At 40.7% G+C, this 53,846-nt stretch overlaps 2 protein-coding genes across 3 annotated transcripts in view; one reads left to right on the top strand and one right to left on the bottom strand.

Annotated features, from left to right (window-relative positions):
* Window positions 1-14,145, top strand: part of slc6a8 (solute carrier family 6 member 8) — a 61,746-nt gene extending 47,601 nt beyond the window's left edge. The window contains exons 8-13 of the mRNA XM_084069317.1: window positions 7,160-7,272; window positions 7,937-8,080; window positions 8,557-8,659; window positions 8,842-8,942; window positions 9,618-9,788; window positions 10,138-14,145. Of these exons, the coding sequence (XP_083925443.1) occupies window positions 7,160-7,272; window positions 7,937-8,080; window positions 8,557-8,659; window positions 8,842-8,942; window positions 9,618-9,788; window positions 10,138-10,275 (770 nt within the window). The 3' untranslated portion in view covers window positions 10,276-14,145. The remainder of the gene's footprint in view (window positions 1-7,159; window positions 7,273-7,936; window positions 8,081-8,556; window positions 8,660-8,841; window positions 8,943-9,617; window positions 9,789-10,137) is intronic.
* Window positions 14,146-22,130: 7,985 nt separating this feature from the next.
* bcap31 (B cell receptor associated protein 31) lies at window positions 22,131-52,510 on the bottom strand. 2 transcript variants are annotated; one of them, XR_014601695.1, is made up of 9 exons: window positions 52,400-52,510; window positions 45,110-45,211; window positions 43,044-43,144; window positions 42,235-42,379; window positions 38,942-39,077; window positions 28,273-28,408; window positions 27,924-28,024; window positions 23,167-24,812; window positions 22,131-22,777 (listed from the first exon to the last, which is right to left on the bottom strand). XR_014601695.1 is itself a non-coding variant. In XM_084069660.1 (8 exons), the coding sequence occupies exons 2-8, from the start codon at window positions 45,199-45,201 to the stop codon at window positions 24,780-24,782; spliced, it is 744 nt and encodes a 247-aa protein (XP_083925786.1). In that variant the 5' UTR covers window positions 45,202-45,211; window positions 52,400-52,510; the 3' UTR covers window positions 22,944-24,779. The 2 variants fall into 2 exon arrangements, 1 of the variants encoding a protein (XP_083925786.1); XM_084069660.1 differs by lacking the exon at window positions 22,131-22,777 and having other exon boundaries at window positions 22,944-24,812.
* Window positions 52,511-53,846: the final 1,336 nt, after the last annotated feature.

The raw sequence follows: 53,846 nt of genomic DNA, 5'->3' as shown, positions 1-53,846 counted from the left end.
TTAGACCTGGAACGCATCCGTGTCACTTTAGATATCTTTGGCTATGCAGATATACAAGTTCATAGCGCGGCACTGCCGCGCTATGAACTTGTAGATCTGCTATTTTTGAAAAATCGTGAACATTTATTTTTTATATTTTTTTCCGAATTTTTTTTAGGATTTTGATTTTTTTTAGACGCGGCCTCAGGTCTTAATGGGTTAATTCAAGTGACATTTTGTTACCAGTCAAAGTCAACAAAATTGACTACTCCTCACTGTTGGTTGAGTGTAATGTTACTGATCTGGGATCTGATCCTAGCGCTCCTAACTATTGGGTTGATTGCAATGGTGCCCATCTAGGATCCGATCCTCGTTCAGATAAAGGACTAGAATATTATTATTCTTAACGACTGGGCGGGAACAGATTCCAGGTCAGTCAGTGGAAGGTCTCTGTCGACAGCAGCTGTTGACTGAAAGCTGACACTGAGCATGACAGGAAGTGAACAGGTTGAAAGCAGGAAGCTATTTTAAAACCAGGGATGGGTATAGCTGCCATCAGCGGCGCACAAAATGGGCACGTCGACAGAAGTAGGCGGGCTGACACCGACTTCCATGTGGAAACTGACCATGTGCAGTTTCTAAATAGTTTCTCTCTGATTCTCACCCTATCGGTATGCAGCACGGCCGGGTCTCCGGGCAGCTTGTTTTGGTGGTGTGGGCTGCCTCAGATGGGCCAATCACAAGCTTGGTCTCAACGTGTCTATTTACGTCGACCCGCCCGTTTGTGTTGACAGTGACAGGCCCGTGCGTCTGACTGCAGCTACTTATGCAGACAGATCAGCTTATAATAATAATAATAATAATAATAATAATAATAATAATAATAATAATAATAATAATAATAATAATGATAATAATAATAATTATAATAATAATTATAATGATAATAACACTAATTAATAATAATAATAATATAATAATAATATTAACTATTAATAATAATACTCATAAAATATAGAATAACTTAATAATAGCGATAATAGTAACAATATTAATAATAATAATACTCATAAAATATATAATAACTTAATAATAGCGATAATAGTAAAAACAGGTGTTTTTACCAGTAATGTTATTTAATAAACAGTTATTTCTTAATGAGTGTAACAGTTATTATTGGTATTAGTATAGTTACAGGTTATTACATCTATTGTATTGGTGCATTTAGGGTAAATATTAGCCTGTAAATGAAACAGTTAGTGAAAATGTTACAAAAAAACCCCAAAGAAAACCTAGTTGATTAGTTTGATATGATGTTGATTTATGTGAAGAGCCTGTCTGCTGCTACTTATGCTTAATTTATACTCCATCATACCACATGTCTAGTGTCTGACAATTGCAGATCTACAAGCTTACAGAGCATCACATTGTGAGCTTGTAGCTCAGCAATATTTGGCGTGTGACATGTTGTACAGTGATGTACAAATCAGGCTTGATTCATCTCTCTCTCTGTCTGTCTCTATGAAGGTTGGTGACATGCGATTCAATGTCAATGTACAGACGTGTCATCGAATGACATCACGCCCACATGCCAATAGACTGACACATACGGGTCAAGACTTTTCAGTTCCTTTCCTTTGTTAAACATCACAGTGGAACGAATAAGGCGGTGAACCTAAACAAAAAGGTCCAAGGCCAAAAAGTAAAATCAAGTGACATTTCAAAAAAGAAATTGAATAAATTACCAAAGTAGCAGATCTTCAAGCTCATTGCTTTGACCTTAAAGATCGGCTATTTTCGCTATTAATCGTATGACGACGCACAGTATAGGCTTAAGTGGATACAGGCCAGGGCCTAGTTGGAAAACAAGTTTGTTGTCGCTGGATTTGCTGCTACAACACAGATGAATGGAATAGATCAGAGAGAGAGAGAGAAGAGTCTGTGGTTTTCCTTTGCGTACCCGCGGTGACACATCAACGATGCTGCCGCGGCTAAATTCACCAAATGTCACGATTAACACGACACGGTTGATTGAGTCCGGTCTGAACTCAACTTAACACAGTAGTGTTAACAGCGTGTGTCTCCCTGTGTCTCATTGTGCTCTCTCTCTCTCTCTATCTCTCTCTCCCTCTCTTTAACTCTACCTCTCTCTCTCCTTGTCACTCTATACACCAACATTAACACATGACCCAAACATCTGTTCCTTTCTGTCAGGAAAGAGGAGGAGGAGAGTGAGAGAGAGAGAGACAGAGAGAGAAGAGAGGTAGCATTGAGGGAGGTAGAAGAAGCAAATGAAAAGAGAGAGAGAGAGAGAGAGAGGGGGTAAGAGGGAAAGGGTAGAGAGCTAAAGAAAGACTGAGGATTCTAGAACTGTGAATGAAATTCTGCTCCTGTTGTGTTACTCAACCTCCTACTACACTGTGTGTGTGTGTGTGTGTGTGTGTGTGTGTGTGTGTGTGTGTGTGTGTGTGTGTGTGTGTGTGTGTGTGTGTGTGTGTGTGTGTGTGTGTGTGTGTGTGTGCGTGTGGTGTGTGAGAGGAGAGAGTGTGTGTTTGCATGTTTGCGAGAGAGTGATGAAAGTGTGTGTGTGTGTGTCTGTGAGATAGTGGAAGTGTCTAGATGTGTGTGCGTGTGTGTGTGTGGGTGGGTGCGTGCACGTGTGTTGTGTGTGTGCGTGCACGTGTGTGTGTGTGTGTGTGTGTGTGTGTGTGTGTGTGTGTGTGTGTGTGTGTGTGTGTGTGCGTGCACGTGTGTGTGTGTGTGTGTGTGTGTGTGTGTGTGTGTGTGTGTGTGTGTGTGTGTGCGTGCACGCATGTTTGCGCGCGTGTGTGTAGGGGTGTGCGTTTCAGAACTCGTGCACACACACGCAAGATACTGTAACTAGACGATAGTATATACTGTATTTTGACATGAGGATTAGATGTTTGTTATCTGCCTTTGATTCAGTGTTTGTGTACATTTTGTACATTGTGTCACTGTTGTGGGGTTGTATACTCTGTGGGGTGTGTGTGGGTATTAACTGAAGGATTATCTAACCAGGACCGTAGACCTCTTGAGATGTGTCTCACCTCTCAAACAAGAGGGCTCCGGGCTCCAGTACACCTCTACCAAAGGTAACTAAGGTAACAATACTACAGGTAACAATATACTACACCTCTACTACAGGTAACAATATATGACAATACTACAGGTAACAATATACTACAATACAACAGGTAACAACAATATACTACACCTTAACTATATAGGTAACAACAATATAATGCAGTACACCTAAACTACAGGTAACAACAATATACTACACCTTAACTACAGATAATAGTAATATACTACACCTTAACTATTGGTAACAACAATATACTACACCTTAACTCGGTAACAACAATATACTACACCTTAACTATAGGTAACAACAATATACTACACCTTAACTATATAGGTAACAACAATATAATGCAGTACACCTAAACTACAGGTAACAACAATATACTACACCTTAACTACAGATAATAGTAATATACTACACCTTAACTATTGGTAACAACAATATACTACACCTTAACTCGGTAACAACAATATACTACACCTTAACTATAGGTAACAACAATATACTACACCTTAACTATAGGTAACAACAATATACTACACCTTAACTATAGGTAACAACAATATACTACACCTTAACTATAGGTAACAACAATATATTACACCTTAACTAGGTAACAACAATATACTACACCTTAACTACAGGTAACAACAATATACTACACCTTAAATATAGGTAACAACAATATACTACACCTTAACTACAGTACAGGTAACAACAATATATTACAATACTACAGGTAACAATAATATACTACACCTTTACTACAGTTAACATTATACTACACCTTAACTACAGGTAACAACAATATACTAAACCTTAACTACAGGTAACAACAATACTACACCTTAACTACAATTGGGCTGTTATTTAAATACGTTAGTGCGCTCCCGAACAGCAGCAATACCGACAATATACTACAGTGCTACAGATGACAACAATACACTACAATACTACAGATTTGTTGTATTGTGGTGTATTAAATGGTAACGCTGTTTTTGGTGGAACTGCATTCTACATTCAAGTTGTATTCATTAACAGTATTTATGGACATTAACCACATGTATACTGATTTGAGTTGTATTTGAAAAGTTTACATAAAATTGGTTTGACCTTTGGCTGTGAATAAAAACACATGTATTGGAAAATGGAAAATATGGAACATATATTGCCATATTTACAGACACATGTATTGTGGAGAAAGTAACACAATATAATAAGCATAATATTAATTACACAACTATAACACAAACTGAGAAAAAACAGAGAAAAAAGATCTCCAAGTAAGTTTGGTGTTGGGTGTTGTGAGCTGTGTGATGTGACATTCTAAAGATGACAATTGTGACACATAAATACCAGAATTAAAGCAGAAAGACCATCTTCATGGCAACGTTCATTTGATACCTATTGACTCAGTGACTAGGCACTATTTAGTGTTTTAGTCATAATTTGAAATGCATACATTTTTGTGACATTTGTTTTCACATAATAATAATTAGAACATAATATATAATTTTAAGAACATATTAGTGCAATGTATTTATTGAATGATCAGTAGGCTTGGCCTGCTTGCTTGATACATGGACACTGTTTGTTGAAAAATGGAATAACAGACTATTCACATCTTTTTATTAATAGCAATTAAAATAAGTGAAATAAGTGTAGAACTGTGAGTACTATGTATTGTTCGACTGAAATTAAGTATATTTTGTAGCAAGTGACACCATTGTACAGGGTTCAATTTGTGCAAAAAAAAGAGAGGGAAAAGAAGGACATTTTCTAAAAAAAAAACTTAAAGGAACACATTACCCATTTACAACCTTATCTTCATATAATTAGTCCTCACTAATATTATATATTACTGTAAAATATGGCACTAATTATGTCTCACTCTCTGTCTCAGAAGAGGGCTGTGGACAGTTCAGAAACCTGCCTACCAGTTACATCATCGATGGGGATTCCAAGCTAATAGAAGACAGCTTTTTTCAACAGACGATGTTAGCATGCTGGAATAGAAGCCATTGTTCTTGGCATTAATACAAAAAGTAAAAAATCTTGTTTGAGATGACCAAACCTATCAATAATGTCACTGGTAGACAGGTTTCTGTCCACAGGGCGCTAATGAGAGTAGACACTTATAATGAGCATTATTGAGGACCAGCTATATGAAGATAAGCTTGAAAATGGGTGGTCCTTTAAGCCCTGTATACATATTCGTGTGACAAATAGTGAAAATAGCAGATCTACAAGCACACGATACGACACATGTCAGCTTGTAGATATGCTATTAAAACAAATATTTGATGTGAAACACATTTGACAAATTTTGAAAATGTTTGACAAATTTTGAAAATGTTTGACAAATTGTGACAAATTTGCCCTAAATAGGGACGCCAAGGTTATGTTAAATAAATTGTGATATTATCAAACATACTGTACGTTTCATTTAATTAAGTCTGGCTTATCCATCAATGAGCAGAGGGGGGGTGTCAAAAGCAGAGGCCAGGATTCTGGGGTTACAGTTGATAAAATGTCTGCTATTGATGGAAAGGCTTCCTAAAACTAACATGGCACACGCTGAGGAAATGTTCCTACTGTATGTTTAGTGTACACAGAAACATTATACACTCACAGTACTGCACATGAAAAGACACGTAGTATGGCAATAGAGCATGTTTAACCAAAGAAACCTTTTCCAAAATAAATGCTGAACTAAAGTTACTAATGACGGGCAGGATTTCATTGCAAATCTGTTTCATATATATATATATATCATCTTAAAATAACGTTCAAATAGTAACTTAAATATGTTTGTGACATCTTAGTCTTTTCAAATGCTAGTGAAATGTATATACTGGATACATTTATCGCCATCATTCCCGTCATAATCGAAAATGTAAGGCGACAAAGTGCTTTTTTGGTGACAAACTAATTTAGTTTGTCACCAAAAAAGCACTTTGTCGCCTTACATTTTCGATCTAAATTAACACTGCTGCTTGACCATAAACTACTGATAAACTAACTCTTAGAACTCAAGTAATCTACAAACACTGACGACTCAAAATAAATGGAGAACTCAGATAAACTACAAACGCAGAGAACTTAAATCTTCTACAAAACAAACAATATGAAGTAGTGGTCGACCAAACCAAGTAGTGAAACTTTTATCTCCCATTCCATGACATGTATTTTGTGCCACAGAAGTATTATGGTTATCATGCAGTAACATTATGGAAGAGTTACTGTTGATATGAAACCTAAACCTTTGACGTCGTAGAGTTGAGGACAGAGGATCAGAGAACAGATGACATGCATTTCAACACACCTCACCTCACTACTACACCTCACTCACACACACACCACAAATCTCTCTTTTCTCTCTCTCCATCTCACTCTCCTCTCTCTCTCTCTCTCTCTCACTGACTCTCTGTGTCTCTCTCTCTCTCTCTCTCTCTCTCTCTCTCTCTCTCTCTCTCTCTCTCTCTCTCTCTCTCTCTCTCTCTCTCTCTCTCTCTCTCTCTCTCTCTCTCTCTCTCTCTCTCTCTCTCTCTCTCTCTCTCTCTCTCTCTCTCTCTCTCTCTCTCTCTCTCTCTCTCTCTCTCTCTCTCTGACTCTCTCAATTGTCTCTCTTTCTGCCTGTCTTCATCATCCTGTATGTGTTTCTCTTCCGTTTTCCTTTTTATCTGTCTCTTTAAGTTTTCTTCCTCCCCTAACCTACTGATGTGTGTATGTGTGTGTGTGTGCGTGTGCGTGTGCGTGTGCGTGTGTGTGTGAGTGTGTGAGTGTGAGTGTGAGTGTGAGTGTGAGTGTGAGTGTGTGTGTGTGTGTGTGTGTGTGTGTGTGTGTGTGTGTGCGTGCGTGTGTGAATTTAAAAACTTTGCGTAACATGTCACATATGTCTGTCTGTCTGTCTGTCTGTCTGTTTCTCTGGGAAAGCATAGCCCATGTATCCAGCTCCAGATGAATGATGTGTCTGTCTCTCGCTCTGTGTATGTGCTTGTGCGTGTGTGTATGTGTGTGTGTGTGTGTGTGTGTGTGTGTGTGTGTGTGTGTGTGTGCGTGTGTGTGCCACAGGTCCAGGCCTGGCGTTCATAGCGTACCCCAAAGCCGTGAGTTTGATGCCGGTGGCTCCTCTCTGGGCCGCACTGTTCTTCTTCATGCTGCTACTGCTGGGATTGGACAGCCAGGTACACACACACACTCACACACACACACACACACAGACACACAGACACGCACACACGCACACACAGTTCCCCTATGCCTCAAAGCTGACCGGGCCTTTCTGTTGCTGCACCTAAACTTTGGAATAATCTCACATCCCACACATTAACACATTCCATGCCAGCGTTTAATCTCATAATGTACTCACCAGTGCCAGTGTTTTATTGTTGTTTTTTTGTTTTTTTCACGTCGCCACAGACCTCGTTAAATTCCTTAAGATCGAGCGTTAAACTGTTTGTAAACACACAGGCGATCCGTCTGAGTAGACCAGCGAAAACCGCTTCGAAAACCGCCATCTTGTAGTTACAACGGTTTATGTTAAACAGCGATCAGCGACGAGAAAAACTACAACCGAGAAAATGGCGATTTTGTGTCCGGTTTAGAGTGGAAGCGGATGGGATCCGGAATTTCCGGATCCCGGATAATTCCGTTTCCGGTGGTGCTACAATGAAATGTGTCGTGGCGAACGAGGCCTACAATGAAATTTCAACCTGTGAGTAAAAAAAAAAAAAACACCACTTCGCGTAGATCTTTTTAAATGTGCTATACACACACACACACACACACATGCACACACAGCCACCTCGCTCTCACTCTCTCTCCGTCTGTGTCTCTCTCTCTCTCCAGTTCGTGGGTGTAGAGGGGTTTGTGACGGGCATTCTGGATGTGTTTCCGGTGACGTCAAAAAGATACCATCGCTACCGACACCAGATCGCCGTGGCGATCTGTTGTATACTGTGCTTCATCATCGACCTCTCCATGATCACACAGGTCAGTTGGCTGTTGGATGATTAGTTCATGTTTTGATTGGTTGATTGGTCAATGTTTTGATTGGATGATATTTTGATTGGTCTATGCTTTGGCTGATTGGTCAGATGTTTTGATAGATTTATCATTCGGTTCGTTAATGTTTTGATTTGTTCATTGTGTTGGGTTTTATTTATGGGTTTTGAATGGTTGACATCTTGATTATTTAATGATTCAGTTGGTTAATGTTTTGATTGGTTTGATTGGTTAATATTCTTTTGTTGGTTAATGTTTTGATTGGTTAATAGTTTTGGTTGGTTGATGTATCGACTCAAAATAAATTAGCCATTTTATAACTGACATTAACAACAGACCATTTAAAACTTATATTAAACAGTATGTCAATAAAAATATATAAACATATATAAACTACTGTATATAGACCATCATCTGTGTTAAGACGCCACAGTGCTTAATAACATTTTCTCCTCTGTGTGCAGGGTGGAATGTATGTGTTCCAGCTGTTTGACTACTACTCCGCCAGTGGAATGACTCTACTTTGGCAAGCATTCTGGGAGTGTGTGGTGGTGGCCTGGGTTTATGGTGAGACACACACACACGCACACACACACACACACACACGCAAACACACAGACGCACGCACGCAAACACACGCACACGCGCGCGCACACACACACACACACACACACACACACACACACACACACACACACACACACAGTCTATACACAGTACATAATGCACAATATGTGTGTGTGTTACAGGGGCTGATCGCTTCATGGATGACGTGGCTCGTATGATTGGCTACAGACCATGGCCATGGATGAAATGGTGTTGGTCTTTCATCACTCCCTGTGTCTGTCTGGTAAGATAATAATAATATGAATAACACGGCTGGTTAACTTGTTCGTTATAAAATGGTATATACCGCATGGCGGCTTTGTAAGATATTGTAAGATTTATTCAAAAACTCACATTTCTTACTTAAGTTAAAGTATCAATACTGCAATACAGAAATACTCTGTTACAAGTAAAAGTCTGGGATTCAAAATGTACTTAATTAGTAAAAGTACAAAAGTATTGGCATCATAATGTACTTGTGTATCATAAAGTACCAAAACGTAAACGTACTCATTTGCAGAAAGTCCCATTTCAAGTTTTCAAATGTATATAGATCTTTTGAAAAATAGCAGATCTACAGATGTACAAGATTGTAGATCGGCTATTTTCAAATGGCCGAAATGTATATAAGGTGGTTAATGTATGTTTTGTAATAATAATCAAAATCTGCAAAGTAACTAGTAACTAATTTTCAAATAGTTGTAGTGGAGTAAAAGTACAATATTTAAAAGTACCAACTCTCTCTCTCTCTCTCTCTCTCTCTCTCTCTCTCTCTCTCTCTCTCTCTCTCTCTCTCTCTCTCTCTCTCTCTCTCTCTCTCTCTCTCTCTCTCTCTCTCTCTCTCTCTCTCTCTCTCTCTCTCTCTCTCTCTCTCTCTCTCTCTCTCTCTCTCTCTCTCTCTCTCTCTCTCTCTCTGCAGTTTATCTTCTTCTTCCATCTGTTCAACTACAAGCCGCTGACCTACAACAACTCCTATGTGTACCCATGGTGGGGAGAGGTGATTGGCTGGTGCATGGCCCTGTCCTCCATGCTGTGCATTCCTGTCAGCCTGGTCTACAAGCTCTTCAGCGCCAAAGGAACCTTCAAGGAGGTTAATAACCTAATAACTGATCATAAACTATACTCCAAAACCTCTTTCACTTCAACCAGCCCCAGTTTGATATGCATTAGGCCACAGACCCCCGTTTGGTTCCATTTGTACACTCTCAGAGTTACAGACCCATAAGGGTCCATTTGGTGCCTAATCTATCATTTAGCTGGGGACCCCCTGGAACTCCCTCAAGGACCCCTGGGGGTCCCCGGACCCCACTTTGAGAACCAATGACTTATAGCACTAAATCTGAGTGTGTACACATGGAACTGGATCAGATTTCTGTTATCATCTCGTGTTTTGTTATTATTAACCCCTAACGACAATGTACGCCGCTGATGTTTTCCAGCGTTGGGCGCATCTGACCACGCCTGTGTGGGGTCATCACCACCTGGAGTACATGTCCCCCGACACCCACATGAAGTCACTGCCGTCCCTGTCCCCGGGCTCCGACGACAAGGTCATCATCTTCGAGAGCGTCATGTAGGTTCCTTCCACCAATCGCAGCGCTCCGTCCCTCCCACCACCTGACAACATCCTGCCGCCCCCCCACCCCCACCCCCCAACCGGGCCTGATCCAAGACGACCTTCTGTCCCACGGATCATACGGATTTGCAATGGATTGAATTATTATTGCCAGGTTTTTATTGTTGGATCAACGTAAAACAACACAAGCCAAAGACAAGCCATTTCATTGGAAAAGTGTTCTTCAAGCTGGTAACACATTTGGCTGATTTATATTGAATGTGTCTTTATTTTATTTCATATTTTTTTAAATAAGGCCGATTCTAAAGACGCCTTCTAAATCCTAACCTACGTTTTCTGAAAATCTAAACATTTTTAAACATTTTTTTAAATTTAGCTTTAAAGCAATAACTAAATGTCACAGATGCTGTTTTCCGACTGAAAGTTATAACAACGTATAGGTTTAACAGATCTAAATGGGCTGGGGTAGGTAGCAATGCCATGTTGTCTTGGAATGGGGTCACGCATACTTGCACACACATGTACACACATGTACACACACACACACACACACACACACACACACACACATGCACATGCACACAGTTTCCTGTGTTGCTTGGCTATTGTCCATTAGTATCTGTGGCCATTACACATTCAGCTACATCACCATGAGAACCTCCGTCAGTTTTGATGACTGCGTCACCTTGTACAGTAACAACCACTGCAATGCTGTGCCATTCAAAACCTAAATATCTCACTTTAGTCTTGCGTCTCATTTTGTACACATCTGTAAAGTTTCATGCTCCGTGCATGTGTAATGGTCCATGTAAAGCCTAATTTATGCTTCGGCGTTCCGAAAATATAGCAGATCTACTGTAGGTCCTGCTGTTTTCGACGCACAACAAAGTATATACATGGGGCTTAAGACAGAGTTCTAAACAAGCAGACTTACTTAAACCTCTCATCTATGACCTCACACAACGCTGCCACTATCAGAACCTGAGCGTAGACCTGAAACTCATCTTATTGATACAAAGAACTGAGTTGAATCGGCCTCTTAAAATGTCAACGTCCCCAAACTCTAATCCAAGCACTTTAAAGGAGACACCCTGAATGTTGGAAGTTTGTTTCACCAACAAATTGACGTCACATAAAAAAAAAACTAAATCTCTGAAACGTAATCTCCCTTATACAAATGACCAAAGTCCTGTCACTGAGTCAATTTTGACAGGTTAATCAGTTTAGAAAGCCTATTTGTCTTGAAAGACTTGAATATTTATTATGCTGTTTGAAGCACCTAAAACTGACCCCGAGTCAGGCTCAGCTGTCTCATAGCCTTGAGCCTTGATCACCGGCTGACCTCGGATCAGTCTTGAGACATTCTAAAGCAGCCGTTGATACACACAGGGAACACGTATCAGTTCTCTGTATTTTTAAAAAGGCTACTCTGAAGGTCATTCTGTTTCAGTGGACTGTATCACGTAAGATGAGATGACATCATTCAATGTACAGATAAAGAGTCGAGTGCCAAAAGGATGTAGATTTCACCCTGCAGGGTTCAAGCTCTGACCCTCGAACCCGGTGCAGGGCTCCAGGCTGCCATATGAACCAGTTAACTGCCTAGATCAGTCCTCTGTACGTACACACAGACACACACACACACACACACACACACATACCATGGCCATCCCATACAGCTACAGACGCAGTAGGACGAATGAACTGGTCGTTAATTACCATGGTGATCTTCAGTAAACATAGGATGGTGTCATCATCATCAGTTAGAAGTATGGTTTGGGTCAACTAGGACAGACTTTGTTATACAAAAATGTGTTATTAGCCTGGTTGTATATTATTACAAACAAACGACAGAGGGAGAATGGAACAAAAGGAAGGAAGGAGAGAAAGGGAAGGGAAGGCTCACAAATTGATGCCAAACCATGCCTTGTGTTTTTGTCTTAACCCCAGTGAACCAACACAGCTGATAGCCAAACCCACAGCTTTAAACGGCTCTGGTCAACAAACCCCTCCCCTCAGCAGTCTGCAGGGGGGCGTGTCTAACATCGAACCCCTCCCCTCAGTCTGCAGGGGGTCGTGTCTAACCCCTCCCCTCAGTAGGGGGCGTGTCTAGAACTCTGTCTCTTAGCAACCACTAAAAACATCAACCACTCATTGGGAAGATAGAACAATTAGAATGTAAGATATATTAAAACAATAAAAAACATTTGCACATTGTAAAATAATATCACTAGCACTTTTTAAAAAACTGTGTTAGGAATATCAATTTTTGGTTTTGTTTTACATATTGTAAAATGAATCAGAGATTTATTTTGTTAAGGTTTTTATTTTGCTTAAACATACAGTATGAAAAATATATATTGAATAATATATATTGTGTGTTATATATTTGATGCAGTATGTAATTGTGATGACGATGATGATTTCTGACTGATCGCTCATGTTTAGCTAACGACACGCGCAGCACAGCCGTCCAAAACAAAATCTGAAATCTGCTACAGTTGCCTCGGTTATTACCATAATCTATATTTAATTTGGCCTTACATTTCCCAGTAGGATAGGAGCAGTATTAGCATTGTGCCTGTATGGCTAGCACAAAAACACACATCCTGAATATTATTTTGTTTACGTGCTGTGCTTTTAAAAAGCCCTTCTTACACCAGTGATGAGAATTGAAAATCCAACTGGCCACAAAACCCTTGTGCTTTTGTTGGCTTCAGATTCTATTGTAGTTTTGAATTTTGACATCTGTTTTTATGATTACGTTTTTTTTTTGCGCAGCAAAACCTGTGTAAACATGAAATGAATTCAGATTCCAATAGAAATCACAGTCACTGGTGAGAAGGTATTTTTTTTTGTTGCAACGTGAAGCTATAACATGAGTGATCAGAAAGACCATGTTGCTGCGATGCAGCAATTATGCCTGAATCTATATTCTGTTGTACGACCGTGTGACGCTTGACAGAAGAGCAGATCTACAAGTTAACAAACGTGTCGCTTCACGGCAGAATATAAATTGAGTTTAACGCTCATTCTGAAAGGGAAACTTTTTTTTTGTTGATTTGAAATGATCAAGTGCTCAAGTGTTTAAAGAGTTTTAGCTTTAGATGCATTTAGATTGTTTAGCCTTTTTCTCTGTGTGTTTTTATCAGAATTTACAGTATTTCCCCCCTCAGACCTCCCAAGGCTTAGAATCTCACATTAATGTTATGGTTTACCCCAAATAAAACAACCACCTTCATAGCCTGCAATCTTCTGTCCATAATGGAACCATAAAGAAAAAGGGTTTTGTTTATCTGACATGTTTTTTTTTTAAACCACATTAAGCCTGGCGTCCCCGTTTAAAATGCAGATAATATTTTCGATATTTGTAGCTTTGTGGTTAGCTTAAATACGTCAGCATGTTTCCAAATATTTTATGTCTGCTTTCAACCGAGTTCATTTTTGTGGTGACCACCAGCCAAATACCAGCAGTTCTCCCACTTTTTGAACACATGGCACAGAAATGTTTGAAATTGAAAATGGAAAGAATAAGCCAGATGTCTGCTGGCTGATGAACTGCCATTGCTGCGGTGATTTGACACCCGGCTTTTAATGCAAAATACACTCCTCCTCCTCTCCCCGACGTTAGTGAGGAAGGTTCCGTGTCTGGCTGCAAGCAGCCACGACTAACACAACACAACTCCACCTGAACACTCTCTGGGCTCACGTCCAAACTGACTGGGTTGCTGTACAGGCATAGGCTCTATGCACAGCAGCCATATTGGGAATGAATTGGGCCCCTGTCTTACTTCCTTTACAGGTGTTACCAATAATACTAATTAAGGCTCTGTTCCATTTAGTGTGGCATAGTGGTTGTCTTATTTTCAACGACCCCAGTAACTCTGAGAGTGTACAAATGGAACCAAATGGACCCTTACGGGTCCATTTGGTTCCATTTGTACACTCTCAGAGTTACACACCCACCATAAGGGGCCATTTGGGAACCAAAATGGAGTGTTTCTAGTGAGCCAACATGCACGATATCAGCACCCTGACTAGAATGGAACAGAGCCTTCATTAGTATCATTGGTAACACCTGAGAAGAGGCCCAATTTCTTTCCAATATGGCTGCTATGCATAGAGCGTATTGAAGCCACATTTAGTAGAATCTATCATCTGTGAGTGTACAAGTGAAAACCCCCTTTAACGTCTACCTTCCTTCCAAACTGAATACTGTCCATAGAGATTAATACTAATACTAGCCACTGTTAATAGTGAGATTAAGGCTAATCCCAATATTATTATAATTTATTTTAGAAAAATCACAGTAATGTAACTAAGTGCCACTGAGGTGTGTGTGCGTAGACACAGAGCTGGATATTTACAGACACATCTAACACAAGGCAGTGTTTTAGAGGGACAAACCATGTTTAAGTTTAGAATATTTTATTCCCCCCCCCCCCTTTTTTTAATATGTTTATAATTTGTTGGGGGCTTTTTTTTCTTTTCTTTTGTATGTCCAGTCATTGACTCTAGCCTGGGAGGGGCAAAAGGTGCAAAAAGTAAAACAACTTGTAAGTGATTTAAAATTTAACTTTAAAATGTATTTTACCAAAATTCATTCTGTTTGGTGTCCTCATGTCTCTCTGCCAAAACGGTTGTGGACAGTATCTTTGCTCCAAGTGAAAGGCTGCTGAACTGAGAAGATGCTAACTTTACAGTACTGTAAGACCACTCATGCCACTGTCATCTTTAAACTTGACAGTACTGTAAAAAACACTTACTGTCAGCTGTAAACCTTACCATGAAATAGGGATGGGATGATATGAAAATGTCATGTTACGATTATTATTATATATTAAATAATCGCGATTAACGATATTATCGCGATCATCAAAACATGCTCAAAACTCTTCAAATGCCACCTTTGTTAATCACTTGGGGAACATTAGCCTCAACGTGTCACGTCGTGAGTACAGAAACCAACTCAGGTCCAGTGTATGGTGGATAATTTCACTATAAATGTAAATCCCTACGATATGATTCTAGGCTCTATGCACAGCAGCCATATTGTGAAGACATTCACAGGTGTTACCAATGATACTAATGAAGGCTCTGTTCCATTCTGGTCAAACAGAGTCAGGGTGCTGATATTATGCATGTCGACTCACTGGAAACACTGTTACACGAGTAGGACTAAAATGTGGGTTCAGGGACCCTCATGGTTCCTTAAGGGGGTTCCAAATGGCCCCTTACGGTTGTGTAACTCTGAGAGTGTACAAATGTAACCAAATGGCATTTGGTTACATTTGTACACTCTCAGAGTTATGGGGGTGGTGGAAATTGAAAAATCTGAGAACCACTGTGCTACACTAAATGGAACAGAGTCTTCATTTGTATCATTGGTAACACCTGTTAAGGAAGTGAAAATATGGCTGCTGTGAATAGAGCCAATTGTGAGCGTTTCTATGGTGCTTGTGTATCGTCCCATCCCTACAGTAAAACTACTCATGCCACTGTCAACTGTACATTTGACAGTAGGCTACTGTAAAACCATAACTGTACATTTCTCAGTACTGTAAAACCATAACTGTAAACTTCGCAGTACTGTAAAACAGCTCATGCCTCTCTGTCAACTGTAACTGTGACAGTGCCGTAAAGCTGTTCATACTACAGTACTGTCAAGTGTGTGTTTGTGAGTGGACCGGTCAGACATTCTGCTGGGTTGGACTCTGACAGTACGTGACAACATGCAGCTTAGTTTCCCCAACAGAGTTCAGCCTAATACCCGGTAGGATGGACAACAAGGAATACGCACAACTACAACAACACAACAAGGGATTACGTTCCGACTTAACTCTCCCTGAAATATGTCTTCCCCAGTAGTACTACCCTCAGTAGTCTGTCTGTCTGTCTGTCTGTCTGTCCGTCCATATCCACACTGATGGTTGAGAAGGATACTGTCTTATCAACTCTGACTCCTATAGGTTGTATTCGTACAGGTACAGAACATCTGATAGGTTGCCATACAGTAGGTTGTCTGGTTTCCCCAAATCAACTTGTCTCTGCTCAGTGTCTTCATGTCAGCGTTAGATATATAATATGTCATTCAGGAAACTCACCACAGACTATGTGATTACAATTTAAGCATTTAGCAGACACTCTTAATAGAGTGATTTACAGTAAGCAAGGACAACACAAGGTAATACATCACACAATGATTAACTCAACCAGCTCCACATGAATGCTAAAGTTTGACTGGTTGACCTTATGACAGGACTAATGTACATTTCACATTGTTACTGACACTTCTAGAACAACTCACAACTGACGAGATATTTTTGGTTTAAACCACCAGGCCACACTGCCAACGCAAGTTCATCTGACGGCGTCTAAGTTTGATTTGGGAAACCTGCCCTGCATGTACAGTACCACAGGAGCCTGTAAGCTCAAAGAGGGTTCAAATCAGCTGTTCTGTCCTTGTAGGGAATGAAGTCCTAAGGCTTCGGACAACAGACTCTGGGCTTTTAACCTCCACTCTGGAATAAAGTTTAGCCCCGGTCTGTGTGTCCGTTCTGGTCGTACCTCGCATCAACCCGGTGTCTCGTTTCGTTACCCTTGTGTCAGTGTGACTTCCTGTAAATTACCAGTCTTCCATTCATAGCGATAGATTAGCTTATTGATTAGGAGGTAACTAGGTTCATTATTGACTGTATTAATGCTATTAATGACCTCGGGGGCTTGAAACTAACGACTTGCCACCGGACAGCGGCTGGCGAATTGTTTGGGTCTCTCTACGCTGCAAAACACCTCGTCTTCTGTTCTATTCTAAACGGCTGCTTTGGAGAATGAAGATTGTTCGAATGCCGTCTTGCGTGGCGTGGCGTTCTGGGCGTGCTCAGTGCTGTGGTGGGTGGGGCTAATGCCTAATTTATACTCTGTAGTGCGACGGTGAACTGATTCACAAGAACTGTTGATCAGTTCTTGTGACGTGCGATGGAGTATGAATTCAGCTTAAAGGAGTTAGTTTCAGGCCCTGATGACATCACCAGTGTTCCATTGCCCTTTGAACCCTGTCTGTCTGTCGGGGTACCACTGTGCTCACAACACCAACACCAACTAAAACCAATGGCAATAAAACAAAGTTCATGACAAGAAGTCACTGTTTGAATGTGTCGTTATTTGATTTGAGAATATGTATGTAGTTGTTGTGTTATGTAGATATTTAAAGGTGAGTGATGTTATTTTGTTAAAATAGGCGTTAAATAGGTATACAGGATATTCCCATCGTAATCATTGCTAGAGAATGTTTGTTCAGTAACAGGGATTTCCCCATCTCTCCAGGTCTTAAATAATAATCCAATTTATATAGCGCTTTTCTTGGTACTCAAAGTCGCTTTACACAACAGAACAAATAAAAGAAAATAATATTAAAAGAATAACTAGTTAAAACGCTAAAACTAAGCAAAGGAAAAACGTTCAAATTAAAAGGCCGAAAGGGGGATTTTAGGCAGGGAATGCAAGGGTGAAAAGTTTTTTTTTTTATATATAGAGGCTTTGATGTGAGGTGGGACGGAGTTCCAAAGGGAGGGGGCTACAACTGAGAAAGCCCTGTCACCGACCTCAGTTCCGTTTTTTCTGTAGTAAACAGAAAATACGTACATTTTCAGTTCGGGATACCAACTTCATCCAATCAGGAGAAAGAACTCATACTTCTGTATGAGGATAAACAAGTGAAATTGGAAGTAAATAAATGAGCAGACAGAACTGGAACAAAAGCGGATTAATTCTCTTCTTGGGGTTCTCTCTCCTGATGAAATTGAATGAAATTTGAAATCCACCAAAAAAAAAGAAATGTCTGTTTACTAAAGTGCTGCAGATACAGGGAGACCCGTGTTACTGAACACTTAGGCCTATAGCATGACATCTTTTATGGTTTTCAATGTCACGCAATAGCATGAGATCATGGTCAGTATCATTATCAGTACGTTTTATTTATTTGTAAAATTTGTAAAATAAATAGTAATCACAATATAACTCAAACCCTGGACGAAAACATAAACTGTTAAAATGGACTCCATACATTTTAATACAGTATGCTTTGATATTAAAAAGAAAATGTACTTTTGCATACTTATGCAATTTTAAAAGCACCTACTCCAACACTTTAACTGGAAACAAATTTGACTGAGCAACGTTCATTTGTAGTTGAGTAATGTTTCACGAGGAGTATGTATACTTTGTACTGGGGTAGAGTACTTTGGTCCACCAGTGCTGCAAGTAGAATCTCACTTTGAAGCACATAGTGATGTCCAGGACCCTTCACTGACCTGCTACATCGATATTATGTGCCCAGCAGTACCCTTAGGTCACCTGCAGGGTCTACAGGTCATTCCTCGTACCAGGTTGGGCGGCAAATTCCGGCAACAGTTGAATGGTTAGTTAGCCCGCCTGGGAAGCCTAAGGTTCGAAGTGTCCCTGAGCAAGATACTTAACCCCTAACTGCTCCCCAAAAACTAAATGGAATGCCCTACCACTGGTCTTGAGAGCTGCATCCTCTGTGGTCATTTTTAAGAACCACTTAAAAACAATACTGTTTAAACAAGCATTTGTGGAATGTTTTCGAAGTTTGTAGCTAGTTCACGTTTCATCAGGCAGGTCATGTCAATTGTTAATGATGAGGTAATCAAACTTGGCACTGCACTGGCTATAGACATATAGAGATTATGGATGATGATGGTACTGTTGTTCCCCAAATGGAAGGAAGGTTTAAGCCAGCTCTTAAACTTAGGATGTCTGCCTCCTGCCTTCCTCTGAGATGTAGTGGAGTAGAAGTAAAAGTACTGAGTGAGCAAAACCAGCTAACTCCACCTCCCTTTGGTGGAGTTAGCTGGTTTAGCAGAAAGTTTGAGGATCCAATGGAGTTAGCTGGTTTTGTCAGAAGCGCTTTTTAATGCTTTTCATTGGTTAAATATTTTTTTTACCAACACACAGACGTAAAGGGTGTTCAATGGCCCTGATTTATGTAAAAAAAAATGCAAAAGCGTCAAAATGGAGTTAGCTGGTTTCTGCCGGACAGCAACGATATATGCTTAATGCTCCCAACATAATTTCAACAACGTTTCGGCCGATGCGGCCTTCGTTCAGGTCGTCTTCGTTGACCTGACAAATGTGCGTGCACCACCTAACCGCTTTAGACTCTCCAGTCCAAACACAAATCCTTTCCCAAATATGTTAACCATTTCACTGTATGCTTTGTAATGGACTCACACCGCCACAAGAAATGTCAGTCCGGTGTGTGTACAGAAGATGAACAAAATGGAATTATGGAATTAAGACAAACAAGCAAATGTATTTCACAACAGAAAATAACTGTTAAAGTACATGCTGGTACTTTGGCTACTTGGCAGTCAAATTAACAAAACAAACATCTATTAATTATTTAGATATAGAATAAAGAATAAAGAATTTAGATAGAAACTGTTGTTTTTCCCCTCCTCCACCTCACCTCAACTGACTCACCTGTTTAGACCTGTTTGAAGAATGAAACAAGTTGACCACAGTTCCTCTGGGGATTGTTTGACTGTACTGGGAAAATAAAGATGTTGGCATATTTTAACATTTGCCAATTTTAATTAATGACATTATTTGGCACAATGTGTGAGTACACATGCCCTGGGTGTTTATCTATGAACACAAACACACACACACACACACACACACAGAAAACGCCTCAAATCATGAACACAGTGTGCGATTGCCGTGAAACTTTTGCACACATATTCCCACTAGGCCAAGGAACAAATGCCACCCTACATATTTCAAATCGGCCTTATGGTGGCGCTATACAGTCCCTCCCCCATTGCCGCACCCATCAATGATAGTGACTATAACACTAACAGACATTACTGATTGATCTTCGTCTTTCTCCCCGACACGGTCGAGGCAGAAGGCCCCCACCCTAGAGCCTAGGGTCTGCCTGGAGTTTTTCGTTGCCACTGTCGCAAAATTGCTTGCTCAGGGTGGGACTGTCAGGTCTCTTCTCTACATGTAAAGTGTCTTGAGACAACGTATTGTGATTTGACACTTTAATAAAATTGAATTCTTCAAATGCCGATTGAAGTTCAAAGAAATTGCAATTCCATTGGTGATTCTAGCACTGCATGCCTTGCATACTGCGAATCTTCTATAGTTGCATTACACATCGTAATCTTTAAAACCGAAAAATATAATTACTGGAGTCGACGGGCCGGCAGCGACAGGCCGGCAGGAGTAAACTTAAACATGTTATACCATGGCTATTAAAAAAATAGCAGATCTACAAGCTCATAGCGCGTCACTTTGCGCCATGCTATAAGCTTGTAGTTCTGCTATGTTTGTAAAAAATCCCTGGCACAAAATGTTTTGAGATGGGGGTCTGTGGCCAGATACAATTCATTTTGGGGTCCTTGACACGAAAAAGTTAGAGAACCACTGGTTTATTATCAAGGAGCATGGTTTCATATATCGTAAATATGAACTTTGGCCAAAGTCTTGCGTTTATAATCTACGTGTTCTTGTTTACATTTCCTCCGTCCGTGGAGCAGCTTGTAAGCCTAATATATATGTATATGATTAGTGAACAGTAGTTTTATCTTTTAGTCTATTTACAGGGAGTAGGTCTGTGCCACTCTGACCAGAGCGCGTAACTGACGTTGCGCCAGCGAATGTATGCATGAGTTCTACAGTAACAAAGTACTTGTACTCCCGTTACTTCCCATCTCTGACTATGAGCAGTGGTGGAAAAAGTACTCAATTGTTTTACTTAAGTGAAAGTACCCATACTGCAATGTAGAAATACTCCATTACAAGTAAAAGTCAGGAATTCAAAATTTACTTGAGTAAAAGTACAACAGTATTGGTATCAAATGTACTTAAAAGTAAGAAAACGTAAAAAGTAATTATGCAGAATGTCCCGCTTCACAAATTTTCAAATCTTTAGAAAATAGCAGATCTACAAGGTCACAATGCATCGCATCGCGTAGTGGGCTTGTAGAACGGCTATTTTCAAATGGCCGAAATGTATATAGGACCAAAGTTTTCCAATAATTGTAGTGGAGTAAAAGTATAATATTTTACTTAAGTACAGTACTTGAGTAAATGTACTCAGTTACTTTACTACTGGCTATCAGACGCGGACAAGACCGTCAGTAGGATCTCCAGGAAGATAGATTCTACAGCCCGAAGGGACAGTAGTGGGTTCTATTGGTTGTTGTTGGTTGTCAGGGCAATATCACAACCAATCGGTGGACGGGCTCTGCCTGGGCCTTGTCTTTTTTAAAGATACTTCCCCTTTCCAAGGGGTATAAATATGAACGGGAGAGCACGCCCCTTACTCCTCCCATTTAATTCCTTAAAAGGCCCTAACCATAGACATATAAAGGTAGACGCCTCCTTCGGCTCTGAAGCGTTCGTATCTCGGGCGCGCACCAGCTTCCGCCCTCAGTCGCGTGCGTCACAGAAGGGGACGTTCGGTAGGCCAATCAGAGGCCTACTGAACGTCACAGAAGGGGGCGTTCGGTTAGGCCTACTGGAGGCCCCCTTCTGTGACGCACGCGACTGAGGGCGGAAGCACAAAGGTTTTGCGATACCAGTCGCTCCAATGAACTGCAGAGGCCAATGAGGTATCTAGGTTTCTATATCTATGGCCCTAACTCCTCCTTTTTTCGCAGGTTGTTTATAGGAGTGTTACACACACTCAAAAACAGTACAGACGAGTAAGGTCAGTAGGGTACAACAGCAGTGACACAGAAATGTGTATCAAGTTCAACTGAAAATGATAAATCTTCATGTCACAAAGCGCAGTACGGCAAATAAGATGTACCAGAGTTTTTGTGATCTTACCCAAGAAGTTTAATACATAACTTTTTAAACAATCCTTTCAAACACTTTGACAGCCAACAGTGGCCGAGTAAGCAAAATAAAGCACTGAATTTTTCACATGTTTTTTGTCACATTCAACAGATCAACCTGCGAGGGGAGGAACCCAACAAATGAACACACCTTCTTTTCTCGTTGCTATGCAACTTCTAAGCAACGTTATTTTTTAAGGGTAAGAGAGTTGTGTCATTAATATGGAAATCTTTACTAGAAAACCCAAAAATATAACCATTACATTTCCCCCACAAACTGGAATGAAGAATTTTTAAAGTGGAAAAATATAAAGATGTCACATTCATATCTCAGTGGTTCTCAAAGTGGACAGTGTTACAAATGGACCCTAACAGGTGGGTCCATTTGGTTCCATTTGTACGCTCTCAGAGTTGTTATCCTTCTAATCAAAACATTTGAGAACCACCGTCATATCATAATGGAGAACATACAAAAAACCAACAACACTGAAATAACCGTTAAACTAAAGATATAATATTCAAAGCAAAACATTGATATGAATTCAGATAGACTTTGGAAGCATTCGTTAGACCAGGAGGAGTTAATGTCAACCGACTTCTGTGTTTTGGATGCAAGTTGAGGTTAATGGGCTCTATGCACAGCAGCCATATTATCACTTCCTTCCCAGGTGTTACCAATGATACTAATGAAGGCTCTGTTCCATTTAGTGTAGCACAGTGGTTTCCACGACCCCCATAACTCTGAGAGTGTACAAATGGAACCAAATGGACCCTTACGGTTCCATTTGGTTCCATTTGTACACTCTCAGAGTTACACACCCATAAGGAAGCCCATGAGGGTCCCTGGACCCCAACTTCAGACCCACTGGTGTAGCAGAGTGTTCCCAGTGAGCCAACATGCACACAATATCAGCAACCCTGACTCTGTTTGACCAGAATGGAACAGAGCCTTCATTAGTATCATTGGTAACACCTGTGAATGTCTTCACAATATGGCTGCTGTGAATAGAGCCAATTACATCTGAGGAGGAGAAGCCTTTAACAGCTTGTTAACAGTTTATGCGTTGAGCGGTCGATTACAATCCTGACACATGTGGTTCAATAACCGGTTACCACGACCCCCCCCCCCCCCACCCCCCCCACACTCCCAAGGTTGAAAACCACCGTTATAAGAGGAAAAAAATAGAAAGCTAGTTTCATGTAAACATGCTGTTGATTGACCAACACCCTCCTGAACACAAATAACTGTATAATAACTAGATTACAAGTTATCAAACAAAACCAAAACGCAACAAACCGTCATTTATAAATCTTAAAACATAGTTCAGACCAAACGATTTCTCAAGCCCGATTTATACTTTGTCGTACGACTGTGTCGCATGCCATAAGTAGGCTAAACGAATGAAAACGTTTCAAACGTGAGTCTCCATGGCTGTCGATAAATGATCACCTGTCATAGACGCGAGCTTGCGAGCTATGTAGATTTTGTTTCAGGGTGACTATTGTACAAAGAAGCATAAATGAAGCGTTACAACGTTGCAGAGAAAAATCACATCGGTCTGGAATAACCCCTTAACCCATTTAGACTGGGAAAGAATCTGTGTCATTTTTAGATTTCTTTGGCTATTCAAAAATAGCAGATATACAAGCTCATGAGCTTGTAGATCTGCTATTTTCGAAAAATCGCGAACATTTGAAACTGTTTTTGAAAATATTTTTTATAAGTGTTTTACAACAATTATATATTCAAAGATTTGCACACATTTTATATTTTTTGAATAGCCAAACAAATCTAAAAATGACAGATGCGTTCCCGCCACCAACTCTGGTTTGACATGAGGCAGAGGAGGAAAAAAAAAGTATTTTTTAATTCAAACTGTCAGTATTCTCAATTTACAGACGCATTTAGGAATTTGTCTTCCAATAACATCAGTAATTAAATTGACCAGATAATATGTAAAGTGGTGTTTTGTTAGTACCATGAAGAGAAGGAAATGAGCAAGAGTTGAGATTTAAAGCAGGGATGGCGTTTTAATTATTTTGACAGATTGGACCCAGATTTTATTGAATGCAAATACTTTGCCGAAACATTATCCAATTATGTAATTATTTCCTATCCTGACAGGATAGGAACAAGACTTGGATAATGTTTAGCAAAGTTTTGCCTGATTTAAACTTGGTTGCGTGCCGTGTCGCACACTGGAAATGCCTTGTGAGCTTGTAGATCTGTGATTTTGGGTGTGCGACACCACGAGGCAGCTAACTTAAATCAGGCATTACCATTCAAATCCGTTACTGCTGCTCGTTCATTCTAAAAAACGGGAAATGTGAAAACGTTGATGAAAACCAGGCGTGGACTATGGTCAGAGCGGAATGGAAGCGGAACAATAACAGAGCCTTTTCGTGTCCAAATATCCATGCGGTGACAAATTAAAGACAGAAGCTGGAATCGTGGTTCTGTGAATTTTACACCCTGTTCAAACAGGTTCATACACACCCCCCCACACCAACCAATCACAACGCCGATGTGATGACATCAGCTGACAGGGAGTGATGTCAGCATAACGGTACGTGTTCGGGGAGACGGTGATGAAGGGTTATGAAGAACAACGTCTTGGCAACTTTGGTCACTTCAGTTTGATTTCTTTCCCTGCTCACTCCCAGCCTAGAGAGCGAGAGCAAGAGAGAGCGAGAGAAAAGAGAGAGACAATGTATTTCAATTTGAAGTTATATACACATATACGCAGTGGTGGAAAAAGTACTCATATTTTTTACTTACAGTAAGTATCAATACTGCAATGTGGAACTACTCCGTTACAAGTAGAACATTGGAAAATACTCAAGTAAAAAAATACCTCAATTTTACTTAAGTACAGTACTTGAGTAAATGTACTTAGAGTAAATGTACGTAGTAACACCACTGCATATGCGTACACACATGTAAGTAGGTATGTGTGTGTGTGTGTGTGTGTGTGTGAGTTGGTTGTGTCAGTATGAGAGGGAGACAGTGTGTGTGTGACTGTACAGTATGTGTGTGTGGGGTATTTGTCATTCCGTTTGAAATCCAACTGCTCCACCCTGCCTGTGTGTGTGTGTGTGTGTGTGTGTGTGTGTGTGTGTGTGTGTGTGTGTGTGTGTGTGTGTGTGTGTGTGTGTGTGTGTGTGTGTGTGTGTGTGTGTGTGTGTGTGTGTGTGTGTGTGTGTGTGTTGAAATAATGGATGGTGTTGCAATCCTCTCTTCAATCCCTCCCTTATAACTTTTTAAATCTGGTCTAAACTGCTTTTATTTTTGCAGCTTATTGAGTCTTAATGTCTTTTACACGCCAGGAGCATGACGAATAAACAATCGCAAAAAAATGCGTTGGCGTATCATTCATTTCACATCAAACTATTAATGTGGTGACTGATGCCTCATTCATACAGGTTGATGTATTTTTCATACAGGTTGATGTTTCAAAAATACATTATGTTGCTTAATTGCTGCATAATAGTGGTGTTCTGTGTGGATGTACTTTACTTGACCGTACATGTGATTCAGCTACATAGACACACACACACACACACACACACACACACACACACTTTTCCAATGGAGTTTGTACATCCTGACCCACCCAAAATGTCAAAGGTTGAACACACACCAGTGGCGAGTGTGTGCGCGCGTGTTGTAATCTTTCCTGGTAAGCTTCTCATATCAAGGAAGTCGAGCACTTTATCATTCTTCAGCTGACCAGTACAACCACAGTCTTCTACTGTTGTACTGGGAGCTGACACATTGGTGTGTGTGTGTGTATACAACATGGGGTGTGTATACTGCATTTGTTGTGTATGCGTGTAGAATTGGTGTGTGTGTATTTATTCTGTGTTGTGTTTATGTGTGTGTCTGTGTATATGGGTTATATATTACTTGTATGATGAGGTAGCTCTGGTATGAAAATATGAGAGAATGTGGAATATCATCTTTTGTATTTTTGTCATGGGAATTATACTTTGTTGAAGTGAAGATTTCTTTTGACGTGAATGGAACTGTTATTTGACGGTTTTCACATGCAAACACACTAGGGCATTCACCGAATAGTCGAATATTCGAATATTCGAATATCAAAGCCACTATTCGACGTTGTAAACCGACGTCGAATAATCGCTATTATTTTTATTATTTTCATTTTTTTTGAATTTTTTTTTTAGATTTTGTTGATTTTTCTTTTTTTAACAGGGGCTTCTCAACAGCAGACAAGCAGCTATGAGCTCTTGTGTTTGTAGTTCTCCTAATCCATTCATGGTTGATTGTTGTCAAATCATTTCATACTGTATGTGACGTTGTGCCGTCACTCAAAGTGTAGTGGTGCGCTGAAACAGCAGCGCGCATGCCAGAAAGATGCCTTGTAACGACCGGACCGAAGGATGGAACTGTGGTTGTTGTTGAACATATTGTAGATGGGATAGGCTTGGAAAATCATTTGACTTATTCCAAGTTAAATGAGCTGAATTAATAAGTTTGCTACGTTTCTTTTCAACCAGAGCCGTGGTATCGCAGAGCAGAGCAGCAGCAACGCATGTTATGCTAGGCTTCGTCGTAGGAGAGTGTTGTAGCGAAAATAGCAGATCTACAAGCTCACAACGCGTTCATCCGTGAGGCAATGTGCAGTTGTACATCTGCTATGCCTGGACCAGCTGATTTGGGTTTAGACCAATCAGAACGCACAGCTGGCTTTCATTAGTTAACCCTTTAATCGCTGATTATTTTCAAGGCTCGCAAAACGGCATTTTAATGATAAAGGCTCGTTTGTATTGGATGAAAAAATTATTATATATCACCGTCGAATAATCGTATATTCGACTACTTTTAGGTCGAATAATTCGAATGCTAAAAATCACTATTCGTGAATGCCCTAAAACACACCTGATTCATTGATCATTTGAACTTTCAATATTTAGTATACTTCTTGTGGCATTTAACCCCTATACGCCCCATTTAAGAATAGCAAATATCTACAAGCTACGAACTACAAGGGGTTGTGAGCTTTTAGATAGGCTATTTTCGCAAGTGTTGCCTATAACGACATGAAAGACCCAAAATATGGACGGCAGTGTTAGGATGTGGTAGCGTTATTGGTTTTTAAGTGTGTGTAAATAAAGCTGGTTCATATGAGACACTGATAACTTCATCTCTATGGAGGAAATCTGTTTCTGTGCATTAGACCCATCCGTCACATAGGTAGAGCGGCCATCTTGGAGCCGGAAGATCCTCCTGGCTGCATGTCAAACTGTCCTTGAGAAAGACACTGAACCCCGCCTTTCAGTTCCCCGCCATGCGCTCTACCTCTTGAGCGCTACTAATGCAATGTTTTAAAAAGGGTTCATGAGAGCTTTACTGTTGTAGCCTGAGTAAGGTTGGACAAGATTCTTTATTATAATCATCATTCATTGCCCAAACGTTAAGAAAAACTGTCAGGGGCTGTGTCGTTCTTTTTTGTCGTTTTTTGAGCAGTGTAGCGTTTTGGACAGTGCGCTACACCCGTCATGCACTGAGTGAAAAGTTTAACTATTTTCTACTTGAGGCCCAGAGCGCTCTATAATAAAAAACTTGGACACCAAGAGCTCTGAAACGCGATGCTGGGAAGAGGAGGAGCGCTTCAGTGTGTCTTTACCATAGAAACGCACGACGGGGAAGCACTTTCTGTGGTTCGTGTGTAGGCTACTTGGTGTGTGTGTATAGGTCAGTGGTGTATATAGGTGATGTATGTGTGTTTCTGTGCGCATGCGTGTGTGTTACCTGTAGTTTGTCGTGTTCGCTCAGCAGCCGGTCATATTCCACTGTCAGGTTCTCAGCTTGTTTCTTCATGGCCTGAACATCACTGTCTGACTTCTGAAGAGCTGGACACACACACACACACACACACACACACACACACACACACACACACACACACACACACACACACACACACACACACACACACACACACACACACACACACACACACACACACACACACACACACACACACACACACACACACACAATAAATCATCATTACATCACATAGGCCTACATGAGAAGGCAAACGTGTGAATTACGATCAACTTGTTAGATATATTGACATGGATGTGTGTGTGTGTACATTTCTTGGTGGTGTTCAGCTCGTCCCTCAGGGTCTTCAGTTCCTCTCTCAGGGAGGTGTTCTCCTCCTCCAGATCTTCTTCTCCTCCCTTCTTCCCTCCAGCCTCTGGAAGCTGCACACCAGCATCTCTGAGCTTCTGCACACACAGGAGAGAGATATGATCAGTTCCAATGTGAGAAATCAGAGAGATCGGTTTTGATGATTTTGTGTCATAGTTTTAGTCGACGAGTGGAGGGGGAAAAAAGGAGGCAGCCCAAGAGGCTCTATGCACAGCAGCCATATTATGAAGACATTCACAGGTGTTACCAATGATACTAATGAAGGCTCTGTTCCATTTAGTGTAGCACAGTGATTTCCACGACCCCCATAACTCTCAGAGTTACACACCTGTAAGGGGCCATGTGGAAGCCGATGAGGGTCCCTGGACCCCAACTGTAGACCCACTGGTGTTTCCAGTGGGCCAACATGCACAATATTAGCACCCTGCCTCTGTTTGACCAGAATGGAACAGAGCCTTCATTAGTATCATTGGTAACACCTGTGAATGTCTTCACAATATGGCTGCTGTGAATAGAGCCTAGTACAGACCCCTGGGGAACCCTGGTCATTGAGGTATATAAAACGACTGAAGCTTTGTAGTGCAGAAGCATTGGGCTCCTCTCTAATGGAGAGTGCCTCATTACATTATACGTAATAAAATGATGACATAGTGGCCCGGGCCCAGCTGACCCCATCAGCAGAGACCAACAGGTGTTCATACCAAACGCTCCTAACCTCACTGGCCCTCAGCCAGAGACACCAGCTGCAGTGTGTGTGTGTGTGTGTGTGTGTGTGTGTGTGTGTGTGTGTGTGTGTGTGTGTGTGTGTGTGTGTGTGTGTGTGTGTGTGTGTGTGGACTATAATTGGGGGCCAAATGTCCCCCTGAGTATAGGGTCCCCACACATTTTTACCAATGAATTTCCAAAACTTTTCCAGAATATTAAACCCAATTTCCAGGCCTATATAACTATCATTCAGCGCAATAATAATAATACTCCTATGTGCAATGCCCAAAGACAGGCAGTGTAGCAAAAATAAAGCATAGAATGGTATAATTCCATTCCAAATTTCGTGCCAAATGTACTGACTAACTACGCATCACGCTGCAGGTTGGGCAGAAACCTTGTATTACCATATTTCAACTTTTTATGTTTTTGGGGTCCGGTTTGAGAACAATGATAAGCCAATAAGTCCGATGTTGGCATCAGGTTCCAAAATGACCGATACATCGGTGAGACCGACGTATTGGTCGGGCTCTAGCGGTATACATTAGGCTGCAATCACACAGCCCGTTCGGCGAAAAACTACTTATGTTACATATTTTGTGTAATGTTATACATGTTTTGGAAAAAGTTTATAAACAAAATCAATAGCCAAAAACAATGCATAGCCAAATATTTTTCCAGGACCCTTGATAAATTCCAAACCTTTTCCAGGACTGGAAAAAGTTTTTTCTAATTTCAAAATATTTCCAGAAATTTCATGACCGTGGGGACTTAAGAATTTGATAAAAAAAAAATACATTGTGGAGACAATTTTGGTCCTGGTCCTCACAAGAGAAATGATTGTTATATGGTTAAAAAGGGAAAAAAAGGATCTTCAGAGCTAGACTTACAATTAGGGAAAGATTCAGGTTGGTGTTAGGAGTAGACATTTAAAGGTTAGGTTTAAAGGGTTTTATAAGGCATTGGTTCTCAAGGTGGGGTCCAGGGACCCCCAGGGGTCCTTGAGGGAGTTCCAGGGGGTCCCCAGCTAAATGATAGATAGTTAGGAACCAAATGGACCCTTATGGGTCTGCAACTCTGAGTGTACAAATGGAACCAAACGGACCCTAACGAGTCCATTTGGTTCCATTTCTACACTTTGAGTTAAATCAACATTGATTTTACAATATAAATTGGGGTCCCAGAGATAGAAATGCCATCAAATGGGGGTCCGTAGCCTAATGCATGTCAAACTGGGGGTCCTTGAAATTAAAATGGTTGAGAATCACTGCTAGAGCCGTAAAATCTTTTCTTATGGGGGTCCCTGAAGCATATCTTTTCAAATGGGGTTCTGCGGGCTTATACTTATACTTAAGGGATTTATACTTTGGTCTCACACTGAAAACAGCCGGTCTTGTAGTAGATGGGCTATTCTTGGCTTTTAGGCTTAAAAATGTCACAGAACAAAAATGAGGCATTCATAAAATTAGGAACAGAGAGGGGATGTCCCCTCCATTCTGAAATGTTGATGTCCTCCTATGTATAGTAAACCAAACCAAACGTGTGTGTGTGTGTGTAGCAAATAGAGCCCCCACATAAGCCCCGCCCACACAGAGAGCAACTGGTGTAAATACCAAACATCTCCACTCCATCATGTTCGACTGATGCCAGCTGTCAACCTTTACGCGTGTGGAAAGCACCTACAAGTCTACAGACAGACAAAGGCTTAATTCACAATCCATCGCATGACGGTCTGGCTAGCCACAGATAGAGCTTTTTTTGGCAGTACTCTCTCTGTAGTATGATGGAGAACACTCTGGAATATGATGGTGTTCTCTTGCTAAAAAGAGCTATTTTGTGGCAAAAATTCTTGGTATTGATGATGGTGTATACTCTGACCTATGACAGTGGATCTACAACTAACAAAAGAGCTCTTTTTGACAAGAGACAAACGTCCTCATAGTACGTCGCTTAAATTATGATTTTTACCTTCTTTTTTGTTTTAAACTGTATTTTTTGTGTGTTTACAAAACAAAAAACAACTAAAATCATAGAGAAAATATCCTCAGTTTTAGTCTGTCAAAAATCTTCAATAGTAGCAAAAATTGCCGATCTACAAGCTCACAACGCATCGCAATGTGAGCTTGTAGATCTGCTATTTTTGAAGAAAATGTTACCTTGTTCAATCTCGCCCAACTAATGCATATTACAATTAAAAACTAAAATGAATAAAAAATGTACTGAACCAACGAACCCCATTTAAAAACAAAACAAACTAAACAGAAAACAGGTCTAAATGAAATAAAACAAAAACTAAATGAAACAGATAATAATAAACGTGGCAACAACGTAAGGCAGAACGCATCTATAGGGCGGGACTTGTCAGTTTATCAAAAAAACATATCTGAATGTGCTTACACACACACACACACAAGGTTGAATGAGGGCAGCAGGTGCATCATGTACTGTACCGTGAGGGGAGGGTGTGCGTTTGTGTGCGTGTTTGCTCGCTTGTGTGTGTGTGTGTTTATTGGGTTAGGTCGTAAAGGCTTCCTTTACCATCCATGTGACCGTTTTAGGCGAGGCAGTCATGTGCCGTTCCCTGGTTTCAAATCGCAGCAGCCACTGTTCCTTCTATTCATCTATCAGTCCATTCATCTATCGGTCTTTCAAATCAAGTTCTTTTATATTGTGTTTATTTTGCTCTTGTGAATTGAATAGGTGTTTCCTATCAGGGAGAGATAGGTGTTTCCTGTCTATAGGTGTTTCCTTTTACACTGCCTTTCTTATTTTCTTTCTTCCTTTTTACTGAATTCAAACCTTCCTTTATAATGTGCTTCCGTTGCTTAATGTTGTTTTGAGAAAGCACAATGAATGCCCTTGTTGCTGAAATATGCAATACAAATAAACTTGCCTTGCCTAGTATGTACCCATCCAGACATTCTGTGCAGCTCAATGGCGAGAATAAGTGCAGCATGTTCATTCAGTTCTATTGAATATAGGTTTAAAGTTTAAATTAAGGTAGTCAATTTGAGAAAAAAAAAGGTCAGTCAGAATAGTCCACATTAAAGTGAGTTGGCCTTCTCTGGCAGAGAGGCAACATATACATTGGTTTGTGTTTATATTTAAAGCCTTCAGTGGAAAACTACAACCTTGCATTACAACCATGTTAGATTGGAATTATTGACCCTATTTGACACGCTCAAATGATGCCGACATCGGGATACCTGATCTAAATGCTCCAATTTCATTGGGATCTACAATAACCTATCCTTGTAGATCGGGTATTGTGGACGATTGTTCGCCTATTTTGCCTATTATTATGAAATAAATACAGTAGCGTATTAAATAGGGATGCTATGCTAGAGTTCATGTGGCTTCACAACTTCACAGTATTAGGGGCCATCTTTCAGAAATATAATATTCCATACCACTACTATGAGTGTGACAGATAGGTTTACGTACCAGCTACACCCAATAGTATTTCTTCTCTTAAGAACCTGTTTAACGGTCTAGATTAGTGGTTCTCAACCTGGGGGTCGCATCTTGCCATTAGTATGATAGGCTACTAAGATCCATAAATAATCTCACACACCTACAGCAACACCCTTCGACCCGCAAGTGAGAAACTCAAAGGCAAGTTGAGGCACAGCTGTTTACAAAGCAGGGGGGGAAATAAATTGATCAGCCCCTATGTATATGAGGTTCTTCTGACAGACGAAAGCACACACGTCAGTGGAAAAAACGAAGATGAATCATACCAGACCCGCATCACAACGATAAATCAATGGAATTTTTCAACATAAGAGGTGGAATTGCAAGGCCAACGTCAGTGGCCACAGTGCCATTGGCTACTGGAGCTGTGTGAAGAGATGCGAATATTTTTCTCTTGGCTGCATGGTTCGACTCAAGTGTAATATTACTCCCATTGTCAAAAACCCTGTTTTAGAAAATGTACCTATACCTAAAGCAATAACGATGAACTAATATAGCCATTCTATTTAATATAGTAGTCTCAGTCGATATGTGTGCACGCACGTGTTTGTTAAGTGTGCGCACACGCACCAGCATTTGTTCATTGCGTGTATGTTATTAGATTGGCGAGTCGTGAAGGAGTCTTTTTTTGGGGGGGGGGGAATCTGTAGTGTTGTAAAGGACTTTTTTTTTATCAGCTTAGAACCATAGCCAAATGAAAGCTGGCTTTTATCTCAGTTATCCAGGCTTTTATCACCTCTCGGCTGGATTTACTGTAATTCCCTGTATTTGGGGTTGACCCAGTCCACCCTTCCTCAACTACAGATGGTTCAAAATGCAAATGCAGGGAAAAGACAACACATCACCCCTGTTCTGAATGACTTGCAATGGTTGCCAGTGAAATACAGAATTGATTTTCTTTTTAAATCTTACTTTGTTTTGATAGCTCTACATGGATTAGCGCCATAATACATCACTGATCTGCACTCCACCTTCTGCCTCCATGACACTTAGCTACAGCTTTGATCTCTCAAAATAACCAACTTTTTGCCTATGACATGCCCAAAAAAGGGACACCAGGTTGAAAGTGGTTAACCACTGTAGTCAAGAAAGACCCAATGTGTGTGTGTGTGTGTGTGTGTGTGTGTGTGTGTGTGTGTGTGTGTGTGTGTGTGTGTGTGTGTGTGTGTGTGTGTGTGTCATAATTTCCAACACATCCAAACTACAGTGCAATGCTGGAGTTTTCACAACAAAACAGTGTCAGCAGCTGTGTTTTGAAAGACCTGTTTTAGGCTTTAAAACATGACACAGAGGTGTGGATAACAGCTGCAAACGTGTGTTTTTAAGTGTGGATGTGTCCTAGGTTTCAATATGTGATTTTAATCCACTTAAAACGTATATACTTAGTTGACCGGAATCCCCCAGTGGTCTACAGTACGCCCCATCCTTTTCCCCTTCTACAACATGTCTCTTGGCGGAAAATAGCTAGCTCACATACAAATAAAAGCTCACAAGCTTGTAGCTATTATTACTGATTGTTTGCCCCATCATAGGGATGCTAGGGTTCAAATGGTTAGGTGCAGCAGGCTTGTGTGTGTGTGTGTGTGTGTGTGTGTGTGTGTGTGTGTGTGTGTGTGTGTGTGTGTGTGTGTGTGTGTGTGTGTGTGTGTGTGTGTGTGTGTGTGTGTGTGTGTGTGTGTGTGTACTTTCGCTTTGTATTTCTTGGCTACTGAAGGACTTTAATTTCTCCTAAGGGATCAATGAAATGTTCTGATGTAATATATTCCAACTATGAAATCATAGTAAGATTATTGGAAACAGGAACAGCTGAACGAACAGATGTACAGTAACACGCACACACGCTCCCTGACCTTGTACATGTTCTGGAGAAAGATTCATCACTCCAACACAAACAACCATGACTAAAATTATGACCATATCACCCTGCCCTGATCACACACACGCAGTGTGTGTGTGTGTGTGTGTGTGTGTGTGTGTGTGTGTGTGTGTGTGTGTGTGTGTGTGTGTGTGTGTGTGTGTGTGTTGCTAAATAACTTTAATATCATCATTAGAGGTAAAAAGGTCAGCTCACTATTACATCAAACCCAATTCACAGAACTGTTTACATGCCTCAGTACCCAGAACCTGCACTGAGTTTGGGAAAAGGGCCTTCATGTTCTCTGCTCCCTCTGCCTGGAATTGACTACATCGTGAGTTCAGTGCCGATGCAAACCTCTTATAGTAGTTAATGTTATATTTATCTAATTAACATGACAACTCCTCAGCAACCTCCCTACCCTCGAATCTCCCCCCCCCCCCCCCCCCCGCCACATCCCAATAGTTTGCCTTTATTATGTCCTCGTCTTTCTGCGTCTTCCGTACACATATGCGTCTGTAGCAAGACGACGCTACCAGCCACCTCTGTGGCTTGGGTTCCTCCGACGACCCACAGGGACACAGGTAGATGGTTCAAACCATAGATATAAAAACCTAGCACGTCTTTTCCGGGACTTGTCAGAATCTAGTTGTATAAAAATACCCCGTTGTATTTTTATTCAACTACATTCTTCCAAGTCTCGGAAAAGACGCGCTGTGATTGGCCAGGAGTCAAGAAGCATGCCCCCTCTAATATGGCGGGCGCGATACAGACGGCCCAGATTCGGAGGAGGCGTCTACCTTTATACGTCTATGGTTCAAACCCATTTAGTGTAGAAGAGTGGCAAGATGTTACGAGCCAGAGCAGATGGACATGCTGTGTCATCATGACAGAGACTCTTGTGGGTGTTGGGTTGACCGATTTACCCTGTGTGCCATCGATTAGATGCAACAGGTGTGTCACACGCAGCTCAGTGTCTGATTAGTTTGGACTCGGGCCAGGTGTGACCGCTTAAATGAATCGGCCATCAACACCAGTGTCTTTTTAACAGCTGCCATTTTGGCGAGGTCTTTCTCACGAGACCTCAAGTGACTTTCTGGTCAAATAAGGTTTAAACAAACATTACACGCAACACGCTTTGCATAAATGTATTATTTATTTAGATTTGTGTTTCTTGGTCACTGAAACACTTCAATCAGGGGTCAAAATAAAGATCTGATGTAAACTATGAAACTTTGACAGTTTCGTAATGTGTGGATTTCCTAAGACAGAAACATTTACTAAACAAACTTGTTTCTATTACATACATATGTGGCGCCCCCTATGGGTCAAAGTGCTTTGGATTCTGCTTTCGCTAGAGACCCCTCAATACGCTATTCAAATTTGCTATGGAAAATAAAACAAATCTGTACGTTTTTTTTATGTGTTCTAAATCTTGTGAAATTTAGACAAAACCTGCAGGTGTATTTGAAGATAATTCAAAATGGTGGAAAATGTAATTAGGCAGAAATGGACATGGCATCTCTTCGAAAAAAAATGAAAAAAAGAACACAATTCCTGATGATCGATTCCAGTTGATTTGAGATATTACACGCTTATTTTCCGCAAAAAACGTGGGAAGGGGAGTGTGGATATAATATATAAATAGATGCAATTACTATACTGTGGTTGCATTTCTAGCAACCACACAGTAATTATAGTAAGACTGGAAACAGGATCTCTCACACTCGCACACACACACACACACACACACACACACACACACACACACACACACACACACACACACACACACACACACACACACACACACACACACACACACACACACACACACACACACACACACACACACACACACACACACGTGCTTGCTGACCTTATCCATGTTCTGTCCTTTCAGGAGACAGATACTGTACATCACTCCAATGTTATATCACACACACACACATCCATCCATGGCTAAAATTATAACCATGTCACCCTGACCTAACACACAGACTTCATTATTCTGTCTGGTAACATGTTGATTAATTATGAATGTCTCTAGGCCCGTCACAATTATTACATTATCACCTGATCGCAAATATTTGAGATAACTGCAATTAGTTGAAAAATGTTCATACATCCTATATCAGGGGTCTTCAACAGGGGGTCCTCAGAGTTAATACAGGTGGTCTGCCAAATCTTTGTGTGATATGATTTTTTTTTTTTTCGTTTTTACATTAACCACTTGAACCCTAGCATCCCTTTTTCTGAGAAGAACTTTAGCCAAAAATAGCAGATCTACAAGCTCACAACGCCTCGCGCTTAATAGTATTCAATTATTAAATATATGGTCCGTTTTGGCCATAGTACATCATTAATATTATTGGCACCGGTCATTGTCATTCATTTATTTCAAGTTGTCATGTAGATCTGTGTGAGTTTCAACAACTTGGGATGCCCAAAAAGGAGGCAAAAAGGCTGGCAAAGTATTGTGCCGTCTCTTCTATAATTGGCAGACGCTGTTACTTATACCCATAGAGCATGGGTTCCCAAACTTTTCAGCCCGCGACCCCAAAATAAGGCGGAAATTGACTCGCGACCCCACCTAAACCTGGAGGTCATTTATGCACATAAACTTCCACGTTCGGTGCGCATTTGTAATGTGTTAAAATGGTAAAATGTACCATTTGTGATCATTTTAGATGGTATTTCATCCATTATGTTGAATAAAAGGTTGACCCCAAGTGGGGTCGCGACCCCTACTTTGGGAACCCCTGCCATAGAGTACTGAGTGATATGCTTATTATATCATCAAGACATATGCCATGATTTTGTGACTGTAACCTTACCCCATTAAGACCTGGAACTGTGTCATTTTTAGATTTGAGCTAAAAAGCATTATTTTACACTTTGGATATTCAAAAATAGCAGAATTACAAGCGAAAAAGTGTGCAAATCTTTGAATAGATATATTTTTAAAGCGAACATTTTTAACTAAAATCTTTGCTTCTGTGGGGTCCCTGGAACACAATATTTTGATGGGGGTCTGCGGCCAAATACATATCATTTTGGGGGTCCTTGACATGAAAAAGATTGAGCACCACCGATATAGAAACATAGGTTTTTCAGAATACTGTTGGGATTTAGGAGACATGTAGAATCGGCTTCAGGTCTTAATGGGTTAACTGTACCTTAACATTTGCGTCCATGTACGCTCTCCGTTATGTGGACACGTGGAATACATTGTAAAAAATGTGTGTGTTTTCTGATCAGCGAGTTGTTGAATAACTTCAATATCATCCTTACACTCAACACATAAAAACATATTTATGCGTGTGTGTGTGCAAGAACTGTACGGATGTATACACACGCATGTATGTGTGTGAGCGTGTGACTCGTCATCACATGCGGATGAAGTCAGTTCTTCTTTTAGCTGCTCTGAACTTTAAGACCTTTCAGCCCTGCCTAGAGTATGTGTGTGTGTGTGTGTGTGTGTGTGTGTGTGTGTGTGTGTGTGTCTCTCCACACGTTTGTGTTTAGTTGGATCCAAGAAGCAGCGCTGCCTCTTAGTGGTCAACTGAGATAGGAGCTGTATTTATAAATGGTAATAGGCTCTATGCACAGCAGTCCTATTATCACTTCCTTCCCAGGTGTTACCAATGATACTAATGAAGACTCTGTTCCATTTAGTGTAGCACAGTGGTTTCCACGACAACCCATAACTCTGAGAGTGTACAAATGGAACCAAATGGACCCTTACGGGTCCATTTGGTTCCATTTGTACACTCTCAGAGTTACACACCTGTAAGGGGCCATTTGGAAGCCCATGAGGGTCCCTGGACCCCAACTGTAGACCCACTGGTGTAACAGAGTGTTTCCAGTGGGCCAACATGCACAATATCAGCACCCTGACTCTGTTTGAACAGAGCCTTCATTAGTATCATTGGTAACACCTGTGAATGTCTTCATAATATGGCTGCTGTGAATAGAGCCTATGCTAAATGGACTTGGCATTTATCTAGCATTTTCCAACCCTTCAAAGCGCTTTACAATGTACTTCACATTCACACACCGATGGCAGAGAAAACCCTGGAAGGCACCGACCTGCTCTTCAGTGTTTTGCTCCAGGACACTTTGACACACACACAGCCAGGAGGAGCCGGGGATCGAACCTGGAACCTTCGGATTCCAAGGCGGCCACCGTACCTCCCTGTCCGCACCTCACTGTCGCCCCCGGTTGCACGACAAAGTAAATAAGTAAATTATTTTGTGTGTGTGTGTGTGTGTGTGTGTGTGTGTGTGTGTGTGTGTGTGTGTGTGTGTGTGTGTGTGTGTGTATACTAAAAAAAACTGATCAAACATTGGATCAAACAACTTGTCAAATAATATTTATCTGTGGAACCGAGTCAAACTAAATGTAACGCCTCAACTCCTACATTACAAGTGCTTGTCAGGGTGGGGGATCACGGCCTGAAAAGGTTGAGAACCACTGGCCTACAAGTATAGTCGCTTCTCTTGGGCTTGTTTTCATAGACCTGGTTGCTTATTTTCCCGCAACCCTGGCATACGCGTGCGTTGAGTGCGGTACCTGCTGCAGAGTGTCATTCTCCTCCATGTATTTCCTGGCAGCGTCAGAAGCACTTTCCGCTTGTTTCTTAAAAGCCTCGTTGGACGCCATCGACTGTGCCTGCTGGGACAGTAGCGTTGCTAGGCGACGCAACAACCTGATAGACAGACAGACAGATGGAAAGGGACAGAAACATCAGTTAACAGAGATAGTCTAGAGTCCTCGTCCATTAGACCTGGAACACCTACAGTATAAGTAGTTATACCTTTCAGTTTCAAAAAGGTATAACTAAGGTATAACCGTTTCAAACATTTTTTAGTTTTTCAGAAAACTTGGGTCAGGATTTAGAAGGCGTCGGTGGTGGTTGTACTGGTCAGCTCCCAGTACAACCACAGTCTTCTATTGGCGTACTGGTCAGCTCGCAGTACAACCACAGTCTTCTATTGGCGTACTGGTCAGCTCCCAGTACAACAACAGAAGACTGGTTGTACCGGTCAGCTCCCAGTGACCAACAGTGTAAGACTGTGGTTGTACCGGGCAACTTCCAGTTACGACAGTATAAGACTGTGGCTGTCCTGGTTAACTTCCAGTTACAACAGTAGAAGACTGTGGCTGTCCTGGTTAACTTCCAGTTACAACAGTAGAAGACTGTGGCTGTCCTGGTTAACTTCCAGTTACAACAGTAGAAGACTGTGGCTGTCCTGGTTAACTTCCAGTTACAACAGTAGAAGACTGTGGTTGTACTGGTCAGCTCAGAGGCAGACTTACATGGGATCAAAGCATGCGTATGTCATTATATATTATACCTATACTTATACTTCATGCAAAATCAATTACAATGGTGCCAACATTTGTCAAAAACATATACGTCAAAGGATCTATTGCTTGGATGCATATTATAGACATGATGCAAATTCAACGGATTTTTATTTCCTTTCAATTGACGCATTTAGAGCTGAATTATTAGTTCCCTCTGCGTGTTTGCCATTAGTGCAAAGTGTGGCCACACTTTCGCCTATTGGGCTTTCATGCCAACTCCAATGTCCCGCTATTAGTTATTATTGACCACATCAGGTGAACGCAGTTCATCTGATGAGGATACAGTATGGATGAAATCTAGCCGTGTCCATATTATAACTACGATGTAGGACAGTGGATATGGACTCCCCTCAATAATCAATAAAGCTCTGATAAAACATTATCAGATATTGGCAGATTCCAGCATAATCTTTTTACCTCGCTAAAGGGTGAGTAATTCTTCAGTAGAAAAGGCTTATATAATATCCGTTCCAAGTTGTATTAGCCTTTGGTCGTGAAGTTAAACTTTGCAAACTAACTTAATAGTCTCATTACATGTGAGAGTTGGCCATTTACTTTATAAACGTTCAGCGAGCGGCTCCATCGCGTGAGGGACTACTCGCTGATCTACAAGTTGTCAAGTTGGTGCGTCCCGCCACGTTGTAAGCTTGTAGATCTGTCAAGTTTTAGGAGTGATGAGGTTTTTTGTGTATGACGTTAGATGTTTCCGGTTGCCTTTAATGGTGTTAAATGGGTCGTGGATGATCTACTCGGGAGAGCACTCGTGACTTTCAGACAGAAATGAGATACATCTCTGATCCGCACCTATCAAGGCTCCCTTTCGTGAACCGCACGTCAGATTGTGCTTAGAGAAAATACACACCCCTTTAGACATTTAATTTCCACACCATTTACGAACAGCTTAGTGAATGAGGCCCAATAATTCTTTCCATTTCCATTCGTACTGTAAAATACTTCTCTATTTAGAGACATCTGTCTGTATGACTGGGTAAGAGCTAGAGAGAGAGAGAGAATGTGTGTGTGTGTGTGTGTGTGTGTGTGTGTGTGTGTGTGTGTGTGTGTGTGTGTGTGTGTGTGTGTGTGTGTGTGTGTGTGTGTGTGTGTGTGTGTGTATAAGCCCATGTGATGTTGATGGTGGTGAGTGTGAGTGTGTCCAAGTAAGTGAGTGTGAGTATGCCATTCTGTCTGGCTATGCCTGGAACTCGATGTATGTATCCCGTGTGTGTGTGTGCACGGTACGTGCACTGACCACAGCACAGAATGTCATTCACTCAGCCAGGCCTTCCTGCTTGTGTGTGTGTCTGTGTGTGTGTGTGTGTGTGTGTGTGTGTGTGTGTGTGTGTGTGTGTGTGTGTGTGTGTGTGTGTGTGTGTGTGTGTGTGTGTGTGTGTGTGTGTGTGTGTGTGTGTGTGTGCACGCTCCTGACATAAACCACAAAATGAGTGTCCCCAATTAGATGGTATTGACATTTCATATGGTTAGGGCAGTTGTTCTCAAACTCTTTTAATTTCAAAGAGCCCCTTAACTCTGACAGTGAACAAATGGTACCATTCTGTTCACTCTCAGAGTTACAGGGTTGTAAGGGTCCAATTGGTTACGATCAATAACCCATTAAGACCTAGAACGCATCTGTGTCACTTTAGATTTCTTTGGCTATTCAAAAATAGCAGATCTACAAGCTCATAGCGCGGCACTTTTGAAAAATCTTGAACATTTTTTCTTAGATTTTTTTCAAAAAACTGTTATGATTTAGAAAGCATTTTTAAGAATCGCCTCAGGCCTCAATGGGATAATTTAGCTGGGGACCCTCTGGATCCCCCTCAAGTCCGGTAATCAGTTGGTCACCCACCTACGTGACCCAAGTGTCGCCGAGGATGATGACTCTTCACCACATGAATCCTAAGCCCTATTCCGGTGGCGGACATTATAGCCGATCTACATGCTCACAATGCGCCGCTTTGCAGCGCTTGTTTTTGGGCGAAGAGATTTGGTGTAGAGGGGAGTGTGCCTAGTATAGTCCCCCAGGGGGCTGGATTTTAACCACTTTATTTTACACTTTGGATATTCAAAAATAGCAGATCTACAAGCTCATAGCGCATCAATTCGTGCCACGCTATGAGCTTGTAGATCTGCTATTTTTGAAAAATCTTGAAAATGTCTGCACATCTTTTATATATTTTTAAAGCAAACATTTTTCACTTAAATCTTTGATTCTGGGGGCCCTGGAATTAAATATTGGGGGTCCGTGGCCAAAAAACATATCATTTTGGGGGTCCTTGACATGAAAAGGTTTGAGAACCACCGATATAGAAACATACGTTTTTCAGATAAACTGATTTAGAAGACATTTGTAGAATCGGCCTCAGGTCGAGCTCCCCACCCGAGTCCTCGTCTGAGCAAGCCATCTGCTGGGTGAATGTATAGGGTGTGTGTGTGTGTGTGTGTGTGTGTGTGTGTGTGCGTGTGTGTGCGTGTGTGTGTGACTGTGTACTCACAGGCAGAGCAGCAGAGCGAAGCCAGCGATGTACTCGTTCCTCTGGGCTCTGAACAGCTTCATGTGAATGTGCTCGATGGCCACGGGGTTGTTGGTCAGGTCCACCTTCTCCGGGACGCTGTACTTGCGCACCTCCCGGAACGCATCTGAAACACCACACCACTAAAATCACCGTCTTCTCAACGCCAACCCCAAGGGGGTCCTTGACGAGGTTCCAGGGGGTCTCCAGCTAAATGAGTGATAACTCTTACGGGGGTATTTAACTCTGAGAGTTTGCACTCTGAGAGATACATTAAAAAAAAAGGTAGGGTAAGGGATCTTTTTTGGTTAAAACAAAATGGGTTTTGTTAAAAGGTCGACGTTATTTAATCTTGCTTTAGAGTGAAACCATTATTTTATACTTTGGCTATTCAAAAATAGCAGATCTAGAAGCTCATAGCGCGGCACCAAGTGCCGCGCTATGAGCTCGTAGATCTGCTATTTTAGAAAAATCTTGTAAATGTGTGCAAATCTCTGAATATATATATTATTTAAAGCGAACATTTTTCACTAAAATCTTTGCTTCTGGGGGGTCCCTGGAACAAAATATTTTAAGATGGGGGTCCGTGGCCAAATACATATAATTTCGGGGGTCCTTGACATGAAAACGTTTGAGAACCACTGATATCATAGCAACATGAGTGTTTCAGAAAACTGTGAGGATTTAGAAGACATTTGTAGAATCGCAGAATCTCAGGTCTTAATGGGTTATTAAACAGAAAATACATTTTCAGGTAGGTGATACAATTTGTGGAATGAACACACACGCACCTATAAGGAGGAACACCAGTATAGCGATGGCGACCATGAACGAAGTGTTGCCATACCATGCGATGGTCTGAATCAGCCGAGACTTGAAGAGCTTATTCCATCTGAAACACCACACACACACACACACACACACACACAAACACACACACACACACACACACAATTACAACAGTAATAATAACAATACACTAACACACAACAACAAATATAATACAATATGCACACTATGTTAACACAACTGTGAGGTTGTACATTGAGCTATGCAGCATTAGTATGTATGTAGCTCTATTAGACAGGTACATGGCTCCACCTAGTGGCCAAACCCCTGAACAATCATCAGACAGGAGATCAGGAGGCTGGAGAGACGTATTGCTCAAAGCTGATCAGATAAATTGCATTTCCTTGCATTTATTTAGTCCTCAGTCTCTTGTTTTGTATAAACTAGACATACATGTAGTATGTGAAATGAATCAATATTGAGCAACTGCTTGTGCCTATTCCTCACTGAAAATGTCAACAGAAAAGTGTTTGTGTTGAACAGTACAGATGAAATAGAGATAAGTTTCCAGACAGCATTCGAGTTAGCGTGAGCTTTAAGTTTAGCACTCCCCTATGCAGAGGGCTGGACTTCTCTAAGGCGTCCAGCTACAAAACGCAATAAAGTGAGTAGAGTCAAGAGGAGTCGAGTTGAGCCTGTTCTACATGCAATGGAAAAAAGGGCACCCGCTAAACAGTGTTGATTTTGACAGCAAATTTTGATTTAGTTTTAGGCTGGAGAGACTAAATGGAATAAAATTCCATTTAGTTTTAGTCATATTTGAGTCATCTGAAATGTTTTAGTTTTTGTCTAGTTTTAGTCGACTAAATATCATGATTTTAGTCGACCAAAAGTGTATGTTGGCGGTGCCTTGATGGCGTCGTAATGGCTGATTTTACACTTGGTGGCATGCTGAAAATAGACGATCTACAAGCTCACAACACGTCGTGAGCTTGTAGATCTGCTATTTTCAGAGCGCAACCAGACATAAAATGACTTGTCTTTTAGTTCTACTGGATCTCTTCTCCACTCGTCCCTCACTAACATTTTAGTCTAGTTTTTAATTGTCAATACATTTAGTCTTAGTTTTAGTCATCGTAGCTTAGTTTTTATTTAGTTTTCGTGAGTGAAAAAAGGTAGTCGACGAACGTCACCAGACTTTTTCGTAATAGTTTTAGTTGACGAAATCAACACTGCCGCTAAAACAGCAGCGTCTGCTCCTGCTCAACTAAAAGTGGGTGTTTCCACTTAATCAGAGTACTGAGGTTTGGAGTTTGGACCGTTCACTGGGTAGTCATGAGATCTGACGCTAAATTAATCTAATCAGTCATTTAGACTAGAGCCCGATCACTGCCAGATGTTTGGGTCTGATGGGGTTTCCCCATTTAGGATAGAAAATCAGTCAACATCGTCACATCACAGGTGTAACAAAGTGGGTGAAATTCAAATATATTATGTACATAATATACCGTATATATACATACGTATAAATGTATGTGCATATAGCATGAGAAAGAAGCAGGAATGTACAGGTTAGAAGTCTGTCCTAGAGTCCTGGATTACCAATGCTTTGTCAAGCAGTGCATTTTTTTAAATCAATTTGAAAACCTTAGATTTGATTAAAGTGTCTATTTGAGAACATTTTTACTTTTAAGCAAAATAAATAAACCCCACCAAAAAGTTAACCCAGCAATGGCCAGCATCACTCTTGTCATGAGAACGACGTCACAGCGTTAATGAGAGAGCAACAGATCATTTTAAACGCTGGCATATTAACCCTATTTGTAACTATACCTTTCAAGACGGGAACCCCTTTTGGGGTTGTTGTTGCTATGTAAAAAAATATATATTTGAAGTTTTTCAGAAAACTTGGGTCAGGATTTAGAAGGCGTTATTATACCGGTAATCAGTCTCATGTCTAAATGGGTTAAAAAGGTGAAAAGTACCTCTTGTATGTAATATTGCATTCTCAATCATAAACAATAATTGTAAAAATTCTGAAAATAGACAAGACAGACACAGTACTGACCTCTTTGGTGAGATGAATGGAATGCAGAGCAGCAGAACACAGAAGACTTCAGCGTAGAGGAACGTGGCCACCGCCGTCCACTGCAGACTCATTGTGACAGATCTACAACAAAAACATAGCACTGTATGTTAATCAACAATCTCTACCGCCGTCCACTGCAGACTCATTGTGACAGATCTACAACAAAAACATAGCACTGTATGTTAATAAACGATCTCTACTGCTGTCCACTGCAAACTCCTGTCTACTGCTAGGGTTACGGCTTCCTATGGACAGGCCCCATTCTATGAGAAAATAGATGGTTGCTATGTGACACCGTCTCATGATGCTGCAAAAGAACTTCCTCCGGGTGAATGACTTAACAAGAGTTTTATATGGACCATCATCAGACTTAATCTGTATGCTTTTAACTAACTCTTAGATATACTGTAGTACCACAGTAGTAGACCCATCCTGGCCTCTCTTGTTGCCCGATATGTTTTATAATGTATTTGATGATGAATTGAGTCATTTATTTCGTCCGAGAAATTCCTTTCATGAGAAAGTCTGTCAACAATCCCTTCACCATTTCTACATCTTGTCTTCTTGTCTAACTATTGTATCACATTTATTTTATGCTCTGACTCTACCTTTTCCATATTTTATTAACTATTGCCTGTACTGAATCCAATTGTCCCGTTTCTTCTTTTTATGTCTTTTCTTGAACAGATCTGTTTTATGGCGTCTTTTACAGTACGTCGTTTTATCTGTGTTGTTGCTTGTGTCTTTATGGTCTTATTCTGTTATCTGTCAAGTACTACGCAAACTTGTTTTGAAAAGTCCTTCGCAAATGAAGTTTCTTATTAATCATTGTCTCCTTGGAGATAAGAGTCAGGTCTTGGGGGTAGAGGGCTGATTAAACTAGCTGTCCCAAGGACTTTATACATTATGAGTGTCTGGCCATTTACAGACAAGAGTACCCAGGCTTTGGGATGATCAGGACAAACACATAGCTGTACAGGACATTGATTATTTGTGTAAGTTATGACTCCTGAACCAATAACGGCCCAGTACCCAATTTCTACACGCTCCTAATTAATTTGTTTGAAGTCACACAATGTCACCGCTGGCTAATAGGCTCTATACACAGCAGCCATATTAACACTTCCTTCACAGGTGTTACCAATGATACTAATGAAGGCTCTGTTCCATTTAGTGTAGCACAGTGGTTTCCACGACCCCCATAACTATGAGAGTGTACAAATGGAACCAAATGGACCCTTACGGGTCCATTTTACCCTTACGGTAAGTTACACACCCATAAGGGGCCATTTGGAAGCCCATGAGGGTCCCTGGACCGCAACTTTAGACCCACTGGTGTAGCAGTGTGTTTCCAGTGAGCCAACATGCACAATATCAGCACCCTGACTCTGTTTGACCAGAATGGAACAGAGCCTTCATTAGTATCATTGGCAACACCTGTGCATTTCTTCACACTATGGGTCAATCCACACATGAGCGTACGCTGACGGCAAACGCTACGCTACCCTACGCTAGCCCCGTCCACTCCAATGTTAAGTTAAAAACCGGAAAGACCGTCCCGAGTTGCTTCCGGAAAAGCACATCCGAGTTCCGCTCTGGTAAACGATCACCCGGAAGTGATAGGCACCAACTAGTCTCGCGTCACCAGACAACTATTCCACAATCTCTGAATGCTAAAATAGAGTCTGGGACTACACTTCCCGAAAGCTGTGTAACGGAAGTTGTTCAGACCGGAAAAACATTCGACCAATCACGACGCGGTGCCCGCGGACCTGTAGTCCTAGTGGAAACAGAACCGAGGCGGAAGCATAGTCATAGGAGCGGTAGATTCATGTTATTTGTGCGAGGATTGTTTATCACAGAAAACTGAGAAAGGTATCATGGAATTAACGCCGAAAAAACTGTGAAAGAAGACACTAGTAGACATAAACGATATTTATGAGATTCGTTGATTCCAGTCGGACTCATTTGCGCCACTGCACAATGCTGAAACGGACGTGGGTAGGGGAGGGGCATCCGCTTTCCCCTTACACATGATCAGAGCTTCCGAGTCCCAGACTGTATGTCGGAAACATTTGTAAATTGTGGGAGGCAACAGTCTGGTGACGCGAGACTAGGCACCAACCAATAGGACAGATACTTCCTGTGTTCTCTCCAGTGGGTGTGTTTATCTCTTGTAGTTTCCTTACAGGGGAAATGCAAGGCAGACGTTCCAGCACAAACACAACAACACATGCACTCTATTTCAATAAATGTAAACGTCCTTATTTATTTGTGGTGAATGGCCTGAATACTTTGCACTGTTTAGTTGTTCCCTTATGAATAGCTTATGTGAGCACAATAAAGAATAGAATATTAATACATTAAATTACTATCCAAAATACATTATAATGAGCATTACGAGGACCAGTTATATATAGATAAGATACAATATCATATTATAATGAGCATAATAAAGAATAGCAGAATAATAAATTAAATTACTATCCAAAATAAATGACAAGTTTCTTTTTATTAATTCTACAGTTTCACGCACAAACGTGGGCTACAAAAAACGAAACATCTCTGTGCTTTATTGTCATAAATTCCACTCTTCTACCGTATGAATCTGTCAATCATATTTATTAATTCACACGTATGTCTGTATTTATTGGTTTGTTGATGTGGGCAACGAGTCTCCTTTTAGTTTGTTTAAATGTGTTTTCTTTACTGCTTGTCAGAATTAACTTACTTGTTAACTATGGTATTCCCTTATGCCAGGGGTCTTCAACGTTTTTAGGCCAAGGACCCCCTAGCTGAGAGAGAGATGAAGCAGGGACCCCATCTATATTGTATAAAATTGTGTTTAAGATAAACTTTTGCTGCTCTTTTTTCTCTCTACACGTTGTGAGCTTGTAGATCGGCTATTTTTGGCTAAAGTTCTCCTCAGAAAAGGGACGCTAGGGTTCAAGTGGTTAAAGTAAAAAAGAAAATCATTTCACACAAAGATTTGACGGACCCCCTGTAGTAACTCTGAAGACCCCCTAGGGGTAAAAAAAACAAAACAAAAAAACGTGCATGTTTTATTTTACCTTATTTATATATTTTATGCTCCAATTGTAGCATAAAATATATAAGTAAGGTAAAATAAAACGTAAACATTAACTGCTATTCAGCAGCACTTTGTAACTCATGTTTTGAAAAGTGCTATATAAATAAAGTTATTATTTTATTATTATGTAGCCTACTTAAACCCTCTATTCTCACTAAAAACAGACCTACTTTTCTTGGACGCTTTTTACTGTCAACACCAAATCTCTCTGCAAAAAATAGCAGATCTACAAGCTCACAACGCGTCGCGCTGTGAAGCTTGTAGATCGGCTATTTTTGGCTCATGTTCCCCCGATGCTGGGGTTCATGTGGTTAATACTATTCATAATAATGTAATGGTGTTTTAATTTTGTCAAGGCACCTTGACATAAAATATTGATATTATCCATTGATATGAAAACATTAGCTAATGTTTTCATATCACTTGATAATATTAATATTTTATATTGCACGTGCATAATGTTTTTATGATGAGTAGTGTTATTCCTCTGTCCTCACTTGTACAAATAGCACTAGTCCAAGGACTACACTTCCTGAAAGACGGCGCTGCCCACCAGCTGCTCAAAGCTCCGGAAGTTATCAAAGTAACGTCGGATCCGGAACAAGGCCTAGCGTCACGTAGCGTAGCGTTTGCCGTCAGAGTACGCTCATGTGGGGATTGACCCAGTGACTGCTGTGAATCCACCAGTTTCCTAGGCTTGTGTTTTCCACTTCCTGTCGGATTTCATTGGATATCATTAGTCATCTGACCGGTTTCATTGGATTTCATTGGATCAAAAGACAGGAAGTGGAACACAGTGAAAAGCCTAGGAAACCTGTGGATAGAGCCTATCGATCCTTACCCTGACCTAACCACATACCTAAACTCAACCTGAACTCATGCTGGATCCACTTGCCTCCCGCTGCCTGCGCAGTTCAGGAAACACTAAAATACTTTTATTGCCCCAATGTTCTGATTTGTTCCGACACATTTGTAATGGATTTAAAAGATCTAACAGACAACCGTGCACATTGTTTTTTTCAACCCCCTTACTTGTGCGTTTCCATTCATTTTATGCAAATAACTTTGTAACATACTGTATGATCAATATACGCATTAACATATCCCGTTTTAAACACATTGCCAATACAGGTACATTTTAAAATACTTAATGTATTCAACTTCCTTTGGTTGCTGCAGCTGTCATATTCCATAGTCTAGCCTTTGGATTTAAGTGGTTATTGACTGAACATTCAAGTATTAATCAATTAATCAATTATCAATCAATTATGTGTAGGATTTCTACAATGCTGTGTCATGCAGTCCATGCAATGCAGTGCAGGCAACTGCTGTGTCATTCAAACCAGTGAAGGCTTCACTACCATGGTGAGGAAAACTCTTGGTCTAGGTGCTACTGGAGGGGGTTGCACATGCCTGCCTAGGCCTATCATAATTATTACATAGTCGCCTAATCGCAATTATTTGAGGTATTCATAATTATGTTAAAATAATTCATACAGCACATTTTGAAAATGATTCAGAAATAGTGTATGTGCTATTTCCACTATTGTGTAACATATTTTGAGTATAAAATATTAATATGGCGTATTTTGGCCGTAATACAAGGAAGGCATTATAGATGTTTTTGTACATTATTGTTTATTATTGTTGGTATCGGTTATTGTCAGTCATTTCTTTGTGTATTTAAGTTTTTTTGTCATATCTGCCAAGTGCAACTTTGTTTACAAGGCCTAAAAGCCCCACAACTAAATAGTTAATCGCAATTATTTGAGTGACAATTAATCGTCAAGAAAAATGTCCTAATCATGACAGCCCTATGCCTGCCCTGTTCACGCATTATATGGAATTTCATACTTCAAGAACTAAGCCAAATATCTCATTAGCGACAGTGATCGTTCATCCCCAGCTCACGCCGTCTTGTGAGGGTATATAGGGTGTGTGCCGGGTCGGTGTCACGTACATGATGGAAAACCTGTTTAGTCTTGGTGCTGAGTCTGACCAATAGCTCTATGCACAGCAGCCATATTGGGAATGAATTGGGCCCCTTCCTTCACAGGTGTTACCAATGATACTAATTAAGGCTCTGTTCCATTTAGTGTGGCATAGTGGTTGTCTTATTTTCAAGGACCTCCATAACTCTGAGAGTGTACAAATGGAACCAAATTGCATTTGGTTCCATTTGTACACTCTCAGAGTTACACACCCACCATAAGTGGCCATTTGGGAACCAAAATAGAGTGTTTCTAGTGAGCCATCATGCACAATATCAGCACCCTGACCAGAATGGAACAGAGCCTTCATTAGTCATTGGTAACACCTGTGAAGGAAGTAAGAAGAGGCCGAATTTCCTGAGGGCTTCCCCAAATTATTTTGGGGGGGTACCCAGATGATTAGCTTAATGTGCAACATTGTTTTCTCACTCAGCAGTAAACAAACCAACATACAGTAGAAGTGTATACAGGGTATCTGCACATTTCTAAAGTTACAATTTAATGACTTTTAAGACGTTTTCTTATTTAATGGTCAAATATTCTGTGAGAAAGAGGCAAACAATGTGAAAATAGCCAATCTACGAGCTCACAACGTTTCTGTGAGCTTGCAGTTTGGCTATTTCCACAATATTTATCTGTGGAACCGAGTCAAACTAAATGAAATGCCTATAATTTCAAGTGCTTGTCAGAGTGGGTACAAAGATCAGGGGGGGGGGGGGGGGGGTCACGGCCTGAAATGTTTGGGAAGTCTTGGCCTAGAGTAAGACTACAGATGGACAACATACTGTCCGGGGCCAGACCAGGCTCCTGGAACATCTCAATCTGACCTGTGACTTGACTTCCTCAGAGGAAAACAAAACGACCCCTGAAAAAAATCTACTCCAAATATTGGCAATTAATATAAACAGTTTGAGTCCATACCTGCATTCCACTGATAGGCAACTGTACTCAAATGGTAAATACAGGTATATCCATATTTGATGGTGTCTCATCAGTGACCTAATTAAGTGCTGCATATAAGACAACTGTGCAGATATAAATTAAATCTGTAGGCTACTTTAAAAGTTGATAATGCATTGGAAGTGGATTGTTTTATGTAAGTTATCTTTTCATTGTGACCTCAGAGTACACCAGAATGAGACATACAGCTCTCTGAGCTCTGTATACAAAAAGGCAGCATTTTGTGTCTACCAAATCCTTGCAGTTTTAAGATAGGTCAGCACTATGTGTTTCAAGTTTCAGCCTTTCGCTCACTTTATCCGAGTCACTAAGGACCTCTGGGGGGAAACAAATTACAGAAATTGCCCACTGGCCTGGACTGGTCTGGTGAAATCCCTGGAATGTTGTCAAAAGATTTGCAAGCATGAAAAACAAGACTGTGTAATGTGTCATATACTGTATCACACATACATCAGCATTCATGCGAGACGTGCAAAGGGCCTGCTTCCTCAAAGTATATATGTTATTATTTTTTAATCTTCAATGGTATGGCCCTTGCCGTGTTGATAAAGGCCCATGGATTCCAGATTCAGTTTTTTAATTTTATCATGTGACAAATTTAAATCTTTTAATCTTGAATCCAATGGCCTTTATCAACACCACCAGGGTACAACTGTCTTGTGAATGATCATGCCGCAATTAATTAGAAATGGTGACTCGAATTAGAATCTTACCAGTAGGACAGATTTAGAAGCTGATGCGTTGTTAGCTTAAGAAGATCTGTTCTAGTCTGTTCTAATTTAGTATAAATTAGTAACCACCCCTCCCCACCAGGCTTCTGGTTTCCATTCCATTCTGAACCAGTGTCATCCGGTCTAAAGCCCGCCCACTCCAAAAACCTACACTCAAAAAATTCCACGCACACATGCATGCACGCACACAAACCGTTTCCGTATCCGGTACACACCGGATATGCACCCTTACAAAGTGAATTGATCTCGGTCAAATAAATTGGCTTATCGAGGCTGACTAAAACATTCCTGAACGAATTAAAATGTAACTTTGCAAAAATCACCAATTTATGATAAACAATGTGAACCATATAGTACACTAAACTGACATTAAGTTACACCACATATTACGCAGCTAACCAGCTAGCGGAAGCTAACGACATGCATGGGATTAAAAAGCAGAATGTTAGCAGATTAAAAGCACATTGTTTAAGGTGTTTAAAGTGTTTAAACTCACGTTGAAGAAGAATAAAACACAGAAACAGAATACAACGAGGAAGTTGTGGGACGTCACGCAGCTCACGCTTCAAGACGCTGTTGTTTTGGCGTTTTGACAAAGCTGACACTGTACACTGTGTACACTTCCTTCTTCCGCTGACGTAATGCCAGCTCATCCCTCATCCGGGCATTTCATTGGACAGTGGAGAGCGGCGGTGGGTTGTGTCATTGGCCGGGGAGATTCCAGCCATGGATCACACGACGGTCGTCTGTCACGGCCGTCATGGATGAACTTCAACCCAGTGTTTGCACTTTTTCTCTTTTTGGCCCGCATATCTACATAAACGTTCATATTTCAAATATAAAGTGCTTACCCCATGGCCACGGATGTTGCAATTATGTACGGGCGCTCAAACGTACCTGTATTTTCAATAATGTTCAATAAAAAGCATTTTAATCCGATCATTGGCCATTTATACGTATTTCCTCCATAAGCTTTCAACTACGTGACCCTATCGGTTGGGAGGTGCATTGCACTCTGATACATAATATATATTATGAAAACATGGCCACCAATCGGATTAAAATGCCTTTTAATTAATAATAAGGAATACACGGGTACTTTTGAGAGCCCGAACACAATTGTATCCTTTGTGGCCATAAGGTAAGCACTTTATATTTGAAATTCAAACGTTTATTTGGATGTACAAGCCAAAGGAGAAAAAGTGCAAACACCAGGTTGAAGTTCATCCATGACTGTCACGATATTATGACGCTCAGATGTTTCAGGGCTAGGGAGATTCGAGATTAAATATAGAATTCTTTACATGATAATACTCATATAAATGTACACTGGTACCAGAGTCAAATAGATTGGTAGTCTCTTCTACATTGTAGCGATAATAAATGTTTAAAGAATAGCAATGACGTAGCCGGTAAAATAAAAAGGTTTAGAGATACCTTTGTAATTGTGATAGCAGTCTGAAACCCAGTATTTTGTTGAATAAAGCAGATTGTTGTCTTTCCCTGGATTGCAAATTAGTCCCTAAACCAATCCGACCCATTTTTTAACCCAGATTTGAGGGCCAATTTGGCAATTTCTTTATAGCACTGAGCTGAACAGCTTTATTGATTGATTGATTGAATACTTTATTAGCAGTTTGCCCGCACCCAAAAAAAGCACAGGAAAGTACAGTTAAATACAAGGTCTGCTAAAAGGATTTTAAACCCAAGAAAGCCTATGGCTTGTCTCCATTGGGGTCCTTGGTACTCATTCAAACATTTAATGACAGACAAATATACACACTACTAGCAAAACATCATATAGCCACTCTGTTCACTAGACCACTACTGTTGGTTGGTTGACTAGAGTTCATGCCATGTATGCCAATGTTGCACTTTGCATACATGTCTGCTAAATACCTCCATTGTAAACAGTAGAGATTGAATAGGTGTATTATATGCAC

This window comes from Gymnoscopelus microlampas (assembly GCF_963454915.1).
Source record: "Gymnoscopelus microlampas genome assembly, chromosome: 10".
Classification (NCBI taxonomy): Eukaryota; Metazoa; Chordata; class Actinopteri; order Myctophiformes; family Myctophidae; genus Gymnoscopelus; species Gymnoscopelus microlampas.
The sequence above is the reverse complement of the archived record's forward strand: the minus strand, read 5'-3'. Positions and strand labels throughout refer to the sequence as shown.

Excerpts from the sequence above, each read along its gene's own strand:
- bcap31 (XM_084069660.1), bottom strand. The coding sequence starts at position 45,201 with ATGAGTCTGCAGTGGACGGCGGTGGCCACGTTCCTCTACGCTGAAGTC. Across the intron at positions 42,380-43,043 it reads ACTGGTGTTCCTCCTTATAG|ATGCGTTCCGGGAGGTGCGC; the intron begins GTGCGTGTGTGT and ends GTGGTGTTTCAG. Across the intron at positions 28,025-28,272 it reads GCTGAACACCACCAAGAAAT|CTCTTCAGAAGTCAGACAGT; the intron begins GTACACACACAC and ends GTGTGTGTCCAG.